Source organism: Poecilia reticulata, linkage group LG14 (assembly GCF_000633615.1).
Source record: "Poecilia reticulata strain Guanapo linkage group LG14, Guppy_female_1.0+MT, whole genome shotgun sequence".
In the NCBI taxonomy this organism is placed as follows: Eukaryota; Metazoa; Chordata; class Actinopteri; order Cyprinodontiformes; family Poeciliidae; genus Poecilia; species Poecilia reticulata.
Window position 1 is genome coordinate 4,668,263 of NC_024344.1, and position 66,969 is coordinate 4,735,231.

A 66,969-nucleotide genomic window follows, 5' to 3' on the forward strand; every position below is an offset into this window, starting at 1 on the left:
ACAAATTAATACAAACCCCGTGAAAATGATCCATATGCTGTTCGAATGATTTCAGCGCTTCCATTCAGTGTTTTGTTGCACACTTGAGGACGGAAGAAAAACACGTCACATTACATAATTATGTGTTTACATACTCATATTTGAGACCCAGATTTACATCGTAATATTTCTTGTTTCCCTTTTAATGTTGTTAATACTTAGGCCTCTTCCAATAATGCTTCTAATAGTACCAAAAACAAGAGTTACCACAGGAAAAAATATGTTTCATTAACAAACAGAACAAAAATGTCTAAATTAATGTCCTACTTTATTCATAGCCGTCTTAATAATCCATAGAAAACCTATTACTGGCTACTACAGACACACAACAGCCCATAAAAATGTTATAGGTCTCCTCTGGTGTCTTTGACAAGTCATTTTTTATGATAAATTTTAAGGGTTTGAGATTGAAGGGTGGGCAGACTCAACACAAATCATGCCAGACTTTTCAGATTGTCTTATGCTTCACATTTATACATTACTTTGTATAGGTCAGTCACCAGTAATCCTTACAATGAGATTTTTGGTTACAATGAGATAGAATGTGATAACGTTTCTGAGATGTACAATCTTTTACAAAGTATATGAACTAATTTAATATCTTAGGCCATCTACAATCAACATACAGTACACTGCATCATAAGTTTTCATCTGAAAACTAAAAACCTTTATTATCGTTGCCCGTCTGCATATCTCCCATTGCCCCAATTTTCTTCTCTGGAATATATTGCTGCCTAAAATACTGTTATTTTGAAAGGATTGTCAATCTATATTTTCTGGTTCCCAAATGATGCTTTCAAAAACATTCACCTTTCATCTCAACCAGAGTAAATAAATACATGCTTTTTCTTGTTCTTTACCAACCTTTTCCTTTTTGTTTATACCAACACCTGGATGCACATAACTTGCATGTGCATCCAGTTATGTGCATCCAGGTGTGCTCATGGTTGTGCTGTAGAAACTCTGACTTGAAATTATTTATCCATACAACCATGTCTGGGTCTTATGACTCAGTATTTGTCCTCTGATGAAGTAATTAAAAAAATTCTGCAAGAGCTAAGGATTTATGCCAATTCTTTTTCTTTGAACTGTTATCTGGTGATTCACTACAACTTTGAAAAAAAGCCCATCGTAATTAGGTTAAGGACCATTTTAATTTTATACGTAGCAACAGTGCAATGAAGGACACCCCTAATTAAATCCTACCTTTATAGAAGAAAAACCTGTATTTTCAGACAGACATTTTTCTAGGAACTCTGACTCTTTTCTTCTCGCTGCCAGGTAATGGCAAAGTGGAAGACGTTATCTCACAGCTATTCCAGCGGGTGCATCTAATCCTGTAGATAAGCACACAAACAACAGGATCTATCGCAGTCATATCACAGTGATCCGATTTGAGGTTATGAAGATAGAGGCTTAAGACGGTTATCGACTAGCAAATCCTAAAGACACTGCAGGTGCACAGAGATGCGGCTAAACGGACCAACACAGCTAAGGGATGACTGTAGCATATACAATCATTAGAAACTCTAAAATAGATGATCCTCCATTCAGATTCATGTCTGAAAACAAACATTACACACACTCAGCATTCTGCTCACACTGCCTCTATTTTCAGGATCATGGAGTTTTTAATATAATTTTGCCGTAATTCCAAGCGGGACCAAAACGCTAAACCCAAACAGACTGCCAGAAACATGCAGGCAGAATACAAAAGTAGACAAGGCAACAGGGACAAAAATCCATATGCAAAATATTAATTTTACACCATATGCTGTAGCTGTGAACTGAGATACTAATGGTGCATTGAGATGCAGCAGGTCACAAAGGACGATGAGGGAAATGGAAAAAGATATTCAGTCAGGGCTTGATGAGACTTGGTGTGAAAATGATTCTCCATTCAGATCCTTGTTATAGCAAATAATTATTATATATATATATGAGAAAAACATAGTGCAGCCCATTAGATGTCGAGTTCTTATTTAAGATATTTTTATCTTATTTTATCTCTAGAAAATAGTTTATTTTGAAATTTTCCCTAATTTAATATAAAGCTTAAAAACATTTTCTTACATTTTTTTTTCAAACACTTTCTGGTAAATGACATGATTCTTTTATGATGGTGAGTTAGATATGTTCTGCTGCAGCGAAGCATCCCTAAACCATGACCAGTCCTCTGCTCTGTTGTTTAGATTTATTTGTCCACACAATTTTCAAGGCTCAGTTCTTTTTTATTTCAATCCAAACTTCAGATTGGCCTTCATGTTTTGTTTTGTTTTGTTTTTCTCATAGAGCAAAGGCTTTCTCCATTCAAGCCTCCCATAATAGTTAAACTTGTGCCCTCGTTCTCTGACTTCTTTTAACATTTTGTTGCTCTTGGGAGGAACCTGAGGGCCAGGCTGTAGAGAATATTCACTGTTTGTTTCAAACATGCTCTGATTAAAATTTATTAAATTGTTAAATGGATAAAAGCAGTTAAAGGGTCAGTAGAATGTGTTTGGCAAACATTTAGTGCCATTTTGTAGCACAATCAAGTAACTATATTGTCATACATTTTTTATTTCACAGGTAGTTGACTTAGGAGGTTCTGCACCACCAATGATCTTGCCGGATCATCTTCCTGTGAGGAAAACGTAGGATAGAAAAACTGAACGAATTCATAATCTGCTTATTAAAAGAAGAAATGCAGAACTTTTGCTTTTTTTACTGCTTTACTTAAATAACTGACATGTTATGTTTCCGGTATGTTTCACACAGGAAGATTATTGGTGGTGCAGAACCTGCAGTTTACTGTGCAAATAATTATCAACTTTTCTATTAATACCTACTCAATGTAAGCGTGTCAATGGTTTAAAGGCTCATAAAATACAATTCACATCTACTGCTGCAACGTTTTCGCAATTGGAGTTAATTTAAGACAGCAGAAAGCCGGTTTGGTCCTGACACCTTTCAGACAAGCTGTTAACCTCAGCCTACACGGCTAATCTGTCTGACTTGGAAGTAAATAAAAATGACAAGCGTCAACCACTGTAGAGAAGACCTGCTTATAACCTTAAGACAGAACTGCACCGCAAAAATGTGGCACCGTCCCTTCAATTGCTTTCTTGTTGTAGCCTGGAAAACTGTTGCTGATTTCCAACAACTATTACAAATATAGGTAAACAACAGTATATTTCTGAGCAATTGTCTGTATTCACACTGCTTCACCAACAGAAGCTGTACACTGTCATGATATGTGTGTTATTTAATAAGACATGAGTGTAAAAACAAAAGTGCGAAACAATAATTACTGCAGCTGTTGCTGCCAGCAGCAGGCATGTTGCATTTTGAGTTTAGTGTTGGTGAGAAACTTTCAGTTTTATTATTGAGAGTATTTCTATTATTTTATGAATGGCTGCCATATTTCCAGATCTTGGACACTGAGAAACTCCTACCACTAAATACAATGAATGTATCTTCTTGTTGATTTCATTTACATGCAGCTAGAAAAGTAAAAATGTTGTAATGCTAAAAGTCAAAGTATAAATTCATGAGAAAATGTAATCTTGTGAATATATTTTTATATCTCTGTAGCTGTTGAACTCTTAGAATCAGGTTTGGGGTAAAAATAAATAAAAAATGCTTCAGTGTGTGGCCCGCTCCAAGTGAAATCAATGACATCTTCCGACTTGCTGAAATCACATAAATGTTGCTGACCCAGTCTGGCTTTCTCTCTGTTTGCTATATTGGAGGGAGCCAAAATGTCACATATTAAACCACCTAGGAAAATGGGTTACAGTTGTTATACTGGTTGTGAAGTTTGCCAGGATTGCAATTTAGCAGTTTCAATGGTGACGCCTTTTTGGGGTTTGTTTTACCGGGAAATCACTCACAGCCACTTAGAGCAAAATAAGCTTCAGTTTCCTTTGTTTAAATTGAATCTCTGAAAATCTGCTTGGCAAGAGACATTAACAGTGCTTCGTGTGGCATGCCATTTACTAAAGTGATAGATTAACACAACTATTTATTGGAACAGTCATGCAAATATTGAATAGTTTGTTGATTTTTATTAAGGCGGCATATTAAATCATTATTAAACTTTGTAAAAAAAAAGGCGTGAGAAATTTTCTTTGAAAGATTAAGGATTGAAACAATTTTAAAAGTTGCGTTCATTTTGTTGAAAACTCTTTTCACTTTTGTCTAGAAAAAGACCAACCACAGATAATTAGACATTATACACACACTCGCAAACCATCTGCATGTTTCATGACTCCATGGAGCAGAAAACAATTTGTAACAGCCAACACAGGAAAATCAAATTTGACAGCCAATGATTGACACAAGTCCCTCTCACCTCCAAATAATATATTTCTCATAATCACAGCCTGCTTCCAACTGCGCTTCATGCCTGTAGCAGCAAAACATCTAAAAGTCAGCTGTCACAGCATGAGAGCATTTCTCTGCACCACCGACTCTTTAGAACACGGCCCAGAGACACCAATTTGTCAATTGACAGCAGTCACAAAAGACCACAATAATAGTGTTTTGAGTAATGTGTGCTTTCACACATTTTTCTCTTTCTGTTGCTCTCGATCCAGCTGCCCTCGTGAAACTGATGTTGCTTCTCGGCACCCAAAGTGCAACAAGCTCTAATTTTGGCTATAAAAAAAAGCTTATATAAAAACAGAAGGTTATATAAAAACAAGCTGTAACATTTTCTGCACGCATATACAGTATTTTCCGCTCACTCTTAAAGTTTGAATTTACTACTATTGTGTGTTACTTTTTTTCGTCTTTAAAAAATGTTTCAGCAGAAAGAAAAAGGATTTCAAACCAGACTGAGAGCATTTTTAAAAACTGAGCAAAAAGCTAAGTTTACCTTTCCACCACATAGAACAATGAGTATGGCAAGATAGGTAAAACTATCTGAAAAAGTCAATAAGAGAGCTACTGGTAAGGAGGACACCGTCTTGTAAGCTGTAGATACTATCTAATTAATTGGATGGCATGTCAGGGAAAATGTTTCTGTTGCTCATAATGCTTATAAAGATCCAGTGTTTGCTAAATGCTAAGCAGCCTTAACTCAATGTTGGTCAGGCAGAAAGCAAAGGAGGAATATTTAGAGAATTGATTCATGCTCACTGTTGACGATCTGTGATGCTGTGGTACTTTTTCTCTTCCAAAGGTTCTGGGAATAGAGTGCTTTTAAAATAAAAATCTTTTGAGCACGACAATTACCCAAATCACACGGGCAAATCAGCCCTGAAAGGTTCATGATGCACAAAATCATTCTTCTTTTGTGACCATGCCAGTCCCCAAATCTACATCCTGTTGTGGTGAAGTGAGGAGAGAGGACCCAGGGACAATGTAGAGAGATTGAGCAATACTGTAAGCTCCAGTATGTAACAAAGCATTAGACTGCTGTGATGCCAGTTAAATCAGCTGAAATCTGATATCATGCAGAAGTCTATTTCTTAATGTAAGCTAATGCTAATTTTCCCCCTACTTTGAGTCATTGAGCTGCAAACCAGGAAGTTGACTTTGAGTGTGAGAGTTTGCTTCTAATGAAGTCTACGGTGACATTTCATGCACCGTCTTTGATGCCACTCGGAGTGTTCTTTGATTTAATCCCCAACCTGCTACGCATGCATGCTGCACCAACATACTACTGTCAGCTTGATGTGCTGTACCTGCTGGGATCGACCACCTACATCCACCTGCTGCTCTGTCACCACTATACCCAATAATTCACTTAAAAATCCATCACACATATGCTGTTTCCAATTACTCACTGCGTCATAAATTTGCTTGCAGTTGCAATTTAGACCTTTTTACCTTTGAAGAGTTATCATGCATAAGTACTAGCACATAGTGAGCAAAGTGCATTTCGTCCTTGGTGTTGGCATGGCCTCTGGCTCTCCAAGAGCTGCAGAAAAAAAAAAAAAAAACCCACACATGGCTTGAGGCTAAATGTGCTCATGATGGAGAGGGATGGAGTGCAATAGGGGAGGTTAATTTAACTAGTGCTGGATAGGAGAGAAACAATGAAAGGAAGTACAGAGTGGGGGAAAAAAATCAATGAGAAAAATGATAATCATTCTACTGAAAGCTAAATCTGCTGTGGGTGCCCACTGGCCAGGAGGACAGAGGACAAGACAGAGGAAAAGAAAAATAAAACAAATACGATGTTAAAAGGGAATTATGTAAGAGTGAAAGTTGGCAAAGGGCTGCACATACAGAATGAAAAACATGAAAGAAAAGAGAACGCTGCAGAGCATCTGTATTTCTGCCACCGGAGTCCTTTATGAAAACTTGGATAACTAAGATCTTAGACACATTCATACAGCCAAACAGAGAGAGAGAGAGAGACAATTCAGAGCCTATAAATACCCCAGTGAGCATGAAGTGTCCTTGATTGAACAGAAACAGGCCTTCAGACTGTCTGTTAAAGTCTACTGAGGTCCACAGAGAGGAGCTGGCAAACCAGCGAGGACGTTCGTCTGGCTGCCTCTGGTTTCGTGTTGTGGATTAAACCAGGATTTACCACAACATGAATATAGTTGATGGGAAGCTTTGTTCTGGCTGAAGACAATCTGCTTTTTTTCCCCTTTTCTAACTAACTTGAACCYATGTTTTGTGTTTGTATTCAGTCCCTCTGAGGATTTTGAATAGTTTTTATAAACAACTTTTGCTACATTTACCTCTGTAAAACCTCACAGGTGAGTCTCTACGTTCTCTAACCCTCTGGAATCATTTTTTGGTCCATTCTTCTATTCAAAACACCCAAAGGTTAGTCAGATTGGACGGAGAGCACCTACAGACATCAATTCAAATCAAATCAAAGTATCGCCACAGATTCTCAGATCCTCATATGTGGCCCAAAGTGAAAATCAGAGACAGTGCAGATCAACATCTTGACACAACATCTTGTTATTAAACTGTGTAAATAGAATAAAATTATTTACAGGGGTTATTAAGATGTTTCGTTTTGATCTTTTGTGTTTCTGAGTTTAGTTTTGATTATTGCAGTTTTCATTTATCCTGCTTCACTTTCATCTCCTTGGTCTTTTTCTGTTTGTGTTTCTTTCTGCGATGCTCATGTTCCCTCTTCCATAACCGTCCCACCTGCTTTGCAGCTATCTCTGCTCCCTCAGTATATTTAGTCCCTGCTTATTCCTTGTCATATTTTTGTCTCTTGATCTTCTTCTTAGTAGATCTGTGGGCTCCTTTGTTTTGTTACGCTGCTCACCCACCTGTTATGCAGTCATGTTTTAAGCTTGCTTTTTGGTTTGTGTCACAACTGTTTCAACACAGAAGTAGGATATTATTTTTGTTCTGCTATATTTGTCACCCAACAAGCAGCTTCAAATTAGACAGACTGACAGTAAGAGTGACAAGTGAAAACTGGGCCCTTGTGAGTTAGTTTAAAACTTCATATCTGAACTTCAAACTAAAACTATTCCACAGATTGTTTGTCAAAGTCATCAGTATTTTACTCTTATTTAAGTGTTTTGAACCTAAACGCTTAGTGTTCCCTGGTTACAGTCTATGGGAGTATCTGGGAGTAGAATATCATTAAAAAGTTAATTAATTTCAGTAATTTACTTCAAAAACTGATTAAACTTCTCTTATTTCTGTTCATTTTGAAGGCTTATAGCTAATGAAAAACCCAAATTCAATTTCCCTGAAAATCGAAATCTTCCACAAGATTCATTAAAAATCATGTTTGCCTTGACAAGCATCGCCGCATATTATACAGTACGTACACTCAAAAGTCAAAGTTTGGTCATTGCTAAGCTGGAAGTTTGCTTTAATACTGAGCCTCGGCTGCATTGTTGGGTCTGGTGTCTCATCTCCCTCCAGACGACATCACATTTATCCTCTGTGGAGTTCAGGTCAGGTCAGGTACATTTTCTAGCCAATCAAGCACAGTCTTATTGCAGTCAGTGATGTCGTTGAATGAGGTCACAGCTGCCGTCGCACTCTGAGAGGTTAACACCAGCCAGCTCTCTATCCAAGAGATAGAGCTGAGATTTCTTCTGTAACTTTGAACTTTTGTGGATCTCCCTGCTTGTGGGAGACAAATGTCAAGTCAGCAGTCTTGCTAATTTTTCTTATGGCCTTATTCTAACATTTTTGTACCCAAAAAACGTATGCATATCTATCGTTTTAGTCTCATTTATTATTAAAATGAAAGTGGATTTTGTTGTTTGTAAACCATGATATTATATATTAAAAGAAATATGATTCAAATGCAATTATAGTGTTTTGTTAAGATGAGAAAAACATTTTGTTTATTGCTAGAGATGACTTCTCTTAGATGACAATTTATCAAGTGTTTTCCTTTTGCAAGGTCCGTCTCTTCACACACAGCAGTCGATTACGCACTGATGGAATATTTTATACAATACAGTCATTCATAAACAAAATTACAAGTGGTTGGTGGGGTAACCTGTCACTGCCCTGTTAGATAGTTATTGATCCATTATATTATTATCATCATAATGACATACAAGCCGGCTGCTTTTCCCGAGAAAAGCAGAATGCCAGAGAGGCTCTTCGTGTGTGTTTCTAGATGCGTGTGTAATAGATGTGTTCGCTTCCTGTCGGCCTTATCAGAGCGGCTCCAGCACATGAGCCTGCACTGACAGTAGCCTTCACCGAGTGTCAAAAATCTTGGCTCACACCGACTCTGTTACTGTCTTGGCCTCCTTGTGTGCAGCTCAATATAAGACGTATTCACACCTAAAACAATTGTCCAGAACTCTCTTCTTTCCTCTCTAGCAGTTTATTGAATCTTTGTACATTTGGAATAAAATTACTGATAGGTTTTAGACAACATTTTAATTTGCAGAGATGCATGTTTATGTGTTCGGTGCTCTTGTTTCTTTAAAATACTCGTTTCCATGAGCTTCTTTTTATCCTCCTCCTTCTGCAGTCTGAAAGACAGACATTGTAGGCAGGCTCAGGGGGGCTTGACTGAATATCAAGATGGAAGAGTGGATGGACTGATCAGGGCTGCCACCTCTGTGATAACAGAAGCCCATTTTCATTTCCTGTCTTTGCAGGTTTACACTCTGCAGACACAGTCACTGCATATTCAAGTCCCCACATTTCAAGAATAAAAAAAAAAATTGTCAGTCTTAAATGCAATCCAGTTCTCACCTCTCAAAACTTACATAGAATAACTATTAAGAAAAAAAAATCATTTTCTCTGATCTCACTTTGTCCTTTAGCTTCCCTCTTTGCTGTAATGCCTGACATGTCTTCATCTTAAAATTCAATCACAGATAAGGCTTTAAGTTGGAAATGACTTTCTGATCTCATGGCTTCCTTTTCAAAAATTCAATCACTGCACCTACAGGACTTATTCCTCGAAGTTTTAAAATAATAAAGAAAACTTTCAGGCCGCCGTCACATTTTCTGTAAATGACAAAACAAAACTTTAATAAGGTCGTCCATGAATATAAGAAATAAGTGGAGTGAAATCATGGCACTTAGTTATAAAAAGAGCAGCACATGAATGTTTCATATCCCAGAGCTTCACACAGTGCCACAAGCAGTGGGTAGGAAGTGGCAGTCATGGTGCGTGAAGTGAAAGAGAAGGTGATTGTGGCCATCATACATCAGGGTCATGACCATTAGCCACACCACAGGTTGGGCATGTCACTGCCCCAGGCGTACGGTCAGAGTAAAGAAAAAGCTGCTCTGCCATGCTGCAGACTCCAATGAGTTTAAAATACCATGCTAGTCGCAAGTGTTGCATACATGAGATGACAAATTTACCAGTGATCACACGGCTTTGTTTTTGAAGTTTTTCACTCCAGAGTTGAAATTTTGTTCCAACTTACTTCCATTCCATAACTGCACTGGAATATAAAGGAGAAAAATTAGTAGAGATGCAGAAATGTCATTTTTACATAAGTTAGTCAGACTGTTGCTCTTTATGTCGTATTTTTGGGCAACTGGATGTCTGAATTCTCCATCAATCCATTTATCTATCCATCATATCAAAAACAAAACCAGAGCTTCAAACAAACAAACAAAAAAAGATTTCCATTGCCATGATGAACAAAATAACTGAAGTAGAAAACAATTTAACAGCTAGGGAAGAACAGCAGGGGGAAGTGAACAACAGGTTAATTCGTCATGGCAAAGGGTGAGTGAGTAAGACATTAAGCAGCAAGAAAACGTTTTGTCTTAAAGTTGATGTGAGAAGCAGAAAAAAACGGCTAGCTTGCGGATTTCAGTGATCTTACCAAGCTCTACTTATGGTTGCTAAATGACAGGTTTAGTACATTTCCAAAGTTACAGTATATGTGGAGCATTCTTCCTCTGCATCAGTAAGCATATGTTTAATGTGATTCAACAAAGGAACAATGGAAAACCTGAGCACCTAACGTTTGTTTGGGTCATACAGATCGATTTTACAGATGAGTTGTAGCTAAAAAAAGGAGTTAATACTGATTCTGAAAGAAATCTGTCAGAATACATGGAGCAGTCAGGGGTCTCATGCTGACCTCTATCTACCTCTTGAAAGAGCCAACAGTCTGATGCATCACATTTTCTTTCACATCACCAGACAGCCAGATGCTGTGGGCAATGTTGAGGTGGGAAACCCAAGTCCTGCCTTCTTTGACACATACCACCTATCAAAGGATTGGAGCAAACCATCCACGCTCTTATGTAAAACACCAATCCTCAACAAGCGAGACCCCTTTCACCCTTTCAGCAGCATAACGCACCGCACCACCAAGGCAGAAATATCTCAGTAAGGGGTGGAGGGACACAAGAAGACTGATATTTGATGTATTGATTTTGACTGCAAATCTGTTACAAAACCATCCAATCAAGAATCTCAGGGATGTGCTAGTAAAATAAATCAAATCCACTCAAGTCATAGAAGTTTGGCTGGTAATACAGTGTTGTTTAACACTTCACCTACAACACGCTGCTGTCTAACACCTCTCTTGTTGAAGTACAGACATCAACAAGTCGGACTGTTTTGTCAGAATGGTATGCCTAATTAGTAAATTATAATGTGTTTTCAAACTTTGGAGGTCAAACCCTGCAAATCAGGTTTCTTGTTAAATTGAGAAAGAGCTTCTTGCGGATTGCAGCGAGCCACTTTCCCCAAAACATTTAGACGTGTATCTGCTGAAAAGATATTTCAAGATCACTTGAGAGAATTCTACGTTCTTCTATAAGCCAACATGCATTTCTTATTTTGCATTGTACCAAAATTGTACAGTCATTCAGTTAATTTCTTCACGCAACACGGCATAGTATGAGCAGTAAATGTCTGGACAAAAGTATGTGCAAAATGCTTTAGAGAGCACAGCTCCCACCAGCCTCGACGGTGTTTGCAGAAGTGACTGTTCTGACAGAAACCCTGTGAAAGGATTCCTTTGATGCTGCGTGCAACTGAAGCAGACAGCAGAATGACAAATGAAAGCAGTTAGAAAATGCAATTAGTTTTCTAGTAACTAATTGATGTCAGTTACAGCAACTTCCTCAAACACTATTAAACGGTGTTTTATATCCCTCAGCAACCCAATTACATTCAGGTATTTAATCCGTCGACGCGGTTTTTGTTATTTGGGTCGACAGTTTTTGTTTGTTGATGGCATTTCATCCTTGGGCAAGACACCATTCCTGCTGGCGGGGTTAAAGGTCACCACCATCAGTGTGTGAGTGAGGATTTGAAGTTATTCAGAGGAGCTTTGGCATCTGCTGGACTAATTAAAGTGCTATACAAGTACAAAGCTCTATACAAGTAAAATACAGATACTCCAACAGTGTAACACTTTATTTGAAGAGGTGTGCATAAGACTGACATGACACTGTCATGAACACTTTGCATGATTTTGTAAATTATGGTAATTTAATGCAAAGTTGGCATTTTTAATGGACTTTTAATGCAACTTTTAGAGCAACTTTGCATTAAAGTGTCATTATTTACCGAATGACACTTCATGACAACAGTCAAACATTCATAAAGACTTCATGTTCATGACAGATGTTATGTCAGTCTTATGCACACCCCTTCAAATAGTGTTACCAATAAGTGATAAAGGCAAAAACTGGATATTTTCAAGTTATTTTAATCACAGTTTAGCATCATTTAGAGACAAAAAAAAAGCCTTTGAAAACAATACAAAAAATATTTTAACACTGAGCATGGATTTAAAAGAAACTCTCACACACTGGTGCTATATTTATTTTACAAAATTAAAGGTAGGATTTTTCTTTTTATCTCTTAGTCAACACTGAATATCAACATGCTTTAAATCAAAACAAGTGTACTACTAAAATGTACAGACACGCAAATCACTTGTTAAGAAATAGGAAAAATTTTAAATTGCACAAATTAAAGTTAAATTTCTTTAAAACAAAAAAACCTTATGAAAGTAAAAAAAAAAAATCCCTTTAATAAACTTTTCTGTGTCAGTGTTTTGAGATATAAACCTGCTAAACTGGTTGCTCCTGGATCAGATATAAATTCTGGAGGTTTTGAAAAAGTCTCACACCATTGTCCTAGTCTGGTCAAAAACCAAGCAGACACCAGGCAGCCAGATGTGAATGTGGCTCAGTGAGCCAGTTTCCGAATGTTACTGAGGAGTCGTCTGCTGTACACTCTGTGGTCGACAGGAAGTACTTCCATTACGGTCACTTTCACCCGACTCTCGTCCTGTGGACAAAAGAAAAGACTCAAATTAGACCTCAACAATTGAACAGCTTTAATATTTGTTCACTTAATAGGTTAAGGTATAAAATCAAACAGCATGTTTAGCAACAGTTAACAAATTTGACTGCTAACCTCAAAGCGGTTGACTATACAGCTGTAGTTCACTGCTCTTTGCAACATAAGCCATTATGCTGTTAGTTCATGTAGACGCATCATTGTTAAGTATTTAAAATGTTAGTTTTGATTTGTATTTCTTGTATTTGATTTTGTATTTCTCTGTGTCCGAGTAATGTTCCGAAAACCTTGCTAATGAGAGGGAAATATGAGAAGCTCACAACAAATAAACGATGAAGCAAAGGCAGCTTGGACCACCCTTTGTTCATCATCAAAGCTCGCACTTTGGCAGCAGCTACATACAAGCCAGCTAATAAGAATAATTAGCTAATATGGCAAACATCCTTTAATAAGCTGAATGTTTTAATTAAAACTCTGGGAGGACACTAGATTTTGCACATTCTATCTGTTCTGACTTTAGAAGGAAACAAGCCTGTAATTAGCAATCACAGCTTGTTTTAGAAAAACAACAACTATTCAACAAACAAGCGCAGGAGTCTGTCTGGCCTTTCAGTCCAAGAAACTTTCTGCAGGTAGAGCTGTAATGTCATCAATACTTAGTGAAACTTATTTTTCAGACGATTTTCTCCTTTTGTTTTGTCACGCAGCGGACATGAATCATTTACCTCAGCATCTGTTAGAAAGGATTCAAGTGCAAACTGCACTTGCTTAAAACAGTGAATGTTGACGCTCCATCAGCCACAGCTGATGGCTTATGGAGCCACTTCAAAAATAAGTCAAATAAAATGGCAATTTTTAACAAACATTACATGTTCGTTTTCACAATTTAAGCTTTTATTTTTATATTTATGTTGACTACAACAAAAACAATTTCTAGTGCATATGCAAATAAAAACAGCCTTTCTCTACAGTCCAGAGAAGTTATTTGGTAGAAATGGATTTTCTTTGATTAGTCAGCTACTGATATTTTTCACAGTTTGGTGACTCAATGCCTCATGTTTTTTTATGTAATGTGTTGACTTATTTTCTTGTTGTAGGTAGACATCAGCTCTTCACCAAAAACACTGTCTGTCCCACTTTAATCTGTCTTTACATTTTATGCTTCCAGCTCTGGAGCTGAAAACACAACCAGGTGCTGCTACGCCTTGTGCCATATTGTCCTGACATTATGGAAATGTTTGACTATAGACCAAATTTGCTGCTTGCAAAAATAATTACTTTTAAAAAGTAAATGAATATTAGTAAGCCTCTTGCACAGCCCACATAGAGGAGAGAGCTGAAAATAATTGGCTTAGCCGTCTGTTTTCTGGACAAAGCCATCAACACAGCTATTGTTTAATGATGTGTATGCTCCTTTGTTTTTCTTTTCCCTTATAGATTATTCCGCATTCAGTGGTTCTGTGTGTGTATAGCTGTGTTTCTTCCTTGGACAAAGCCATTGATAATGTTATTGCTGCTATTAGCAATGTGTAGTCTATTCTTTTCTATCAAATAGAAAGTATGCCTGGCTCAATGTTGCATAATTGGCTGGAGCTCCGTCATGTACAGAGCTTCTGCTGTCGTTAGCTCTGTGTACTCCAGGTCCATTTTCATACAAGTTACTACCGACACACTTAGCTGCCCAATCAAACCCCCTTTTTGTTGTGGAAGATGAATGCTTTATTGAGCCCGATTCTGAAGGAGCTTTCAAAATCCATTGCGAGATCCAAGAAAACCGCTGTTGACAAGTGGTGCAATATAAAAAAAGATAAAAAATAAATGCGTACAAAAATATCTCAACACTTTATTTGCATATTGCAAACATGGATTTAATTAAAGACAAAGCAGATGCAACTCTTCAAATAACTTGGAAGGGGAAAAAGATTGTAATTATTATCTGCTGTAATGCCTCATTGATAATCCTGTAGATCTAAAATGAGTTCCTACAGAGTTTCACAAAGAGACGTTTGATTTTTTTTTCCTCAACTGGAATAAAATGAAGATAATTTGAAAGTGACCCGACTTTGGTCTAAGGTGGCATTCAACTTGTGAACTGTGAACACCTCAGTGATGACTACAATTTGTTGGGGGAACAGAGCGTGAAAGTGACATTTTCCATCTCTAACAGCGCAAAAGCAGGATGTCCGGTCTGCACGTTTCCTCCACTATAAATTAGACTAAATGAGAGAGAAACATGCTCCAATATGACTTTTTTTTTTAGGTATTTTTTAAGATGAAGGGCACAAACAGGGGATGCAGAAATAAAATGAAAAGACCAACATGCCATTCATCCACAAGGATTATTCTTAAATCACAAAATCATAGATTTAATATGATTTTTCCATTTGACTGATCATTTGCATTATTCCATTAATTGGAGACTGAGCTGAAGCAATTATAAGACTTTCCTGTGAAGACATAATGACTGAAGTCTTTTCTGTTATGATCACTGTTACTATCACAGGGATTACACATAAAACAATTTCAAAGCTTTAAAAATATTCCATCAGCAGTTCAGCAACCAAATTGGGTATTAAAGCTGTTTAATATCTGTGATTTCACACTCCTGTCATTATTTTCAACTGTGTCCATGTAAAGAAACAAAAGTAAAATTAAAAATGGGTAATTTTTACTTGGCAAAAAGGGGGAATCTAGCTAAATTGATGTGATCAACACAATAAGCTGTAATTAATATTCCACTCACGTGTAGAAAAACATAAAATATTGAGGCAGCTGAACGTTTTTTCCAACTGTATTTCACAGGTTGGTGTGAAGCCGGCATTCTCCCTGAAGAAATAAGGTCTGGACGCTGTCTGGCACACGGATATAATGCGAAAGAAAACACACACTGTGCCTCACACAAAGGCAACACACCACTAACCAATTTATTCAGACATATGCTACAACCTCATGGAGAATTAATAAGTTTCAGTACTGTGTTAAACAATGTAATTACACAGCAGAAGGTTCCTGCAGAAAAACTGCCACAACCAAGCAGTTAATACTCCCTGCAGATAATACTTTGTCTCAGTATGTTCTGAGCAAAATAATGGCTCCCACTGACCTCACTGAATCTTAAGTTTTATTAGCAGCATCAGTAATTTGCAGCCTCGGTATTTAGAAACACTGGTCTCATCCGGAACATTACTGGAGCTCTGAGTTGTCCTCAAATGACCCCACAGGGCTTACGTTTGTGGGTCTGTGCGACACGACTCTTATTCCTCTTTTGAAAACATCAAAACCTTTGCGTCTATCCAAATTAAGAAACATGTCAACTACGGACAGCCTGCTGTGTCTTTGTTGATTTGTTTGTCCAGTGTGTCACAAGTGCTCACAGTCAGCTACATGGTAAAGAATGAAACACTTAGAAATATTTTTTTGGAATCGCATTGATTATGTAAAATACCTTCGATTTCACTAACCATTTTTATCGTACTGTGAAACAGCAATAAGAATTTAATTTGTTGTTGACAAGCTCGACTAAGAGTCTGGTTTTGCAGATGATGTAAGGCGACAATATTAGGTCTCAATGGTCTGTTTGTTATACACAATATACAAACAGATATACAGCTCACATGTTTGAAACCTTGCAGCAAATGATAAGAGTCTACATCTACATCTTCTTAAATGTCTTCATAATGAAAGACACATGGATTCAAGACCAAATACAGGCATCATTATGTTGCCATATGTATTGACAACCCTGGTAGACACATTTATAAAGTCTTAAAACAACCTTTAATTATACCAACATACTTTTCACATTAAAAAGTTAAGAGAAATTAAGCTTTTAGTTTAGTTAAGTGTGAAAAAAATACCAAAGGGAGGAAATTCCTTTCTACATTATCACTGGTATCCCAATTAGAGGCACACCAAACAAGTCAAATGGAGTAAACAGACCTGACATATTTTCAAATTAGTGGAGGGACTTGATTAAAATTTTAATCGAGTTAATTGCAGAGTCTGCAATTAATTGAAAACCATATATATACCAACAAAAAAAAATTAATTCAAAAACCACTTTTGTTGCTCAACAAAAAGTAAATTGTTTTTAATCTGTTATTTAGGTTATTCAATCATCAGATTGCTGTAAAATGATGTTACCTATTCGAATTTCAAGCGTTTCAAAAACTCCTTTGAAAAAATTATCTTTATGAAAGATTGTTAACACTGACATTAGCGTTTGGACATCTGTGATTGCTACATGTCTTGCATTGAATTTGTATTAAGCTGTCCCGACAGATCTGAGACCACATTGCATATCAGGTAGTAGTGATGAAACAACAGAAATGTTTTTTAAAGCCAAAATTAACCCCCAGGGGGCCTAAGATAAGCTGCTTTGTCCTTTATTGGAGTGTTTGTGGATGCTGTTTGTGCGTCAGATTTAGGCTCAAACCAGAAACACGTGAATACAAACTTTTCTTCTCAGGACTTTTGCATGACACAGTAAGCACTGTAATTGACTGCATTTACATTTTTAACACATAAAAGTCTATACAATTGAAAAAAATAAAATCAATGTGTGAAAGTCATGACATTTCTCTTGTGACGATTATCAGACAGAACATTTAAAGCTCAGGACATTTTCTCTGTATTATAAATATGAAATAACACACTAACTTGTCTCAGCAATGCATTGTGTCAAACAGGAAAACATGATATTCAAAACTAGAAAAGCTCTGAGTAAAATTAGGAAATTAGTTACTGTAATTTGTAGTCAAAGACCTCTCATTATATAACTACGCATAGAGGCCCATCAATCTTAGCCTCTCTTTAGAAAGTCAGACAGGAAAACACCAAATTCAAATGAGGTTTTCACAAGTCTGATATCTGCTACAAGAAAACAGCTACTCAAAAACTCAATCATAACTGCATTTAGTCATGTGTTTAAACATCGATAAGGTGACGGTTAAGACTGGAGGAGGAGCTGAGCTTATCTTAGCGTCACACAGTGAAGAGGAAGGCAAACAGCTACAGCAGCAAATCTTTCAGTGTAAGATTATGCAACTGCTCCGAAGGAATAAGAAATTCATTTGAGGCTTTTTACACATCTTTACCAGCGGTGTAAATGTTTTTTGAGTGGCCTAATCTGGGAAAATCAAGTGTGCTATATTTAGAAACAAGTCAGTCATATGAAGGAGAAAATAACAGACACCAGATTGAACTCCTCCTTTATTAATACAAATATAACATCTATATAATGTATATACCTCAAGGTCCATTCACACCTTCTTTCTATTTCTATATTTTTTGTGTCTTTTTATTATGTTTTCTCTCTGTGCCTCGTTTAATTGGCCCCTGGGGATACATAAAGTTTTCTGAATTGAATTAAATCTAAACATTTTACTGATTAAACATTCTTGGATACTAAACCTCTTCCACACACTCCATAATTATTTAGATGGATAGTCTATTCCTGCATGAACTAATGAGCTAAACATTACAGCCAACAACTGAAGTGAAGCTTTTACTAGCTGTTCTTATAAAAAGAGACAAATGAGAAAAGTAGTGGTATTGCACTGAATTCATGTGTAACAAACTTATGAGACAAAAAGACTGAATATCCCTATAACGCGCACTCACAGGGAGAGGAGAAACAAGTCTGTTGGGGATAATAAAACGTATAATTTCCAGCAATAAAAACATTGACGATGATTCTGTAGCATCAAATTCACAAAAACTCATTTATAGACATCCCAAATAAAGGTAGGCGTTACTTTAACACCTCCAATGTATTTCATCAACACAGGTTTTACTTATCTTTGGAGCAGACACCCAGCACCAGCTGCTTTATCATGTTTGCTAGTTTGAAACTTCAAAATTACTTATTGATGGACATTCCCGAGGGGGGCTGTGATCGCTTTAATTGGTATCTCAGAACATAAATGCTATAAATATTTTAACCTCACCATATTAAATCATTAAAAAACTATTACAGTATTACTCCCTTAGCCTCCAGCTTAGGTCTGTGCTTCAATTAAATCATTCAATTAACATTTTCACTAAGGTTCGCCTGTTTTATGAACAGATTTAAAAAGTAACCCTGTGAAAACACTGATATAATAACATGACTGGGTTTACAGGCTGTGTGAGATAAAATCCTCATGTCAATATTTAAAGTCAACAGATAATACGACCTGTAGAAGATCCTAAACTGGGAGTTGACTAATGGTCTCTTTCTGAGTTACATTTCTATCCACTTTGTTTTGTTTGGTTCCTTCAGTGGAAGAGAAAATACCCTAGAAAATTACCCTGACTCCTACAGCAAAAAACACCTGAAACATTTCTGCTTCTGCATGAACAAACGGAAAAAAAAACACTTTTCATTACATGCACAGTGTGTTGCAACACACTGTAAATAACAGTCCAGCAAAACCCTCAAAGTAACAATTTTAACCCAGCCTACGTTGTGCATTAAAAGTTTTTGTGATGAAAAAGACCTTTGCAAAAAAGAAAAAGGTTAATGCTGACTCACTCCGATATGCACACTGTTCACCTGAGGAGATCTGAGGAAGGTGGCTGACTGACCACTGACACAATGAACAGTGGCAACACACAGCTACTGGCTCTACTAAATACTTTATGACAGAAAATGTTCACACTTTGAATTGTTTTTTGTAGTCATGGATAAAATCTGCCAGCTAAAATGCTGTTTTATTAGTATTTATGCATCTGTTCTGAACACTTATATCCACTTTGTGCAACAATTTTATACGTCTTCATTTAACTTCAGACAATTAGAGAAAGGTTTAAAATTAAACTAATAATCTGAAGGCGTATTGTTTTTTTCTCTTTGTCTTGGGCGTGGGAGGTTGGTGCTTTAGACACAAATCTCTCCCACTGAGAATATTTTATTTTTGTAGCACTTTGGTCTTTAGAGGCTTCACTGGGAATCTTTCAGTCACTTGCAGGCATTCCTTCTTATTTTATGAACTAAAGGATTGCATTAAACTGCACAGGATTGCTTGAAGGGTTTCATAAGGTCAAGACAAAGATCCTTCAGAGATAAATCTGAATCTCAACTGCTCCTCCCTTAGTGGCAATTTGGCCTTTGAATAATTAGGCTAATTAGCCTTAGACAGACAATAGCTAAATGCTAATTTGTGCCTAATTAAGAGAAATGAATCCACAGCTGTATTTGTTTTCTGCAATCCAAAGTGCACTGGCTACAAAACAACCCCCCTGTCGTTCTGTAACTAATTGAAATGATTCGGAGTTTATGCTGTGTGACTGACAGTGCTTTGTGATTACATCGTGTTTGTGCATCTTGTTTGGTGGTTTCACAAGCTTAAAACTGCAGTTCAGTAAAAAACTAAAGATAATGACTTCTGTTTTACAAATGCGTAGTAGACATGCAACTCCTTTTGTAGTTTTATGGCAAACAATAACACCACAGATGCAACAGTTGCAGTTTTTAGGCTACTTAAAAATTAGGCCATTACAGTTTTACTATCATTAAGAGATATATTTAATTCTGTAATTTCTTATTTTTTCGCTCAACACAACGAGTTACACAGTTTTCTTTATTGGCCACAAGAAATCCAACTAAAAACTTCCGCACCGAAGAGCTGTTATTGTTAAAGTTAAGTAGCTGCTACATTTACAGAAAAAAATCAATGTCAGCCATTCATGGTTAAAGCAGTCAAGCAGAAAATTGGCCAATTCTGTTCACCTGTGAAACAGCTAGTCTATCCATTAGTCCTGGGGAAAACTTAACACAATATGATAAAGATTATATGTTTGACTTTGTTTTATAAAACAGCCTCATTTGGGATTGCTACGGTATCGACACTAGGTCAATTTTCGCAAGCCAACCAACTAATCCACAAAAAATAAAAACTTTACTTGAAAGAAATAACAAAAAAGTGATGGAGTCAGGCGAACGGAGCAGCTTGGAAACATTTCTAGATCTGTATTGTATGTGTTGTTTTAATTATTTTAATCTCAACAGCATTTTGATTATTTAAAAACAACAGCTTACTCAGCATAGCACAATAGAATCCCAATGAAAAGTTTGCTTATTAGTTCAATCCACATGTTTCAATACTTTACTTCTAATAATGTCAATGATAATAGCCTTAAATTGTGTTTTACTGAAAATTTTAAAGTTATAAAAGTCTAAAAAAAGGGATAATCAATGCAGGAGTGTGATAGTGACAATACAGAATGTCATATAGCTACACAATCACAGCGAGGAGTGCTGAGTCGACAGCTGACCAGACAACAGTCACGGACAGCCTCCCACAAGGACAGGAGGGAGAAGAAGCTCTTTGTTCATTGAGTTTATATACAAGCAGCTTACATGGAAGGAAATTTGTTATGGAAAAACAACTAGTTCGTTGTAAAATTTGCAGTTAATTAAAATTTGTAAGGAAATTTTAATCAAAATTGAATTACAGGGTTCTTTAGGTCCAACTTTAGGTTTGTACAATCAATAATCGTTCCTATCTGTTGCCGTTAGTGTTTTATCAAGCCCAATACATCAATCTTTATCCAATAAAGCTACGAATTCCAACTTCTGAATTGAATGACTGAAACAAATGTACTTTTCAACAATTTTTAATTTCTCAAAATTATGATGAATGAGACATGAACTGCTAATCATACAATGCAGCATTTTGTAGTCTTATGTCTTGGAAACAAGTGAATTCCTTTGCACCATATACTTATATACTGTTTCTGTTTATTGTTACTTACATTATATGTCTCCAGCTTGACTCGGTTCTTAAAGATGTGGGTAGAGAAGTTGGCTTTCTGGAAGACTTCATCAAACTCTGCCTCGTCCTTGGGAATATACACACACACAGACACACACGCAAACAGACAAATATTCAGGGGTAAACAAAAAGTTTGGTGGAAACTCTAAAAGGAAGCAGTCCATTATAGTTAGATCTCCTGGGCGAAATTGTTAAGAAGAACTGTATGTGGCAGTTTCTCCTTTTGTGTGTTTGTGTGCATGTGTGTGTCAGAGTCTCACTGTTTCTCTGAGCTGTCCCAGCTCTTCTGCCTTGCGACCCAGCAGGACCTCAGCTGTCTCCTGGAAGCATGTCACCCACTGGTTATCCCCGAAGTCTGCCAAGTTAGCCTGAGAGTCAAGACAGCGAGAGATGATGGGTCGGGCAAAACATTACTTCTGTTTGTCTGACTGTGTATTTGTGTCATCACTGAGAATAATCACTGCATGTTTGACAAGCATTAATGTTGTTTGTCCCATATGTGCATCATACTCACTGAAAGTAGGAGTCTATATTTGAAGTTGGGGAACTCTCTGTTACACTTCTCGCAGCGGTAAAAACCATTCTGTTGGTCTATGACCTTCTTGTTGCAGTCTGAAGACGGACAGGCTTGATACAAACAATTTTCTTTACGCATGTAAACTATAGTTGCCACGCAGCTAAAATAGTCTGCCTGAAAGACAAAAACGACAGAAAAAGAGGCTAAATATAAATACTGAAGAGAGTCTGAGCAGTGAAACAGACAGTAGTTTGGTTGCAGATGTATAGAATAATTTTCCAGACCAAACAGGTCTTTGGGTTTAAGTTACTCTGCATCAATAACAACCCAACATACAGAAGCAGCATTCGGTTTTCCTCCAGAAAACTTGGCAAATGTCTATTTACTGTAACACCACAAGCATATTTGATTATACTTTAAAGGTTTTACCCAAATACCATAAAAAGAATGATTGTTTATCATCAGTCAAATATAGCCTGGACACATTGTAAGAAATTTAAATGCCAAATTTATAAATTAAAGAAGAAAAAAAAAGACCCTGAACAGCAGGAATTACATCTACAATTTAACTTACCAGAGAATAAATGCTATCTTTTAAAATAATTGTTAGGTACCAAAAAAGTGCTTAAATCACAAAACGCAAGACTAGAGAAAAGAAACCCTGGTAATTAGTAAGAAAGAGTGTTGGAGCATTTATTTTCCCCATTTATGTCTTGCTGGATGCTGACAGTGCTGGCAGATGTTAAAACATGGAACTATCTGTAGTAGTCCATGTGACTGGCTTATAATTAAGTTGTTTCATTAAAATTTCAGAGCATACCCATCTGATTTCTACTTAAGAGGCTTAGACTTCAAGAAAACTTTGATATTAAGTTTGTATGTTTTTGGTTGCAGCTTCAGTGAGGGGGGAAATATAAGCTGCATAAATTAAATCACACACCATATTTAAGACATGGGGAAGCTTCCTGTCACCGACTGCATCAGTGAAGTCTATAAGAAGCACATAATTACATGGCGCTTACTTCAAAGAAAAACACAGTAAACACTCAAAATGTGGAGAACTAATAATCTTAATATGCTGTACACAATCACATATATGTATTGACTTGTTTTAAGTTTAATTGAATGCATATTGATTGTTGTAACAGAAAAGAATCCCTGTAGGTCTGATGGTTTTTAACATCACAACTAGAGGTTTGACATTTTGAAAAATGACAGACCCATTTACATAAATGCTACTCTTTAGTTACATTTTCCTTAGTTTATTAGCATAATGCTCCTCTTTTGCTGCTGTTCATTTGATCCCAAGAAAGGCCAAGTTTACGTGATTGCAAAAAGGGAAGCAAAAATGTATGACCCATGTCTTAAAAATGTGTTATTAGTACATTTATAAAAACAGCTTTTTTTACATCTACACAGCAACTCACATGAACCACTGACATTAACAACCCAACACATTTAAACCACATTTAAATATCAAAAATATTTCAAGACTGCGATGAGTGGAAATAAATGAAATCCTTCTGTTTAACCTGCTCCTAGGTCATGCCGTATGGATTTTTCAAACTTAAAAGCACATGTTTACGTGTGCTAGAAGAGAAAGTGCATTTGCCAAGACGAAATCAAACTTTTCAAAGTGAAAGGTGTTCAATGAATGGAGCGGAAGAAGATATCTCATCAAAGTGTTTGTTATGTAGGAGGCAACATCTTGTGAGATGAAAGGGATGCCAGGTGGCGAAGGCCTCAAGAACACAGTGAGTAATCACTAGTCCACAGCAGTCAAAAATCACAGAACAGTAGTGGGGTATGACGTCAGCTTCGGAGGTTTGGACTTCTTTGCAGTCATAACGCGCAAAAAGATGAGTGCAAAAGTAACTATCTTATCCAGTTTGTGATCAGAAATAGTCATGACCTTCAATCCATTTGACACGACTGGACGTCAGGAACTACATTTGATCAAAATAGCATCAGAAAGGCCAGGATTGACGTGTCAAATCAACTCCAACAACTAGTTAAATCCAGAAAGATTAAAAGAAAATGAATTCAAATGAATAAACATAATATAATCAACCATAATTCCTAACAAAATAATGATAATAGAACAATTTCTCACCAATTAGACTTAAAAACAACATATCAAATAACAAAGTGAAAATTTATTCTATCTTTGAAATCTGGTGAATATTATTTGTGTATATATATTGTCAGATTTTTTACGAGTAGATCAAACAGCTAAATGTTGTTAAGGGCTTAAACTGTGAAAAAATCTTGTCTGAAGTTATGCGTTGCGTCAACCTCTTCAATGTTGAAATAAAAGCAATAAGACTTGACTATGAACTGTGACATTTTTTTTAAATGTAACAAACTCTAGAGCGTTTAAAAGAGCCCTCTGTAATTACTTTATGGTATAAAGTGTTATAATTGCAAATGTATGAATCAATATTGAATGAAGATACTACATTACAAATTTTACACAATGTGTGTGACTATTTCATAGTAAATGTGTTTTTAGAAGCAGCATTTAAAGGTGCTGGATTTTACACAGCTTTGATTGGTGAGCAAATATTTGATCAAATGTTCTGGTGACCGGTCCAGGGGGCACCCAGCTTCTTGCCCAATGACCCCTGGAGACGGCACCAGCAACCCTGCGACCTGGCAAAGAAAAAGCGTGAAAAGACAATGGTTGAATTATTTTTTTCTGATTTATATTATGGAAAAGTTAACACTCTGAAATAAAAATATATATATTTTCCGGTGTTCAAAAACCCTTCTCATCCAGACTTGAAAAATGGAAAAACCTAATTCCATACATTTTAAGAGAGTAAAAACCTTGAAATAAAGCCAAAAAGCCAAAGGGCTCCTTAAGTTCAAACAGCGACAGAGCAAATCACAAAGGGTGCAAAAGGGCATAATTAAGAAAATCCAAAATGAAATTACATCCGACTTGGCACTGGATATCTAATTGGTGCCAACAATTCAGCCCAACTGGTGCATGCATGTCGTTTACACATCTCTATTTGACTTCCAGAAAATCTTGGAACAGCTCACAAAGAGCAGGAGGAGTTTGAGAAATCTTTGCATAATCGATGCAAGACCAGATGAATTTCTCCCTCTCTAATGCGAAAGCTGTGCTAATACATACAGACACACAAGCAAACTGACAAGTATACATGACTATAATGCAAGGTTATATGCAAACAACCAAATATTTACATGTGCAATGCAGATATAGTGACGCTAAACTTCCTTCTGTTACAAAATCAAATTAAAGTGTGCACAGTCAAACAAAATCAAATTAAAATGCAACGATGCGGCTGTAATTTAAACAGATATTAGCACCTTAAGCGGCAGAACTCACACTGCTAAAATCAACAGCTAAAAAGGAAAGAAATGTTAATTCTGAGGGGAAAAGGCTATTGCGCTCATCCTGTAGAGAAGCATGCCATTGCATTTCCATAAATATAAATACAAAAAAAACCCACACACAGCAGATGAACAATGTCTCACTGCAAGAGGCAGCCCTCGAATGCACCTACATGCAAGCATACAGGAATTTAAAATACTCATGGAAAATGTGATCCACATGCACGTATAGGAAACCAGAAAGAATTGATTTTTTCCAACAATACACCAGAGGGCATTTCTTCTCTAGATCAGACTTTAAACAAGATCCAGGAATTACAGCTAGAATATAAAACGCACACTAAACAACAAGCAGCAGCTAGAGCTGGGCCAGACTCATTACTAATGTTGGCCTAAATGAGTCTATCAAAGACTCTTTCTAGGATGTGGGCCAAAATCACACACATACTGAGGAACGCTTTTCCTCTGCTCTGCAAAGCATAATTCCTGCAAAGTGTTTTGTAAAAGCATCGGATGTGAAAAGGCCATTGTGTTTCCTGCATCCCTCATGAGGGGGCTAATGCTGTGCTGCGTCCCCTCGACCTCTACACTTACTGTCACTCAGACTTTGAGCCCTCTGACACTTTTCCCCCTCTGGCCAATACTGACTCACAGTTTCATAATCTGTCCACCCATCCATCGACTCAGCGTCCATGCCACCAAGCAAGAACCCTTCAGAAACACTTAGTAAGAGGCTTTTTTTTTTCATTAATTAGCAGAATTTCCCCCTTTAGCAACATCCCCACTCCTCATCAACACCACACTCCTACGCTCCCATAAGCATGGCTGCCTCGTCACATTTTAAAAGCAAACTGGAAGGATAAAGAAGTGGGGAGGCGATGTGGAAGGCAGTAGGTGGGTGGATGAGGCAGAAATGAGGGCTTGCCGAGTCTTCCTTATGATGGCAGAGTTAATGTGGACATAAAGGACAGCAGGACCTTGACCAGGGGTTATTTCATCAATAGCAAAACATGACAAATGAATCCCACAATATTTCATAATTAAAGACTCTCTGCTGAGGTCCTTTCTTTTCCTGCTGTATTCATCTACAAAGCCTTATAACAACATTTATACCCCTGGCACATTTTGAATGTTGCATTACAATTACAAACTTTAAATATTATGTAAAATCGACTTTTTTGAGCTTGACATCATGTTATGTTAATCTCCCGTGGCAACCACTCAGGGATGCCTAAATGCTTGCTCCACAAAGCATCTCTCCTCCAGCCTCCCCTGCACAGCTCCTGCAGACTATCGGCAGCAGCAGTTAGTAAAGACCTGGTCAAACTGTGCACCTACTGAGCTCATCATAGGAGCTACTGCGCTCTGAAAAACATCTTTATAACTGGAGGTAACAAAAGTACCTGATTGTGCAATAAAATGCCAGTATGTGTGAGGAAAATACATAAAACTGCCCCCTTAATTTATTTAATTGTGATTTTATGTCAAAGACCAACTTAAGTAAAGCATAACTGAAGTGGGAAGAAAAAAATGACAGGATTTAAAATTTTCAAAAAGGATAAGAAGGAAGGATTCCAGAAAAGGATCGAGAATACATGGGAAAAAATAACAATAACAAATCTGTATATGCGTATTTTATCTTTTCATATTTACCCAGAAAAGAGGAATAATGAAATCAAATCCTATAACTTTCCAATCTGTATAGAGACCCCAACAAACACACAAGCTGACCCAACTCCTTATTTAGCCGATGTCTGAGTTCAAATGATTGGACAAGACACACAGGCATGTTACATGTTTTTGATTTTATTTGTAAAAATATAAAAATAACGATGCATCATTCTCCGACTACTAAATATGTAAAAGTGAAAAGGAGTAATAGTCTTGCAATGCTCCGTATGGAGAGAAAAACTTTGGGGCAAACTCTTTTAATAGCACCACTAGTAGGGTGTAGACAAAACCACTCAGAGATACACAAACACAAACTGGATGTACGCGACTGACACACATTCTGCAATGTGAAAGTAGTTTTCATTCTTATCACACCAAATCCCAGTGTCACCTTCTGGCACCTAAATGTAATTAAAATTTACACGTGGAAGGGCAACCAAGTGAAAATCCACTTCACATAATTGATGTGGTTGCACATGACGAATTTAATGCTCGTCCCAAAATCCCAAACACACACGCATATCTACATTAATTAGAAATGGATTGAACACTTATATCCCACACAACCGTCCTTCTCCAACATGCTCCTATCCACACACACACACACACACACACACACACACACACACACACACACACACACACACACACACAGATAGATTCTAACACACTAGCCAAATTATCCACCCCCAAAGATGGAGGAAACAGGTAGTATGCTAATTTGGATTGCTGTAAATTAGAAAGATTCCATAGCTTTAACCAAAGCTGTAGCCTCAGAGTGTGTGATGGGAAGCCTTGTCCTCGCTTTTCAGTTCAATTACAGAAACAGCTGGGGGTGCACAGAGCTGAGTGAGAGCACAAGAGAAAAGAGGCCAAGACAAAAGAGGTAAAAATGAGAATTTCTCACTTTTAAACTCACCGTCCTCAACCTTTCCAGTCGGCATCAAATTCTCAGGCTTCACTTTTTAAGCCACCCTTATTTTTCCCAGACTAGTCATCTCTACCATCTTGATCTCTTATATTCTTCAAAACAGATTCCTGTGTGTTGTGAAGTTAAAGTGGCAGTGCTTAAGTTTTTTCTTTTTTTGCAATGGAGTCGCTAGTCCACATTTTTATTCTGTGCCTCTTTCCTTTCTGGTAATACTACGCTCCTTAGGCTTTCTCTAGCACATAATTAGAAATGTTCATTAGAAATGACATTGATCTTCAAGCTATCCATAAGCAGCTTCCAATTAAATGCAAGGAAAGAGGAAAACTAATCTGAGATAAACTGAATTAATTAGATGGGAAGTTTAGCGATGGACTCCAATTCTGGTTGAAACCAAGATAATTCTGCTCCGTTTCATTTCCTAAAACGGCAGATGGTTCAACTTTAAGATCCACTGCACACAATTCCAACAGTACGTTCTTCCACAGTATAGCTATTTGTGATGTGTTAATCCTTATTCAGTTAAAACAAATTGATAAACAAATTGCAGCTGCAAAGATTGGAAGACAAACAGGAGTGTAAACAAAGTTTTTAAATGTAAAGGTTTTAAAATTGTTTTGTGTTTCCAATTCTGAAACTTAGAAAGATTTTGACAGGCATGTAAGAAAATGTAGCTTCAATATGTAAACATTTTGTGAATTACAACTTTGCTCCACGATTCCAAGACAAACAAAACCCACTGATAGTTTTGATGCACTTCAGTGGAGCTGGTGAGTTTGGATCAGTTGGGTTTGAAGGCATCTCTCTAGATTCTGCTTTCATAAGAAATAAAAGCATATGAAAGCAACAAGCAGACTGGTGTAGGGAACCTCAACATAAATGACCCTTTAGTAAATAAGAAGCTGCCATGTTCGCCTGTGTAAACTGTACCTTTTCTCTGTGTCCCATGTTTTCATTCTTAACATCGCTCAGCGTTTTCCAGTTCATCTTCGATCCAACAGCGACTGACACGGTTTCTGTTAGCGACTGGCTGTCAACTGCATGACCTTCCCGGTCATACCTACAGAGGGAGCACAGAAAAACATGAAACAGACAGAAATAATCATGTGTAAATGTGGCACAAAAAGAAAATCTGATCATTTAAATGTGTGGATTCTAATGACTTATTATAATGACTCAACAACATAAAACTGCAATGATTTTCAAAAACAACAACAGGATGCAAAACTTTGAATTTGTTGTACATTTTCTTCACATATAGTTAGAATCCCACGAAGGCTCAAATGTAAACATACATTCACACACTGGCAAAGAAACAATCCTCCAACAACTGGGGGCTCTACAATGTGTTAACTTGACAAGGCTAAGGTCTATCAACATGTACTAAGGGATCATGATTGACTACTGATGGAAGTTTATTCCAATTACTGCATATTAAAAAAATGGTCACACCAAACAATTTTATGTTAACTGCAAGTTTTCAGTTGTTTAACTGCTTTGCAAACATAAAAAAACCCAAACAATCTCCTTCAGATAAAAGAAAGTAAGAAGGTGAAGCTGCTGGAACACTGATATCCTCTGTTAACAGTGAGGCCAGTTTCTTTTCTTCCATATTCATCATGTTCAACTATGACTGAGACTTGCACACAGACACAAGCCAAATCTCTGGAGAAAGGTTTTATTCATAGACAAGACTAAATTAAGTTGTTTGGCCAAAAGCAAGAAGGGTGATTGGATGATTAAGTGAGGCTATTAAATCCAAAAACATTCATCAACTGTCAAGCAAGGTGACTGTAGCGCCAAGCATGAGTTGGACAGAATAATGAAGGAGAACTGACTCCAAATTTTAGAGCTTCACCACAACTCAGAGACTAGAATGAAACTTGGACATAACTGGTTGTCCAACTGAGCTTGTTCATCATTTTACAAAACATGTAGTCCGAGTCCAATCTGCTATTTACTGTATATTAGTGGAGATTTGTGTACTAATTTGAGCTAAAGTATAAATATAACTCTGTCCCAATATGCTGCATCATTGTTCCACCCAGAAAAAAAACAATAGTTGAAATAAATCAATAAATGGTCCAAACTAATGAAATTAGCTCATGTTAAATGAGTCTCATGTGGTTTAACTAGTTATAAACTCATTCTCCTCAAAGTTATGCAGTTGAATTACACAGAGTAAAAACAAATATCAGTTATGAACATTTGATGCGATTTAAAAAAAAAAAAAGAAAGCAGTTGAAAGTTTGAGTAAGTAGTTTGTTAAAAGTTACTCATTTGTCAGCATCAGTAGAACTAGAAAGTCTCTTGTTCCCATATCTTATTGGCCACCAGATGATTACTTTGATTAGGGTTAGGGTTGACACAGATGTCCAACATCCACAGATGTTTCCTTTCATATTACTTTTATACATTATAACTCTTAGTGCAACACTTTGTTTATTATTCTGGGAATGCTTTGTATCTTTTAATTTCTCTTCCCTTTCAAAAACCTTCTTTCAGCAGTGATTTGTTCCTCTGTGTTCAGGCTGAGTAGGCCAATAAAAGCGTACTTGAGATTAAATCAGTTTTCTTCATTTATGAAAACAAGCCCTATCCTAATAATAAAAATAGCTGCTCACTGCAACACAAAAAATTAAGTAAAACACACGCTCTCTTTGAGAAGCTAAATGAAAACGCAGCAAACATTTTCCCTCCTCAAAATAAACTTCCTGCTGCCAGGAAAAATGCAGAAAGGAGAACCAAACGGCAGAGCAGATCGGCGAGAAACGTCAGCGATTAGAGAAGAATGGAGGCAGTGAAGAAAGGAAGAAAGTCCCATTCAGACTTTTGAGCATCAGCATTAGTTACGTATGTCACGTAAAGGTTGTGAAAAATAAAATTGCTGGATGAATAAAACCTAAACTGGAACTACAAAAGGACCAAATGCTTCCGTCAAGTAACAAATAAAAACCTTTGTTAGCCTGTTTTCTAACTTTAAAGCTGCTTGATGCCTCACTGTTGCTTTTAAGAGAAACTCATGCACACAAAAGCATTCTCACACACACACACGCACACACACAGGGAAAAATCCAAAATGCATTTATTTTTTTTCCTGTGGCCAGAATTAGGAACAGTCTTAATGAGTGAATGAGTCATAACTCAAAATCCCTCCACAGGAGCTGCTAATAGGAATCCAGTTTGATCCTGCTCAACGAGCTTTAGAGAACAGGCGGCAGCAGTTCAGAGCTGAAATTCAAGAATAAATATCCGCTGCTGGTATTCCATCAATCCAATCTTGACTAGGAACCCACTGAGACTCAGGCGACACAAATCAACGGTCGCATGACACTAATCAGGGTTTTTCCACCTCTGTTTGCTTATTATCATGTACGTATAAGAAATAGTTCTAGGTTTGACTATAATATCCTATTTTATGATATGCTGACCACACAGCAAAAATGATAAATTTGTATAGTTTTAAGTTTTTCACAGTTTGTAAAGTTACAAACATGGGATTTTAGATTACAGGCCAACACAAAATAGCAAAGTGGAAGGAAAATTATACTCAGTTTTGTACATATAAAAAGTTTGGAGTGCTTTTATATTCAGCCCCCAAAAACCCAGTGCGACGAGTTATCAAGACACCTAAACAGAGCCACCAAGTGTCTGTAGTACAAACACAGAATAAATATTAGGGCTGCAGTTGATCATATTAGTAATTGCGTATGCCATTGAATCAATTAATTTGATTTAAAAAAATTATATATTCTTGTGATTTTTCATTTAACAACTTAAGGTTATTTTGTACAATATTTGCGTTGCATAAAAAATGCAAATAATTGAATTTATTTTTAAATAAAATAAATGACAAAAATATTTATTTTGTCATTTAAACAATTTTAAATGATTTTAAAATGTCTTGAGCAAATGTTAAATGCTTTTTAGCATTCCTTTAGTTTATGCTTGATCATTTGTACCAAAAGATGCATCTGCAACTAAAATACTTCTTCAAACATCAACATGTGGATGTTTTTTCAGCAAATACCATCTTCTTTGAGGGCGTAAGGGAATTTGTTAAAAAATACTAGAGAAGTCAAATTATCATGACGACCAAGGAGCAAACCAGAAAGGTCAGGCAGAAAGTTGCAGAAAAGCTTAAAGCAGGGTTCGGTAATAAATGATGATCCCAGGAGGACTGTTCAATAAATTATCTGCTAATGGCAAAAGTGTGACACCAGTGCAAACTGACGAGGACCTGGCTGTCAAAACTGACAGAAAAACTGTCAAGAGGTTCGTTCTTGGTCATTCTGAAGGAACCGCAGACATCCACAGCTCAGGTGGGAAAATCTGCAGACAGGAAATGTATGCAAAATGCTCTGCAGCAGAAAAATACAAGTGTGCATGACCCTGACCACACCATCTCCATCAGTGAAATGTGGCAGTGACTATATTAACTCAGACCCATCATTTGAGTTGATGGGAAGATGGATGGAGCCAAACGCAAAACAAACTAATGAGATAAGACTAATGAGATAATGAGACAAGACTTGAAACAAAGTAAAAGGTTCCCATTCTAGGATCACAATGACCCTAAACGTGAACGTAAAGTTCAAGTTCAGACCTACACCAAAATGAGAATTTGTGGCAAGGCTTGCCATTCAATATGGGGAGGGCTATAATATCTAGATGAGCAAGTCTGTTGGGTGAAATACTTTCTAAGATTTTCAACCAGGACTGCTTTGAAAAGTGGCTCTACAAATTATTGATTCAAAGGGGCTAAATCCAAAACATAAACAAAAAAATAATTTTTAAAACTTGCGTTACTTATGTGTTGGTCAACGGCGCAAATCCCACTGAAGGTTGAGGTTTTAACGTGGCAAAATGTTTTGTAGAAGGATATTTCTTTCTGGCTACGCACGTCTTGTCTTGAGCAGAATCAGTGACAGAGTCTTAGAAAATCTGTAATTTGTGAACAGTTCTGTATGTGATTATCAGCGTGTGTGATTGTCAGTGTACATCAGCGCCACTCACCAGGCCCTGAGTCTGAAGGCTTCGGGTAAATCTGGGTTGACCATGATTGTAGAACTGAACAAAGCTGAGAGAGATATGCCCCGAAAATCAGACAAGCGAGCTCCTTTGATGGCAACAACAGGCTGTCCGGAGTCGTCAAACTTCTCCGCCTGGAGAAGAAACAGAAAAAGACGTTAGACTGATATAGTGGAGAGAATGGGAGACAGAAAAAGAGAGAGGTCTTACATGTTAATCTCTGGCTCCAACTTTTAGCCACTGGAATATCAGCTAAAGTTYACTTTAATAATTAGGCAAACTACAAGTTAATTTTAAAGTCATTTCCAGAGTTTGGTAAAGAGGACGGATTAGCTGGGCTGATCAAATGAGCTTGGAGAAGGATGGCGCCATTTTAGCCCCATGTGTCAAATCAGAGTGTCTGGTCCAACACAGCACTGAAGGTCACAAGAGTGATTTAAACGATCCAACAGCCCAGAAAAGCAAATCAGAGTGCTCTGTATGCAAGACCACCCACACATCACAGATGCATAAATGCATGGGCTCCTTCAAAAACCCAGTTAATTACAGTTGGCTCAATGTGTTTTTATGATGCATTATAAATCCAGTCATGGATGCATACAGGGAGGGAGATTATAGCTCTTACCTCTTCTCCCCACAGTGTGACTGTCACCATTTTGCCAGTGGTGTCTATTAGGTTGATGGCCCTCTTGGAGACTTCCCGGCTGGTCTTAGTGGTGATACGGGATACATCCTCTGCACTGTTGCACACTCCAATTATATCTAAAGGCACACAATCAAATAACTCCTGACATATAGCTTACGAAGACAGGAAAACAAACACTGTTCTGGTGAGACGTTTACATATCAGCAGGAAGCTGAAGTATGTAACTTTTATAAAAAATAAAAAATATATATTTTTTACATATTTGTTGAAAACATCACTATATTGTAACATTATGAGAGACAGATAATCTGTAAAACAAAACAAAAAAAAATAATCAGCTCCCCTGTGTTTTCCCAGAGCCAACTAGAAACAACCAATCAGAGCAAGGGGGAGGGTCTTAACGGTTTCAATCATGCGACGCTACGGGGTCCAGAACAAAGCCACTTTTACATCACCATGGACTGAGAAAGGTTTCAAAAACTTGAACTGATTATAAGACGACAAATTAAGTTTGCAGATGTCATGCTGAGCAAACAAAGGATCTAAAAATCAGTGCCAACTTCAAGCAAGGAGATGGCAGCATCATGCTGAGGGTCTGTTTTGGTGCAAATGATCTTAAGTTATTGCACAAGGTTGATGGAACAATGAACGAAAAGAGCTGACCTCAAAACTCTCAAATTTCAGCACAAATTAACAGATAAAATCAGGGTGTTTATGCAGGACAACTATAAACAAGTCGAACATATGCAGCTTATTTTTGTTTAAAAATCAAACAAGTTGAAACAAACAGTTCGAAAGAATAACTAATAGACAAAAATGTATGTAATCTTCACGCGGATGATCTGCATTTTATGTAAACTTCTCAACAAAAATAGTGGAAACATGTAAGGAAGGTTTCTGATCTTTCTATTTAGTGTTGGTGGAAATTGTTTGGGTTTTACTCTAGACTTGCTCTATGCAGAAAAGATCAAGCATCGGTGAAACCACCAAATCTCAAGAGAGTTGATATCAACATCGCAACAGGCTAGCTAACTCTTGCTCCTTACTCAGAAATCACAACAAATGAACTCATTTCTTATTCATGTTTCCCGTCACGTTCAAGGCTTTAACACTTCATTCAGGATTACACAACTGAAGAGCAGAGACTGCAGAAGACATGGCTCTACAATGCACAACAGCATCATTCAAATGAATTTGTGAAGAGCTCATCATAAATCAACGAGGAATCTTACAAGGTGGCTTAAAACAAAAGGAGACAGATATTAATGTGCAGTTCCTGCACAAGTAGGCTTTTCTCAGATTTTTTATTTATTTATCTAAAGCTTAATCAATCATAAACACAGTCCTCTAAAGTCTTACTTTAAACATATTTATGTACAAAATTCCTTCCTTATTTTTTGAGGAAAAACCTGTTTCTTAATAACTGTCATGATTAGCATAAATTAAATTAAACGATATTGCATTTCCCTCTTTCTTGAACTTTCTCTGACACACTGACACACATAGTAATAAAATATCTCTGCCTCCATTTGTATGCAATATGATACAAACAAAAATCTAAACGAAATAAAGCCCTTCGGTACAACGAGTGCTCAAACTCTCAACCAGCCTTACAGATTTGTGATGGCTAACTGTCTGCCACGGCTGGTCCTCATACATTAAATAAGCGGCCAATATCCTAAAACCGGCTTTGCAAATCACCCTTTTCTTCATTCTGCACTTTCTGTTAACCTTTATCTAAATTCTTGCCCACTCTTCCGTCCCTCGCGTTTGCTCTCTGTCAGTGTTCTCTCAGACTCGCTTAATTCCATTATGATTGAAACGATGTCATCCACCTGTGAACTCCATTATCAAAACAGGAACAGGCTGACAGTTCTCATTACTATGTTATAATCCCATATTTAACAAAGGGATAGAGTGGGAAGGATCGGTGAGGGGAAACAGGAGAGACGACAGATTAGGATGTGCAACACTGGCCCTACATAACCAGTGCAAACATGTTTCTTTACCTTAACTACTCAGTGAATCTCTAAGATGTGAACTGATATGATGTGATGGCCTTCATGACTTTGCCTTTGCAATTATGTGGTAGTCTTGTTATTCTAGTAAGTGGCAAATTCTGCATGCAATTCTGTCAAACATGAATCTAAGGCAGATGTACAGCTAATGGTGTTCTTGATTACCATGATAACACATTTAATGGTTGGTACTAATGTCAATATCAACTTAAAAGAACTTCATCTGTCAAAGACATGAGAAGAAAAAAATCAAAGTAATATTTTCCCACTGAGACAGTATCACATGTGTTAAATGTTGCTACTTTAGTCATTTCCATATGCATAAAGAAACAGTGCAAGTAGTCCTTACATGTCTGCAGAGAAATAATGCAGTTTATATTTATTTTTTAACTTCATTCAGTTAAACATTCAATCTTTCAAATGATCCGATGGGCGGGACCAAGAGAGGTGATCTGTGTTACCGTGGGAAACTTGCATAAAATCTGATTGGTTATTCATTGTTCCATTAAAAGTTAAACTCATGAAATAAAGTTTTGTCAACGCAAATATTTTGTCAACTATAAGTAGAATGACTGAAAAAAAAAGAAAATAGTCAATCAGACATGAAACTTGGAATGAAGGAACATTAATTAAAAAAAACAGAATTAACTTTGCATTTATCCTTAATTCTCATATTAGAGCATTAAAGATCACTAATAGGGTTATGATAGAAGACAATAACTAATATTGATCATCAAAATACTTTGAAAAAAACCTTTACAAAACAATGTGGGCTTCTAACAATTTCAACATAATTGATTTATTAAAAATCAAGAGGAAATACTTTTTTAGGCTGAATTTGTAAACATTGTTCCTCACCAATGATGGAGTCTTTGTCTCGGTTTTCCAGCTCTCCGATGGGCACAAAGTCACACTGCATGACTGGGACATCCTGACTGTCCGTACACGGTACGATAGATGAATGAGCGTGGAGGGTCATCTCGTAGTCGTTCTTCAGTGTCGTATACTGTTTGTTGGCTACCTTCAGAGTCGCCTTCGAGATGTAGTACACCTGGAGAAAAGAAACGGGTCAGCGAAATGCACCAACATTATAAAATTAGACTTAATTAAACACACTGAGGAAACGATGAAGAGACTGACAGATCAACCCGCAAAGGAAATTTACTCTACAAAAACAGCCTCTGTTCAAGCAAAACTTCCTCATAAGAATGGAAAACCCTTCGGGTCAAACTGAGGCTCAGTGTCCCCATCAGCCCCATCACTTCTCTAATTCACCAGAAAATAAGCAGCAGTTGAGAGTGACTCTGCTTAACAGCATAATTTAAACTCAATCTGCTAGGCACTCTTCTTCATTTACACTCTCAAGGCTCCAATATCCCACCTCTCTCTCTGCCTCTGGGTTTGTTTCTCTGAATCTTTCCTTTCCTTCGCTCCTTCCTGCCTTTCCTTCCGTTTTCATTTAGCTCACACAGAGGAGCAGGAAACTTCTGTAAGCAGTATTATGCTTCAAGCCTCTCGCACACTCCAGCTTGGTCCGTCAAGACTTGGAACATGAAGAACATAAAGACCACTCATTTATTTGGAGGGCAGAGGGCACAAATTGGATCTAGGTCTAAGTTAAGGAATCACTGTTGGAGGCTGATGCCAGAGTCAATTCGACAATCAAAACATTGACCAGGGTTAATTGATGAATTTGGTGGTTAAGTGCCATTAATCATGCTGGCCGCCTTTCAGATGCTGGTGATCCCACACGTCTACAGCAATGCAAACAGCATCAGTGTTTGCATTAAGGGGACAGAACTTTTCCAAGCGTCGTGCTCAATGTTTACTGTTGCAAGGTCATGAACCAACATCCTCTATCTTAGGYTTCTGCAAACATTTTTTATAGACCTCAGGGTCTATAAAAGCAAATGCTTTGTCAGAAAAAAAATAGTTATTTGATTCCCCAACTATGCACTTAAGAAGCGAGGCTTGTAGTGCAACGAGACTGTTTGTAGTTACAGGCACTTCTGTGACTGAGTTACTTTTGGGATGGCAGTTTTAGCAATTTAAAAAAAATGATGCCATGTAGTGCTTTCTCCCTGTCCATCAAAATGACGAATAAGGTCATAAAAATTCAGAGATTTTTGGGAGGAGATCTCCTAGTACCCAGTCCCTCAGCAGCAAGGGTGTCTGAATGATCACAGACACAGTTTGATAGTGTATGTTGTTGAGGTCAGCACTGATGCCGACATTCTCCGAGGGGAGCTGTATTTGATGGATATCATGGTTCGTGTATGTACAAGGGGAAAAAAGCTGCCAAAAGCCGTGTCAAAAAAAGGAAAACCTTATAACATCCAAGAAAGGACAAAATCAGTTGTTAATAATGCAGATCCAAATAGATACAGGGTCAACTGGAGATCTTAGCTTGGCATTATATGGTTAAATAAAACATTCCTGTAGACCTTCTGCTTGTTCTGTACAAATTTATCTTTCTTTCAGAAATAATTTTGGCTAAAAAAAAAAGTGTTTAATGTATTCAGGTGTTGTTTTGACCAGCGTAGTACTTCAACTTCCTATTGCTATTCAAAATGTAAAGCACAAAACTCTGCAGGATGAGTGGTATATTAGAGCAGATTGAAGTCAGCACGGCAACAGTCAGACAAGCCAACAACAGAACTGGCACAAAAATGTAATTGCTGTGAACTGGAGGGCCAATCTCAAATGGAAAATAAAATTAGCATAAATCAGTCAAAAGCAGAGTAGTTTGCCTTTTTGCACATTGACGTGCAAGGTGAAATGCACACAGTATCTCCAAATATAAATGACTTTCAATTTAAATTCCAGCTGCTAATGGCAGAAAGTAGAGCTAAACAATTTATCTATTTGTAATTGTCACAGTATCTTTATGTCCATTCTGAAAATCACAAAGGATGATTTGAACATAATATTGTGTAGGTCATTGTATTTTCAAGGACATGCAGTGATGCTCTGAATACAAATAGTATAATATTATAAGAACAGATAATCTAAAGGGAAAAAAGGAGTGAGGGGCACATAAAGGTTTCCATTACAATTCACAAACAAAATGCTTAGATTTATAAAAAGTGGAGGAAAATTTGTGATGATGGGTTTAACAATAATAGATATTGTCATTATTAACCAGAATTTCTGCTTTTCCCTTAATTAATATAAAAAATTGACTCATTAGTCCAGGTGACTGATGCAGATACAGTTTAAAAAGCATTTTTGGTAACATTTTTACTCATGCTTTGCCTTTCAAAATACACAGACAAATTAAAACAAAAATCATAAGCTATCCATCTTTTAACAAGCAAGATGTTTTAAATGAGAATAAAAAACAAACAATATCAGGACAAAGATAATAGAAAATTATCAACCCCAAACTTTATCAGTCTTTTATTCAATTTTAAACCTTCAAAATAAAAATCCAGTAGAAATTATCCACTGAATCATTGTCAGATGATATAGCTGCTCAGGTAAAAAGGGAGCTGTACCATTACATAGAAATCACTAATTTGCAATTCAGAAATCCTAGACAGAAACAATCTTAATCCTAGTTATTTGACAAAATAAATTACAGAAGAGAAAATATATTAAAATATATAAAATATATTACCATATATTACCATATTAGCTAGATGACTTTTTATATTCAAAAGGGCTTCTTGAAAATGTATTAAAGCTGTAAAAATACCTGGATTTTTACAGCGAATCCAGGATTTTTATTGTCTGTTCCTGAAACAGGTGTTACAAGTCATTTAAATCACAGCAGTGCATCGCAGCACATCTATGCCAATCCTCTCATCTGCATGATTTGCCACCACAGTACCCACTGTGCTTCCTTACAAACTGAAACAGCAAGACTAGCAGTCATTTCTAAAAAAAAAAAAAAAATTTTTTTAAGCCATTTCTATTGAAGGTTTTTTTATATTGCAGTCAGCAAGTCACCTTATATTACCTAAAAACTTCTCCTGTGAATAGATTTAAAATGATTCATTGATGACAAAGATTTTAATCAATCTAAAAGCAAATAACTATCTGGAAGTATGGGTTTGAATAGTTCTGAAAACTCATGAGCCAGTAAAGAGCAAAACACTCAAAATATTATATTTTAATATAACAAAAAGCTCTTATTATGTAAAGGATTCATATGAATGTCCTCACCTTGCCTTGCTCCAACAGAGCGAAAAACTTGTCCACTTCATTGTTGAAGGCTGTGATCCTGATTTCACCCTGTTGACCAGCAAGGCACATTGCATGGATAAAGCAAAAACACCACCATGTGTGACATGCACAATGCAAACAAACGTTAGCACATCTCTACTCACACTCTCATCCACGACCTCAAAGGAGAAGAGCTTGCCCTCCCCTCTGGAGTTACTCCAGTTACGGATATTGGATTTGTTTGTGACTCTGGCTCTGATAGTCCACCTAGAGACAAACGGTACAAAAGCTGATCAGTTTGTAGGCAGCACATGCTAATAGAGGGTCAGGCGTAGGCGGTTTGTGTTGAAGAACTTCCTCATATGGGATCAAAAATGGATCCATAAAGCCACTTTCAAAACATATCCATATGATTATTTACTAGCACCTAACCACTTTAACATTTTGTACCATCACCTTCCTTAAACAACAAACAAAAGAATCGTAATATAGAGACATTTGACCATTTCTGTTTGCATAATTTCTCAGACCGTCTTGTATATCTTAGAAGTTTGCCTGGTTCAGCACAGTTGACTAAAATGAATGATTCATTATAAAGCCCTACTGAACTTGATGTTATATTCAACAGTTAATTCAGTAATTTATTCAGCTGTATAAGGCCAAAAGCCTGTCTAAACATGAGAGACACTGGTTCTTAAAGTTTGAGTCTACAATCGCTGCCCATGATGATCCAGAGTCTTAGGCTCTCTTTCTTCAAATGTTTCATATAATATTCAGATCTGGTGAGATGACCACGGAGGGATGTTAATTTTGTGTCTGGTGAACAGATCACTGTCCGGCTCAATGACACCATGAGAGAGAAAGGGAGACTGCTATAAGTGTTCTTCATTTTAGTTTATGGCTCCAATGGTGGTTATTACATATCACTGTAACAGTATGTGGAAATTTCCCATATTATGAAAACTAGATTTGCAGGAATTGATTATATAATATGCAATACCCATAATCCACAAGTGAATTTCAGGCCCTTCATATCATTAAACAATTCAAAGAAATTGGAAATGAAAGCTTTTAAAGTCTCAAGAAAGGAAAATTAACTTTCTCCTCAAAGTTCAAACTTGGTACGTCTACCAACAACTTAATGCATTCATAAATATATGCATTTACAAAATATAGTTCTTATTCTTGTTTAAGCAAGTCTGCAAAACTCTCCACTTTTCCAGCTTTCTGATCTCTGTGCTAAAACAGTGGAGGATATACACAATGTAACTTATGCGAATAAACCCCCAATTATGAGGATGATCCAGAGAGAGCATGATACAGAGAGGACCGCCACACCCGGGTTTACGACAGCCAGAAGTCAAAGTAGATTGCCAAAAGAAGTATAACTGTAATATGTCCAACACAGGCAAAAATGTTTAACTATTTTTCCACTCAAGCCTTCCTGCATGAAGCACAACTGCTGACACTATCTGTTTCACTCACCATGGGTCCTTCTCAACATCAAAGCAAGAACAGTCATCAGTTTATTGCAACACCTACAGGCACATTATCTTGTAGCCTGCAATTTCACACACATTTATGTTATCAGAGCACAAACATGGAGAGTTAAAAAAGTACCTTTGCTCTAATCTGGACAACTGTTCTGGAACAGAAACAACAGCACTAAATGCCAAAGACAAATGTTTAATAAAAAGATTTTAAAAAAGAAGTGAAATTGAACACTCTGAGGAGAAAATATAAGAGTGAAGGAGAAGGGACACAGACAAGGTTGGCCAAATCCCCAAAGGTCCAAATAATAGAATCAAAACCTCAGCAGCAGCCCATAAAGACCCAGCAGTACCTGCCTTTAAAAAAAGAATCCATTTCTGAGGCAAGATCAGTCATTTTATTTCATTTCCATGCAAATGGATTGAAATACATGCACGCGCTCAAGTCCACACAGCCACTCACATTTGTATAAAAATAATAATAAAAAAGAAATGCTTACACATGCATGCACTGACACACGTTTTCAAAAATGCCCTACAGTGTTTCAGAGAAATGGCAGCAAAAACAAACCAGCCACAAAATCAGAGAACATACTTTGGCTGATGGCTGAGCAATAACGAAAATGATTTAAGAGTGAAACGACAAATGAATACAGTTTGATATGAAAATAGGAGGAAGCACAGTACTTTTCAACTGTGTGATACAGAGTTTAAACAACAAACAAATATGTGGAAAACAAGGTCAAAGCAGCAGGTAGACTTACTTGCTGTTGTACGGGTTGAGGGTAGCGATAGGCATCACTTTTGGGACAGAACCTGGTGAACTGGTGGACGCCTTCATGGGTGAACCCTTCATGGGAGAGGTCATCATTGGTGAACCCTTCATGGGTGACCCTTTCATGGGCGAACCCTTCATGGGAGAGGTCATCATTGGTGAAGCCTTCATGGGTGACCCTTTCATAGGAGAGGTCATCATTGGTGAGGCTTTCATGGGTGACGTCTTTAAGGGCGCCCCTTTCATAGGAGAGGTCTTCATTGGTGAAGTCTTCACAGGAGCTTTTCCAGTGGAACCTTTTCCCCATCCTTAGGAGGAAAAAAAAGAAAAACAAACGGTCAGTGGAAAACGAAGCCAGACAAGCATTTGATTTGACATGTGAATTTAATTAAAAGAAGCACAATTTATATTAGCTGTCTGAATTACATAGGCCTAAACATATTCATCTGCTAAATGATTAAAACCTGGACTACATCATAATAAACTAAACACCGACATTCTTTACACTTGCAGTCAAGGTTGAAGATAAAATAATTCATATGCTTCTAGTTTAGAAAAGGTAAATAAATAGCTACATTTCAGCTGAACCTAAAATTGTAGAAACAGAAAATAAAAACATACAAAAGTATGTCCCAATCTCTGTTCAACTATAATGTAAATAAATCATAAAAGGGTGAAAGTTGAAATTAGTTTGAAGAACTGCAGAGCTCTTTTCTTCTGTTCCTTTGAACAGATGAAATGCCAGAAGACAGTTTGGTTCATCCCACAATCTCATATGGCGCCATCTCACCTCCTACAATGAAGCAGCATCGGCCCAATCAGAATGATTCAAACCAAACAGTTAGCTGTTGTCAGCATACTTTTGATGCAAGGCTTTGGTTTTGTTGGCATTTGAGATCTACCATAACAGCATTTTGGTGAATGGACTGTTAGGCACAAATCAAAAGCAGACCCCACTCCCCTGGTGTATAAAACATAAATGGAAAAGGTTTTTAATAGTGATATATTATGACCAATCATGTGGAGGAGTTCAGACTCGACACACTCAGACAATCACTGTCACCCTGTAATCAACAGGTTAGATGTCAAAAAGTTGGCTGTTCATGATGTAAATCTAAATATATAAGTGGAAAGTTGAGTGGAAGGAAAAACTAGAAAACAAATTTACTCCAGGAACTTGCAAGCAACTTGAGATCGTGTGGGAGGCTGCAGCAGTTTCCACAGGTGAGCCATATTATCTCCTCTCCTGGTTTTGGTCCACTTTGTCAAGTCCAAAGTCACCACTAGTGTTTATGCTTCTCTTTCATAAACTTTATGGATAAGTTGATTTCATATTCCCAGCAATGCCCACATCACCAACAGAACCCTCACCATACCTAAACACCACAGAGAGAAATGAAACCCAACAAAAGTAACTTAGGCTTCCTTAGCCTCTCTATTGAGTTAAAGGTTCATCACTGTGGCATGGCAAGCCAAGTACGGAGTGCCTTTACTGAACAGTACCATTTACATATGTCAGGTAGACTTGAATTAAACATCTTATTTATTGGTCTAATAATTCATAATTTATTAATCACATTCATCACATTTTCTGAAAAACTGAATACAGTAATCATGAAAATTATGAGCTACAGATGCTTGAAATTAATTGCTACTTGTAATTAATGCTTCTCATGGTTTTTCAGTTCAACCACATGATCCTTTACAAGCATCAGAAGCTGTCAGACATGTGAGAAAAAGACATTTGAAGACAAAGCGAATAGTTAGTGATGAATATTCAATAACTTTTCTTTTCCTGACCTGGTCCAGACCTCTTTTTAAAATTTAAATAAAATGTGCTGAGCCATTTGAAAGTCGGCCTATTTCAAGCGAAAGCCACGGATGAATATTTAAATGGAGGCACAGATGTGTTTGTAACCACCGTTTCATGACCTTTGACTTTACAGTCGCTGCCAGTAAAAGTCATTGTTGAATATTGATATCATGGCTCAGGATTTGACAAAACACAAAGGCATTTCAAATAAATTAGCATTCATGAACTTTAAAGTACACAAAATGAGAAATTTATTTAGCAGGGAAGCTGTGGAGACTTTAAAACCAGGTGGTATGATATGTTCACAATGATTGAAAGGGTTAAAACAGACTAATTTCATCTGTTAAATTTATTTGTTACAATAAAGATTCAAAATATTCCGATTTTTATTATATGTACATATAGTATATACCCAATACCCCTCTTTAAACATGGCATGTATAAACACAACATAAATGCTGCTGATGCTGATGAATAGATAGAAGTGTGGAGTTAAGGTGACATATTCCCCCTTCCCTTTAAAGAAAAAAATAATTTTTTTGTTAGAATAATTTCTATTATGCTATTCATCAATAGCTGGTCACAGCAGCTTTCAGTTAATTTCTTAATTCATAATTTCCTCACTGAGGGGAAGCCGAGATGTGCATTTCATCTGACTGCACTCTTTGCCTTAGACTGCAAGCTTAATTATTTACTTACACATGACAAACACCTAATTACTGCAATGTTTTAAAGAGGAAAGTTCTGACATTTCTCTTAGACATTCTGGCTTGGAGGAACTTGGGTACCAGAGAAAGAAGTAAGTGAAAGAGGCAAGAAGTCAAGTTCACTACACGTGACTCAGACCGTTCCTTCATTCAGAGCTTCCGGTCAAATTGTAATAGCTGATGTCTTTAGATTTCCCAAAGCTCATTGAAATATTCGAATTGTGATATTAAATAATGCTCATCGACTCTGAAAATGTAGTTTAGAAAATATGGGAAAAATAATAAAGCTTAGGTCACATTAACAAAGAGAAAATACTGTCTTCACATAAAGCTTGTTATTCTGGTTACAAAGAACAGTGCAGACAATGTCAGCACAACAGGTAAACACAGCAGCAGGTTCTCTCGAACCGTTGGGATCTCTGAGGTAACACTGATCAAAGGATGCACCATAACAAGGAAAGGCTAACCCTCATCTTTGCTGAGTCAAATTAGACGTGTCTGTCCCTCTTCCCCTCCGTCTGTGCTTTGCTACAGGGGAATCCAGTCCTTAACACAACATACAGGAAGCCATGAACTGAAGAAGCCATCAGCCCACACACCCTCCCTCAGTCACAACACACACATGTGGACAAGCGCCTACACAAACACACAATGTATCAGGAACTCATTATACCCACCCACCCTCCTACATCTTCTATTGAGGAGGACGACTGGGTATGTTCCTGCCTCACAACTAAAGCAATGTTAATGCTGAGAGCAGCAGGAGCTGAAAAACTACTGGCTGAAGCACATGCTAAGCTAATAAGAGAGGATCTGATCCTAAATGGGACACATTAGGTATAATTCAGAGCACCATCCACAGTAGAAAGAAATTAGCCATCATTCAGGCGTGTTGCATTGTTAAAACCAATTGATCAGGTTATATAAATATAAATGAATAGCAATATCTATTTAGAAAAGAAAAAATGGATATCAGCACTGGGGTTTATGATCCTGCTTCTACAAAAATTTGAAAAATATCTATGATAAAAGAAGTGATATTGGCTCTGTAAGAAATTAAATAACATGCTTTTGTGTTTTGCTCAGTAGTGCTACTTTCTGGATAAGAATCTTTCTGTCAAGGTTTTGGGGTTTTATAATCAGAACACAGCCAATATGGAGAAAATCCAGTAAGTTAAAAACATACACCAGCTCCAAAAAACGTAAAGGGTGAATGGCTCCCTCTGTTGGCAAAATTAGGGTACGTAAATATTAAAGGTTTTGTGAATATAAAGGGTTGCAATTATTTCATTTAATTATTTTTTATGTAAGGGAATAATTAAGTCTTGACATAGCCCTAATTTTATTTCCCTACCCGAGTTTCCTTTTATGTGTATAAATCATGTTTCCTGTTAAAGTAACATTGGTTTCCTCAAGAGCTCAGCAGAGCTACAAGCTGGTCACTTCCATTCCAAGATGCATTAAAGCACCAATTCCTGCTGTAGGAATGCTGACCAAGTATTAAGTACCGTATTTTCCGCACTGTCAGGCGCATAGAATAGACGCTTCAGTTTGGGTTGCCGATTTGTTCCTTACTCTATTATTACACATCCACATTTGTAAAGAATTGGTCCCCGAGTGCTTTATATAGTAGGCTGCCCCAGTCATTGTTTCACTCACGGTGTTGCTGTTGCGAAATTGTGCCCAACTGCTTTCTGGGTAACACAGACCAACCGACACACTGCGGCAGCAGTCTCTGTCTCTCTTCCCCCGTCCTCGCCCCCTTATGTTTTGTTGACATAAAGAATGTCAACAAAACAGTCCGACTCCGGTTGGCGAGGAGAGCCTTCCGCGACTGGCCCGGGGCATGGCTGGACGATGGTCACCCTTCTCCGTTCGCGCACAGCATGTTGGTGGAGAACGTGGTGCTAAATGACCTGCAGACGACCTGATTATCAGGTCSGTAGGTAGATAGGTCAGTCAAACTTTATTAACAAACCAGCGTTCTGACAACTATCCCAGCATGCACCGCGCGCTTCTTCTACGGGCGAAAATGAAGTCGGCGGCTGCTTACCGTAGTTGCTAGACCTGTTGTGGCTCAATATTGGTCCATATATAAGGCGCACCGGATTATAAAGCGCACTGTCGGCTTTTGAGGAAATTGAAGGTTTTTAGGTGAGCCTTATCGTGCGAAAAATATGGTACACAGACATGTTTTAATATTGATTAGGTTGTATTTCATACTCTAAATTTCTGTCAAAGTTAATTTTGGGTTTTTATTAGCTGTAAGCTATAATCAAGCTCCAAGCCGATCTAAGACACCAAGTCGAAACATGCAGGCCTTTCACGCTTCCTCACCTTTGCTGTTGGATGGTCCAGGTACCTCAGCGTCTGAAGTGGACGATGGTTCAGAGGTGGTTGATGACACCTTATTTGGAGATGACAACTTGTCTGCAGGTGAATCAAATATCATCTGTTATCTATCAGCCCTCACAGCAGTAATGCCCTGCATTGCTGCTGTTATATTTAACCACAAACCATTAAAAGAACTATACCATCTGTTGAATATGAGGTGGGATTTCCAATCTTTCCTCCAGCATCTTCTGCTGACTTCAAGACGTCCATGTCCACAACGACGACCACGTGCCTAAACAAGGAAATAACATATTTAAACATATTTAGATTCAAATTAATCATTTTAATACTATGTTGGCTTGTTAATATCAATGTTAAAAGTATTCTAATCAGAAAACAAATAACTTAATTCTATAGAAAACAAATATATTTTTCAATTTTAGAATATTGTAGTATAAAAAAAGAAATCGATTTAAAACTACAAATAGAGGAAACGCATACCGGCCATCTGACAAAGTGTTATTGGTCATCCTTTTTAACAAACACACACAATGTGGTACAAGGAGCTTCTCTTCTGCCAGATGGTTCAACTGGGTGGCCATCAGGAAGGCTGGACACAGAAACGGATGCAAACAAATTAAGGCTGATCAATTGCAGAAAATTAATTATTTAGTCTGGATAATGAGCAGGACTATAAATACCAGTTTGAAAAGACTACATAACCCGAACATGAACTTCCACATAGCTTGAGTGGCCAATATAAGACCACTGAGGATGCAAACATTTTTCACATATAGACGATTATATACTTGTACACAGAAATAGTGAAGCACAGTTATTCATTTTGGTACGCTGGACATGCATTTTTTTTTTTTTTTTTTACAATAAGAAAGAAAAAATAGGGAATTTTAAATTTATTAAAGATAACATTAAAACTAGAACATTTTGAAAATGTTTAAGATACTTACAAGACAAGTAGTGCTGACCATCACTCATCATGAGGCGGTACCTGGGCACACCTGTGGTGTTAATCTGACGAATGTTCTAAAAAAAAAACACGCAGAAAGAAAGTTAGCAAGATGAAATAAAGAATTTAAAATGTACATTTTCTAAAGCATTGTACAAGACATTAAACAAATTGTTTGAACTTTGCCACAGTGAGTATAAAGAGACTAATATTGTAAGAGAATATGATTTAGCTCTGAAAGTCTTTCTTATTTAACTGATTCTGCCTTTTAGTTGTTTTCCAGTGAGAACATAAAAACAGAGGCCAGGTGTGAAGCCAGATAGATACCCTGCAAATTTAGAAAGTTGGCAAAAAAGCAAAGTCTACAAATCAAAGTTTAAAGAAAACTTGAAAATTGTATTGGCCAAGAAGAACCTAATATGTGCATATTCAACAGACACCAATTTATGAAAATTCTGTTGGTTGTTTTTTATTTTGTGTCACACTAAAACTTATGCAATTCATCAAACCACAAATATAAGATTTTTCTCCAGTCGTACATAAACATAAACCGAAAATGTTTATGTTTTTATTCAAAAATACACAATAAACAGTGAAGAAAAAAACGCGTTGGATTGTGCCCACTCTTTCACTCACCAGTAATTGCAGCACCAGTTTCTCTACATGGGATCCATTGACCAGGGCCTGGAAAAACACACCTGTTAGTAAGCCTGATTTATTCAGCACTTTATGATGCTAATGCTACAAATTTAGCATATGGACATAAATTAGTTCTTATCGCTCCAGAAATATAAACACCACATGACGGGATAGAGCAGACGCGGTACCTCTGGGATCAAATTTTTACTCATACGAAGATTTAAACATAATCTGTCCCAGGTATTTATAAAATTGAGCACACATTTATTGTCTCAATTTTCTTAATTCGGAGCATTACATGTAAAGTCCCAATGTATCTATAAATATCCTAAGCAAACGCTAGCAGATTCTTGGAGGGAGCGCTCCGTTATTAAAAGTAACCATAACACATTTATTCTAATGGTAAACATAAACATTCTGTTGTAATACATTTGAAGCTTACTTCAACTGCCCCCTGTGTTAGTTTCGCAGTCATGTCTTCTTCGCAAAGTTGTTCCAAAAGCTTGCAGACATTAGCCTCTATGGTGCGCAGTCTCAGACAAGTGATTGCACTTCTCGCGAGATCAGCGAAGGAAACGAGAAAGGTAACATCAAAATAGACATAATCGCAGATGGCACATGTAAGCCTTCAAAATAAAAGAGAGCGTCGTTCACAATTGGTTCTGAGGACCGTTTTGTTTTTGGTTTATTTGTTAATTTACAAATTTTATAATAATAATAATAATAATAATAATAATAAGCTTGGTAATTTGTTTAAACATTTAATATATACATTTTTAGGCTGTATTATGGTGGCACCGTCAAAAGGTATATTTTTTTAATAAACCAAATTATACCAATTATACTAAAATTACCCAAATTAGATTTTTGTGGTTTAAACCAAGACAGTAGGTGGAATTTTATTTTGAAAGTTCTTACCAGGAACTGCCAGTGATGATATTAGCTTAATAAGGATGTTTTAATGGCAGCATGCTGGATGTGAAACCGTCCCCAAACAAACCTAAATACAGGTTTTGCTTCCACGTATGATGATAAAACTTTGATATAGTGCCTTGAAGTCTCACTGTAGTTCATGATGGATCTTCCGTGCGTGCAGTGGCAAGATCACGTTGCACACAAATGGAGTGGACTGGATCCTGAGATAAAGGAAACATTTCTCTCTCTGCATGAAATAGATGATGTGTTTAAATGCGCTTTAAGTTTGGCAAAGTACGTTTCTCTCTTAACAGAAACTATTTGCAGTTTATAAACAAGTTTGACTCGTTGTTAAATGTTTCAGTTATGCTATCTGAGACCGTTTGGGCTAAAGACGTCCAGGTTGAATTGTTTACGATAATTCATTAACCCATAATTTCTTGCCAGTAGGTGGTTTTGACAAAACCCTGAGCCGCAAGAGTAAAAAAAAAAAAAAGCATCTTTGTGTTTTCCAGTCAACAGGATCTGGATGCAATTCAATCGATCTCTGCAGGACTCTCGGTGAAGAAAGATGCAGAAGAAGCAGCCAGATGCAGAGAAAAGGGTAACTCCTGCTTTAAGACGAGAGACTACAAGGCTGCAGCTCTGCACTATTCACAGGTGAATTAAAATGTTCTACAAAGGACCATATGCTTCACATACTATTGCTGTAAATGAAGTTCAGAGAGTTAAAGTATTCAATAGGTGAACATGTAGCTGTCTGATGGTAAATATCTTGAAATGCTGGTCAACTGTCAAAACATTTGTATGTACATATTGTTCTTAAGGCATTTATAAATAAAAAAAATGGGGGGGAACTGTATATTCTTGTCGCTAACTGAAATCAAAGAAAACTTCTTGCTTTTACAGGGAATATGTTTTGCTCCCCAAAGTTCAGAGCAGCTTTCTCTGTGCTATGCCAATCGCTCTGCTGCTCTCTACCATCTGCAGCAGTATCAGGTAGGGCTGATCATTCTCTGCTTTTCAGGAGGCTTGATGAAAAAAATTGGAATAATGAAATGCCACACCAAATGTTTTTTTATAAATTAGACTCCTGAATAAAGACAAGCCAAGTATGTATAAAATAAAATCAGGCATTAAGCAATTAAAAGTCTTTTAAACTTTGAACTCAAAGAGAAAAACAATCTTAAAAGACTGAAGCAAAATCATGCAACTGAGAGATTTATCTATGCAAATGACAGGGCTAAACCAACTATTTACAGTTTTTAGAAAACTTCTTCCCAATTGTTTTTAACCACTTGATATAGTTATATTTCAAATATTCCTCTGAACAATGAATAAATACTGTTATTTATCTGCTTAGTAGACCAAGTACACCAACAAATCTGCATATTTTAGCATGAGTTAGTGGAAGTTTCCATTTAAGACTGTAGTTAAAATTCAGGTTATCCTCCATTCATGTTATAATGATGCAATGTGATTATCTGATTTCGTGATTATATCTGTTCTGTTGAATGACAGTTACATTTCTAATTCAATTAGAACCATTTATTGATCATCTTATCCATTTTGAAGTCTCGCTCATCCCCACATCTTGATTTATCATATTTAATTAATATCGAAGTGTTATTTTGTATATCAATATTATCATAGTTTTACACTTCACTCTTTGTAAAGCACTTTGTTCAATGTAAAATTGCTTTTTAAATGTTGATTGATGTGTTAATTAGAAACATTTAATTAGGTGTTAATTGAATGGTGATGGCTCATTCACAGGCTGTTCTTTCAGACCTCTTTACTTTATCATTCATTTTGAAGTTTGGGTATCTTGGTTATGATTGTAAAATGTTATTCTTAAATTTTGTAATTTCATTAGTCTTCTGTAAAGTTTATTCATCAACTTCTGTTTTCATTAGGAATGTCTTTATGACATCGACAGAGCCTTGAACACTGGCTATCCAACTCATCTCTCACACAAACTGCAGGACCGTCGCAGTCTCTGCTTGAACCACCTACCTGTGTCTGCAAAAACAAAAAACGATCAACTCCATCATGTCTCAAACGATGATCAATGCAGCAAAAGTCTTACAATATCATCCAGTGAAGCTTTCAGATTTGGCATTTGTCCCCAAGTTTCTGTTGGGTGCAGCAAAGAAAAAGGCTGCCACCTGGTGGCTCTGCAGAGGATCACAGCTGGAGATGTGATTTTGAGTGACAGGCCGTTCAGCTGGGTCCTCATTCCAGGAGTTGAGAAGGTTAAAGGAAAGAGTGGACACGGGCCGGACATACAGAGGGAAATTGTGTTTGGAGCAGAGCACAAGCGATGTCACTGGTGTTTGGCTGAAACTCTGTGTGCCGTGCCATGTAAGGGCTGCAGCTTCAGCCGATATTGCTCAGCTTCTTGTCAGCGGGAAGCCTGGGAAGAGCATCACCACTGGGAGTGTCCACTGGGATCAGAGCTTGCTGCGATGGGTGTAATGGCGCAGCTTGCTCTCAGGGTAACGCTAAAGGCCGGGATTGAAAACATCCACAGAGCAAGGCAGACGATCCGGGATGAGCAGAAAAAGTCTGACCAGTATAATCCATACATGACCGTGTTTCACCTGCTGCAGCATACGGAGCATCAGAGCATTAGTTTGCGTCACCTGTGTGCATTTACTGTGGCAACACTTTACCTGAAGCTCAGCAAGGCAGGTCCTCTTCCTACATCTTGGAAACTGAGTGATGCTTCATCAATAACCAGCCAATCTTCAGACGGACCAAAGAAGAAAGGAGGAGACTCAGAGTGGAGCTCAGAGCTGTGGGTTGTGGGAAGTGCAGTTCTGAGGCACATGCTGCAGCTGAGGTGTAATGCTCAGGCAGTCGTCACACTGCAAGACACAGGTAAGTTTCCTACACGTTAAATGTCACAATAAACAACTGCAGCTTGGGATTTTCCAGGCTAAAGCAAATACAGGTGTTTTTACCCTTTCAGCCTCACACATGTAAACACTTTTTGCTGGTATTTTATGTAATAGACCAGCAAAGTATAGTGAATGATTGTGAACAGTACTATATGTAGGTTTTCTTTTTTTTTTAACCTATGTGATGAGTTAGTGCCTTGTAGAGCCATGTTTAACGCCAATTACAAATACCTGACAACGCTTTTTAATTTATAAATGTCATTTCCTTTTACTTCACAATTTGTGGTTGGAAAAATATAACTAAATAGAAAGTACAAGGGTATTAATAATTTAGCAAGGCACTGAAGTGTATTACCCTGGAATCTGTTTAAAAACACAACCTTTAGTTTGTCGTCTTTTCCCTCTTACAGTATCTGAAAACTCTCGAGTGCGGTCTGTGGAGGAAATTCGAGTTGCCACAGCGATGTTTCCAACTCTCAGCCTTCTCAATCACTCCTGCCGTCCCAACACCAGTCTGGTTTTCAGCACCGGAACCGCTGATGATCCCGGTGGCTCACAGGAGTCCGTAGGTTTCAATCGGCGTCTCCCTGGGGAAGGACGGCAGGACCGGGGAGTCACTGTGACGGTCAGAGCAGCCAGAGATATCACTGCTGGAGAGGAGATCCTGCACTGCTATGGTCAGCTGTGTGACAGCCAAATTCCCCACTTATATGAGACATTCTTAAACAATTTTAGTATTTACTTGTAAAAGCAAACAATCCACTTAGCAAAACATGCTTTTCCCCATAAAAATCACAAAACGTTGCTGGCTTAAAAGACACTTTTAAATGTCTGATGCATGTCCTCAGGGCCCAACAGCAACAGGATGGGGACTGAAGAACGGCGGCGTCTCCTGCAGGAACAGTACTACTTCCTGTGTGAGTGTGAGGCCTGCAGCGGCCAGGAGGAGGAGATGAGGGAGAGCAGCAGGAACGAGTCAGGACTCCTGTGTACAAAGTGCAAAGGAGCTCTTAAAGTATATTAATTTACTCAATGACTATTTATTACTCACTTTGGATTTTTACTGATCTGTTCCTCTTTTGCACTTCTATGAAACATTTGTACTGAATATCTGAAATATTGTCTATGTCTATATTTCTTCCTTTAGAAAAACAAAGGAAGCGGTTTTTCATGCTCTCTTTTACCATGTGGTCATCAAATATCATCATCTGATGTGAACCACAAGCTGCAGGAGTTCAGGGTTGCCTTGGAGAAAGCTGTGGCGCTCATGGAAAAAGAAAATCCAGGTTCCTTTCCAAAATTCCAGACAAAACTCTTTAAGACTTAAACATACAGGTACACGGTTACAAATAGTCCTTCTTCCACTCTTCTGTCACCTAGTGGAAGCCCTGCACCTCCTGAAAAAGATCAGCAGTCAGTCTGGACTTCTACTCAGAGATACTCATCCGCTGCAGGGGGAGCTGGCTGATGCCACCGCCAGAGCTTACGCTTCTTTGGGTGAGAGTTACAAAAGGCCTGGACGGTTTTATATGATACCATCTATTTAAGATAATTTGCCATTACTAAATGAAGGTGTACTTTTATGACTTATTTATCTGTAACTATGTTTTCTGGATATATTTTACTAAAGTCAGTTGTTTTTCATTTTCTGAAAATCATCAACAAATTATACAAAAAGATTAACACATAGCAAAAGGAGGGGTGCAATGAAGAAAAATTAAGCGAATTACAAAAGATAGGCATGCATTTTTTTTGTAGATTTTAGAAAGATCCTTTATAATCGAGCAATATTCAAAACCAGGTGCAGGAACAGGAGTTTAATTGCAGAGCAACAACTTTGAGAAAAGAAAAATGAAAAAGGTTTCCATTTGTTTGCTTTTGTGAGCATCACTACTGATACTAGATTCTGTTTCCCAATCTACTGACTGGAGAATTTTTACAGATAAGGGATGTGAACTGCTGTTTCCACAGGGAAACCCATTGGCTTTAAAATTTTACTCTAACAGTAACAAATCCTGCTTTTCATATCTTATTAACTTCAGTTAAAGTCCAAACTCAATGTCTTTACTGTTTAACTTTATCTGAACAAAACTTTTGATCCTGATCAACATTCATGAATTAAGAAGTTGCATATTCTTATTTGTATTTTTAAAAAATTTTTTTTATTTTTTTACTGTTTCTACAGGTGACTGGAAAAATGCAGCAACCCATCTTGAGCAAAGTGCTGCAGCTATCAGCTCCCAGTATGGAAAAGACAGTCTTGAACTGGGACAGCAGCTCTTCAAGTTAGTTCAGGTCCACTTCAATGGGTCAGTCAAGTAAATACTTTGTCCTCTTATTTTCAGCTGAGTAATTCTGCACCAGTTTCAGGTGTAAGTTTAACCTTTTTATTATTTTTGCTTAATTGAAAAACCAGCTTTGTGTGTGTGTGTGTATTTTTTTTTCTCTCCCAGTGGTGCCAGAGGCCCGGCCCTCTCCGTCATTCCTAAGGTCAGGCGAATGCTCTCCCTCCACTGTGGTCCTCACTGTCCTGAGCTGCAGGAACTGAACGCATTGGAGGAATGTCTTCAACGGTCCACATTCTAACCTTAAACCCGACTGATCACACTTAATATCGAAATATAGTTTTGTATTTTGTGAAACGGAATAAAATATTTTCTGACTGTGGGCATTGTGGTTCAGGAAAGAGTTAATTTTCTGTCTGTAAGCACCTGTAAGTGTTTGTGTGTGTGTGTGCGTGCGTGTGTGTGTGTGTGTGTGTGTGTGTGCGTGTGCGTGCGTGTGTTTGTGTGTGTGTGTCAGAATGGATCCATCAGTAATTCCAATTTCATGCTTCAGTGATGGTCTTGCACTGTATAAGACAACCTTTCCAGGTTACATGTGCTCCGATTCAAACAGAAGTAAACATTTGTTTTTTATAGCTGTGGACTTTTCAACTTGTGTGTGTGTGTGGGGGGGGGCTCTTGTTTAGACACCCATGAGTAATGATTAAAAACCAAGCAAATTTCTCTCTAAATTTAACCTCAAACGCTGCAATATGTCGCCCTCTGACCTTTAGATGGCAGTAGTTGCACACTGACTAATTCAATTTCATGCTTGAATAGCTTGAAAGCAGGAAGGTGCTTTGACTTTTGAACCTGCAGTGCATCTCTCCCAGGACCTTCACCCTAAAAGTCCCTCGTAACTCAGTTCTGTTATGGCTTTATTCATGAATAACAAGAGATACGGTCAGAATAAGCGTTCTCCTAAAGATTTGGTAGTTTCAATAGAGAATAAACAACTTATGTTGATAAATGCAGGAAGACAGAGCACACAGCTGGATGTCCTCAGGCATCCACTGTTATCTGGAAGGTAGCCAACAGGACAGATTTGGATTTATGTGTGGAAGTCTAGGTCAAAGTAAAAAAAAAAATTAAGGCAACTGAGATCAGCTCAGAGGAAGTTTTCACTGAGCACAGCAGGAGTCCAAGGGGACAGATATGTGATGAGGGTGATCGACTGCAAAGAAATAAGAACGAGTGCTTTAACAAAATATGCAGTGCATGCACTTAATACTAAATATCTACCTGCAGATGTGCAAAACATTAAGAGCTGTCCCCAAGCTTTCCAAGAAAGGGTTGTAAAAAAAAACGATTCAAGTGTTACACGCAGGGAAGCTGTTTATAAATTCACACTTCCATTTTGTTGATTTTTACAGTAAAAAAAATCTAAATATTCTTTTCCATGCATTACTGTTTTTACAAATCAACCATGACCAATAACATTTGGCTTATTTGAACTAAAAAATACAAAAAACATCCTTTAATGTCAAAGTAAAAACTAATGTTAACTAGTTACAATGATATAAAAATCCCCAGAACCTGATGCTGCCACCACCGTGCTTCACAGGGGGGATGGTGTGTTTGTTAATGTGGTGTTTGTCAAAAAAATCAACTTTGGTCTCATCATATCAAAGAACTTCCTTCCATATGACCATGAAATTTCCCACATGCTTTTGAGGGAATTTAAGTCAAACTTCTTCAACAGTGGATTCCTCGTGGAGCTTCGACTCTCCCATATCGGCTGCTGTAGCCTGTAGTCCTTCATTGTTGTGATAGGTATTCTGGTGGCGCCTCACACTGCTTTGTGGGGATGGCAATAAAATATGATGACACAATTTGAAAATGTTCAAGGGTAGACTTGCAAGATACTCTATTTGTATTTTTATACCGTTATCACATCACTTTAATAAGCAGTAATCTGTTTACCTACAGTTTCATGTGTCCAACCCTATGGAAGGCCATTTAAAGGTCAAACTATCCCATCCTGATCATTAGATGAGCTCCTCGCTCTTCACTCTAAAAGCCCCTCATATTCTCCAGTCTCTCCATTCGCCTTTTAGTGGATTTGCGTCGGCAGTCGGTCTCCTTGGCGCTCAGTTTTTCAGCTCTCTCTCTCCTCAGCAGAAGGAATCTGATACATGATGCAGAGGATGGTAGTGCAGCTGGGCTCATGTAAAAATAAAATCTCCATTACTGTCCAGGACAGACAGTTGTTACCAGCTATTATAAAAATGGCTGGTAATTAATCCAAGTCTGAATCGGGGTTAGACGGTAAACACAATCTCTCCTGGAGAAAATTTAGAAACAGTCATCATTTATTGTACTTTCAGACTTCAGCTAAACCCTATAGATCCTATAGATCATTATTAAAAATATAGAGAGAGAAAGATGAGGGGGTTAAGGGTTGAAGGAGAATGACAGCTTCTAAATTTGAGGGCTGCAGAGAGATGAGCTAAATTTGGCATGTGTGCTTGAGGAATGTGTATACTGGGCAAGGTGAGGGAACTGGACAGCAAAGGCATTGCCAATTATTCTCCTGAACAGCCGGCTCACCTTGCTGGAACACCATCACACATCTATGAGTAAGCAGTGTGAAACAGGGAGAGACACCTCAAACACCAGGTGGTGTGACCCTGAAGATACAGGTGACGGTCTGTCAGGCATCAGTTATGGCTGAATGAAGCCGTTAGTATGAGAGTCATCTAACTTACAGTTGGTGATAAAGTGTAGAGTAAAAACCTAATTCATTAGGTTGAATTTCCGACCAGCTTATCATATTTGGTAACTTAATACCATGTTAAGGCTGAACCAATTTCTTGAATTTAGTAAAAATAAATAATTTAAGTAACCTCCAGTGATCTAAAAAAAGGTCTGATTTAATGTAAGACAGCAAAGGAAAAATGATTGAGTATTTTTGTGGAACAATAGATTTGATTTCTGCATCAACAATGCAACAGCACAGTGAAATATAAAAAAGAGCAGTATTGAAGTTGTTCTATTCTTAACTATTTTTTTCTGTCCAGACACAAAACCTTGTTCTAGTAGTTTTTTATAAGAACCAAAAAAAAAGCTCTGATGAATGAACAGTTGAGTGTTCACCCTCATTTGTTTTAGTTTCTATTTATTACAAAGCATTATGAGAGCTGACCAAGACCCAATGTATGTCGCATCTCTCTGCTTATATATTTGGTGGAGGGGATAAGTGTCGGTTTTGATTAAAAAGGCTATTCGCAAGTGAAACAGGAAAAAAACCTTTTCTGTATCCCAGATTTGTCCTTGAAAGCTGAAGCTAGCTCTCATAGAAGCAGAATATTGTTTTTGCTGGAATTATTCATGCACCTTGAGGAAGCAATAACCCAGGTGGCATATTTCAAACGTCCAATGGGTAAACAAACAATATTGAGGAGGAAACTGGCTTCAGGGAAATGGGCATAATTTGTTTGCTTTGTGTACATTCTGTGGTGTCAGCATGCCTTCTGCGATCCCTGGGATATTAATTGTTAGCTAAATAAATGAGTCATTTTCTTGCAAAACATCCACAAATGTTTATTCATCTAGCACACCTCCATTTAAATAGGAGTAATGTTTGTACTTTTTTCTGTCTGATTGATGAAAGATTATTCACCGGTGCTAAGCTTGGTGTTCTGAAACTTCTTAATAGGAAACTGCAGGCATATCTCATTATGTGGGCAAAACCTAAGAATAGATTCATTTTTCTCAAAACTCTCCGGATGATAATGACCCTTCCTCTATAATTTATTTTCACGGTAATAAATGTCACATTATGTCCTTTTTTGGTTCAACTGTCTCATGTGAGGAGAAACATGGATGGATAACGAAGCCATTTAGCTCCATGACTGCTTATGCTTCTTTTTCACTATTCTCCTCTTCTTGCAGTGTAATGTGATCTCCTATTGCTTTTCAGCCGTTTTACTCTATTATTTTGCAATAAGAGTGTGGTATGTGCTTCTAGGTTTTGGGGATATTGTTTAGGGAAGCTTGAATCTGCAGTTATAAAGCTTAAAAACTGTTGCCTAAAAAAACAAAACGGTTTGTTCTAACCAAAGGCTGGGTTCAAGAATGTGTTTGAGTTTTGACCCAAAATAATCTATTAATATTTTTAATCTAAAAAGTATTGGTTAAAAGTAAACCAGGTTGACTAAACAAGTAATACTTGGGTTCATTTTGATTTTCAGATATTACTGATTATTTATTTGTAACAATTTTTTATCATTCTCTTTATGTACTCTGTTGTCTATCTTTATGAATGTTTGAGCTTGTTAGAACATTTTGTTGTGTGTGGATAAAACAGATGATTTATCTTCCAGGACTGAAAGAGTTTTCTAATTCTGCAGCAGTAGTACTAAAGTCTTGTGCAACACCTTTAAAGTATCACTGGCACAAGACATCGCAGAATTGTTCCTACCCTCCAACTTCCATGCATGACTGACAAGAACCAAGTCTAGAGATGCACAGGAAGAACATGGAAACTCTAAAGCTTCACCACGGAATGAGAACAAGACTTTACTGCAGTGAGGCAACAATTGTATCACTAGACAGCCCAAAATGTACTAATGTTTGATTTTATCTTTCTAACTCAACTGCATAAAAATGATCAAATTAAAGACAATAAAGACAAAACCCTTTTTATAAGACTTCATTTCATTTTGTGACAATATTAACTCACTGACCAAAGAATGAATGTAAATATAGCTATAAAGATAGAATTTGTGCTAACTGCTGCTCAGCAGACACTCACAGAAATAACCAAACTATAAGATCTCACCATGCCATATTTCAGACCTGTACAAGCTGTCGAGTGCTCAGAGAAATGTAAAAGATAAAGAAAGCTGAGATATGACCACTGCTGATTAAAATTCAACAGCTGTGGACCAAGCAATACATGAAGATACATTTTTCAGGGATTTTATGGGCCAACAAAATGAGAGGGCATCTTGACAAATAGGCACTAGTGGATCACTTATAGACACAAGTTATCAATTACTGTCATGCAGCAGCCAGAGGGAGGATGGGTAATGGCGTAGGCAGCTGTCATTAGCTATAAGCTAGTTTGACCTTTAAGAATGAAGATTAACTGAAAATCTACTCAGGAGTCTCCTACAGTTTCTGGAGGACATTCTGCTCAAAAAGCGATCAGCCTGCAGCATTCCTGAAAGCAGTGCTCTGATATTAAGAACTGGCTTATCAGAATAGTAACTTGTCATTTTAAAATATGGGCTTAAGATACATATGTTTGTAGGTAACTGCTGTCAACATAATTTTTCAGAAACTTGTTAATGTGGTTGATAAACATTCAGTCTTTCTTTTATGATCTAATTACAAACCTAGATGTAAACTACTGGTTAAATCAAACCCTGACCCCTTCCTCTGATCCTTATCCTAAAGATAAATGTATTTAAATTATGTAACATTTCTCATCTAAAGAACCAGAAGACAACTTAGACAGGTTTCCTTTTGTGCATACGCCAACAAGAAGTTGCAAATTGTGTCACGGTGAATAACCTCAGTGCAGACAGGAGGTAGGAAATACAAAATTAAACTCATTGAGAAGCATAAAGAAACATAACAGGAAATGTAAGCAAGGAGGTTATATAAATAGGAGGACCTGACTGTAGTTGACTGAACTATTGAGGAAAGTGAATATTGGAAAGAGCAACAGGTGAAACTGATTAACTGAGTGGAATCAGCTGGAGGGCAGGAAGCTGACGATGGAGCGTACCTGCTGGAAGACGAAGTGAACGTACGCAGAGACAATTACAAAACACAAACTGAGCACAGACATGAGCAGAGACATTAAAACATAAGAACGTAGAATGAAGCACAAGACCCTCAAAAATTCAGGCCACAAAGTGATGAAAGCAACGCTAAGTCCAACAGAAATGTACAAAGCAGAAAGTTAAGACGAATTAAATACATGATTCTGCACAGTCATTCATGTCCCAAAACAACAGCAGAAAAAGAGAAAACAGGTGGAGTTCTCAGAAAGTTTGGTGAAAGAAAAACTTAATTTAGGATTATTTCAGTATTTTCCAGTTTTAAAAAAACGTAGTAGCTATAAGACCTTTTCTTCAACTTGTCTGCTGCTGGATGGCAGAAACCAAAACAATTTAAGAAGAGGGTATGAGGAGTCTTTATAGTGTTTATATGTATAGATTGACCATGGAGTCGTTTTGTATAAACTTAGTGGCCTGATAGATAACCTGAGGTACCTTATTTCAATTTAAACGACAAGCTGAAGGATAAATGTTAAATGAAATCTATTGCTAATCTAAGACCAATTAAGTCCTTTTCAAAATGACAAGATGTTGTCTTGAACAAGTGATGTGCAGTAACACAGTTCAACTTCATTTATTGAATAAACTAATTCCTGAAGTGTATTGTTGTTCATATGTAGTGCATAAACCACTCTTTTAAAAAAATCCTTTATTGTGTTTTGTTTTTAAAATCTTTGAATTCTAAAATCAAGTCCCAGCTATACTCAGGTATGATATTAATAACTGAACAACTTAGAGGACATAGAGCTGGACTCTGGCCTGTCCATCATGTGGGGTCCTGCTGCCTGGTCCGTGCAGAAAGCAGCAGCAGTTCACCCTGGAAAGTTCACCCTGACAGTGGGTGGATGTGATGAGCAGTCTGGCTGCTGATGTATGGAAGAAGCTATGAGTTTGACTGCCCATCCATGCTGTGAATAAATATCAGAGCTTACATTTTCCCTTCAGGACTGCCGGATGACGAGGGAGGATTTATAGGGAGATAGTGGCCAACAAGGACTTCACTCTTCCCTTTATTTACCGTTGTTTACTATATTTAAATAAATAAGCGCTGACTTGTAGGGACTAAGATTTACCATGAGGTCACTTGAGTATCTTATGAACTCTGCGAACTGTGGAAACTTGAAGCTTTAACCAAACCCAAGTTCAAACTCTGACCTCGACTATGACCCCATGTAAGCTCTGTGTCCGTCCCACAACTAAATTATGCATCAAATGCCAAAATCTGCTTTGCAGAAATGTGTTTAAAAAGAGTTATACCAGATGAAAAGACAGAAAATGGTTAAGTTCCAGCATTAAGTCAGAAACGGAAACAATGTGCACTTTGACTGATTAACCCTTCCTAACGAGACTGGCAGCAGTCCAGTGTCTTCTCCTTGAGTCAGACAACTGATTCACTTTCCAAGGTGCCACTGATACATTTCAGCAGCAGAGCCTTTAGCCGCCATGGGGGCTTCAGTGTCATCAGCTGCTGTCAGCCAGAAGGATACACTGCGGTCAGTTGAACATCAGATATCAAGCGTTTTGTAATTCAATCTAAACAAAGACAGGAGACGCCGAGTATCCATATCGTCTGTTTGTCGCACACTCGTTAGAAAAGCAACGATCACCATGGAACACAATGAGGGGTAAACCTATCCTGAGTGCTGCTGGAGGAATCGGTCTTATGTAATAACACCAAATAAAAGTATTTATAATAGGCTTATAAAGAAGTACAGCACATATAAAACGGTTACAAAAGTAAAGAGCAGTTTTGAGAAAAGTTATTTTGTGGCATCTCTGAAAGGTTATTGGATATTTGTGAGGCACTTTGTAACTCAACCTTATATCTTCTTGAGAGGTCAAGTGACTGAATCAAATGACTGTCAAATGAACACTCTCTGAACTATTCATTTTCAGATTGGATTGCATTCATTCATAAAACTTTAAATGTTGTGTGACATGTAAAGGTAACACATAAAAGTGTCTACTCAAATAGACATGACTTTATTAGCATAAGATTTGAAGGCAGGCAACTTGCAGCAGAGCTGGCGGCTTTATAAATAAGTTATTATATAATTGTAACTAAATAAAGTTTATGGCATTTAACACTCTGTTCTGCTCTTACAGGCAAATTGTAGACAAAGTAGACCAGAACAAGTTTTATCTGGTGTTATTTGACCAAAGAACTTTCTGCCAAATGTTTGCTGCGTCACTTTCACGGCTTGTGATAAACTCATAATCTGACTTCTTTCAACAAGGCTTCACTTTAGCTTTCAGCTACTTTGTAACATGAAAAGCAATAAAAAACAGTTCAGGTGATGTGAAAAGAACTGTATTTCTACATGGTTTTTGTAATAATGGACAGATTTATAATCTAGCATCAAACTGCATGTGATGTCTTGCTGCAGAAGAATATTACAAGTAAACATAATTCAACCTGAATGAGCATCTTACCTAAAGATATTTTAGCACAATGTGGTTAAATATCAAAGTTATTTACAGATCTGTAAATAACTTTACAGCTTCTCAGTAATTTGTTGTCACACGGTCAAATATTTTAATTCCCTAATTCACTTTATCTACCCAAATGTGATTCTACTAGCAGGCTAAATATCTGAAAAACTGTTTAATAGCTTAATCCCTCAGTGAGATAACATTTCAGCATTAAACACCACCTCTTTAAGTCTGTGTGGTCTGATTCTTTTCAACATTATAAAGTCAGCAATCATCATAATTTTCCACCCTTGACACACACAGTGATCAGCAGCTACAGCTAAGTCATGTGACAGAGTGATTTTGGCTTTGTTGGGTCAGTTGTCTGGTTCTGGCCCAGTCCATTACCAGCCTAAATGACTAATTAATGGTTCAGGGACAGCTGACACCAGCTTCTCAAGATCTATTTACACCCCCGTCTACTCCAGAGCTCTTCTTCTTCACTTCTGCCTTCATCCCTGTTCTCCCCCTCCCTCATCTCTTATTCATTCGCTGGTGGCGTACAGTTTGAGGCGCAGGTCTGCTGACAGACAGATGGACAGACTGAAGGGCAGGTGAAGCAGACTGTAGAGCTGCGCTCTGCATTTGATATAGGAGGAAGGTGGGTCATGTGTCCCCATCTTCACTGAAGGAGGGATAAATTAACACTGATCTCCACCTGCTTACACACCCAACACTTCTTCCTCAAGAGTTTAATGGAAGGTCTGATGGATCCTATTATGAGTAAAATGCACACTTGACAGTTACTGCAGAGTCCTGAGACTGCATGCCAAGGCTGCTTACCTATAGGTAATTGTGTGCTCAAACATCCATACTGCAGTTCAAAAAGATACACTGGACTTTTTATGAGCTGTCTCACTAGTATGGGTCACATCAGACTTAAAAATTGAGAAATTTCTGTAGAGAAACAGAAAAGATACTGAGTTTGAATGTCTTGTGTAATTCTTTCTTGAGCGAATGTAACAAGGAGTTGAAAACATTCCCCGGAGATTTTGATTCTTATTGGATTTATGCATTTGGTGCAGATCTTTCACCCACACATCCATGATGAAAACTGTCATGTTGTAGGTTGGTTGATAAAAGATCTGAATGCAAAGAGACAGAGGCAGCTTGTTGGTGAAGGATGTTTTAATGAAAAATTTATGAAAAAACTCTCAAACACCACAGGAATGCTGGAAAATGGACCTGAGCGATAGCTACTAATTGCAGGTGTGTTGGGAGAAGAGGGAGAAAGAGAGAGAGAGAGAGAGAGASAGAGAGAGAGAGAGAGAGAAAGTGGCACAGGGGGCGAGGAAGAGAAGACCGAGGACTAGGAATTAAATCCAACGTTAAAGAATAAGAAAGAAACATAAAAAAACAAGATTAACATAAACTACAGACAAGAAATAAACTAGAATCACCAAAGAGAACTAAAGTAAAATAAACAGAAACTGATCTAGTCAATCAAAGAATAAACTAAACCCAAAACCTATTGAAATAACCCAAGATCATGACAGAAACATCCTATTTCCCTACATATTTAAGATAACTTACTGTCACCAAAATGATTCTGAAACAGACATAACGGTTTATAATCAACCAAACAATGAAACATCTGTGAGGTTCATATTTTACTTACTTTATCTCAAAGATGAAACGTTGCTTGTTTCATCTTGACACTTGTTTCCCTCTTTTCGTCTTTATTTGCTTTTTTAAAAGAAAAAAGTGTACAAAACCTAATCTATGAGGAAATATAAATTTGCAATACCAGAAGAGATATCTATGAAGACCAGTTGAAACTTCAGCACAGCATTTGAGCATAAAAACTATTATATTAAAATGTATATTGGCATTACTCTGTTCTGTGTCGATATCCTTACGTTACACATTAGATTCTACATCTCTATTAGTTGGCCCCACATTGAGGAGTTGTGATTTCCATTCATCTATTGTGCATTCATGTAATCAAATTTATTATATTGTGTTACATGTTTGCAGAGCCACTGTGTGTCTCCTCTCATTTAGCATTTAAGCAACCATGAACAAACTGAGGCTTTCAGAGGGGAAGGAAACTAGACTCACAATGCCATTAGTACCCGGCTCATCCTCATAACAGTGAACAGATACACACACATACATCCGGGTTATCACTGTGGTCAGGACATAGGGATGAGTAGCCTGTGATAAATCAATTTTGAGATTCCCTGTCAAATTGAAGGCCCCACAGAGGGCACCGTGACAATATCAGCAGCAGCCGGTGTAAAGCAGCCGTCGCTAAATCAGCTCTCTGTGCAGGAAGATAGAGCCACCGTCCATCAAGTAAGCTCCAGGGTCCTGCGAAGAGAAGAGCATGACTGAGCTGGTGTCCTTGTTTGTCTGGAGGAATAAATATTGACGTTAATATAGCTCTTTCGACTTATCAGGAGCGCCAGCAGTGAGCTCACTTTCCATTATTTGCACACTTGCTGTCTTTCTGTGTCTAAGTCTTATGTTTTATGTTTCTGCCTGAGCCTATATTTACACTCCAACCTCGATCAGTCACGTCCATTTGGTTCTTGACTGAAGACTCAACCAGTTTGAGATTTTTATAAAGTATGTAAATTATCAATATAGAGCTCACTTCTATCATAAAAATCATATAATTTGTCTGTATTTTTGATTGCATTTTTAGCTTTACTTTTTTAGGTGAAAGGGAATGAAACCAATTCCAACTTACTTGCACAATGTTTTTACAAAGGCAGAAATTTCCCTTGCACTCTTTCCATTTTGTTACAATTTAACCATAACATTTTATGTATTTCATGGGTTTTATGAACTAGTAGTGCAGAACTATGAAGAGGAATATTTATTTATTTTCCACAAAAAATATCTGAAAGTGCAGCATTTGTACAGAAAGCCTTTTTCCAAGTATTTTGTACTTTTGTCTTGAAGAAAGAAACACATGAAGAAGAGGAAAATGTTTTATGTAAATGATCCCATTGTGCTGCTATTAGAATCTCAGATGCTTGTTGTCCCGATGGACCTCTGCCTGAATCCATCTTCCCATGATGTTTTGATCGGCTTCAATTTATTTATTGGCCTTCTAATGCTGATGGGATGATCAAAATCATCCCATCAGCATTATGATCTGAATATTGTTTAGTCATCTCAACCCAAGTCACAAAAATGATAAAATGCTGTATTTTTTGCAAAAAAGAAAAAAAATATGGAAATAGATGGGGCTTGTTATGAGATGCAGAGTTATTATAACGCAGGCTATTCAAATGTGAGGCTGGTGGTTTGGGAGTTAAAGGCTGCACACTGTTTCTGTTCAGAACCACAGGAGCTCTCCATGGTCCTGAACGACAGGTTGACTTCAACTGTTTTATCTTTTTCATTTCAGCGCCTGTTTGGTATTTGGTATGTGTGATTTTGCTGTTAAACTAGATTTGTTTTTATAAGTGTATTGTGGAGCTGACCTTGGTCCTGAAGGTCTCTTTATCCTCAATATTTCAAGCTGAACTGACAGCTATGAAATATATCTGAAGAGGTGCACAAGTTCATTTCCAATCAACATTCTTTGGTAATTGTTATATATTTCCCTCCAAAACAATGTTGCTCATTCTCCTTGTTTTAATTCAGGGCTTTGTGATGCATCTCTGCTCCAACACAGATTATTGAAATCACTGAATTACCTCTTCAACATGGCATCCACTTTGGCTAAGGCCTAGTAAGAACCATTCATTTGACTCATGTTAGAATAAGTATGAATCTAAAACCTGCAGAAGACATCCTGCAGACTCCTGTTGTACTGCATTATTTTGATCTGAAAGTAGATTCTTGTTTGCCAGAGATGTAAAGAGTGTGACCAACTCTCCAGATGGCCATGTTGTTTTTTTCTGAAACTGAAGGCAAGTTGATCAAGACATTATTATTTGACAGGCTTCACTGCCTGCATTTAATTACAGCTACTAATCTGGATTCAACAAAACAACCCTTGCATTACTTCTAATGAATGTGACTTAGGCCAGGAGCTCTGCAGTAAAATGACCAGCAAAAAAA

At 37.4% G+C, this 66,969-nt stretch overlaps 2 protein-coding genes across 3 annotated transcripts; one reads left to right on the top strand and one right to left on the bottom strand.

The window, feature by feature from the left end:
* Positions 1-12,287: 12,287 nt before the first annotated feature.
* On the bottom strand, positions 12,288-49,104 carry LOC103475593 (replication protein A 70 kDa DNA-binding subunit-like). Its single transcript, XM_008427369.2, has 17 exons — positions 48,986-49,104; positions 48,541-48,588; positions 47,906-47,981; positions 47,439-47,547; positions 47,138-47,229; positions 46,941-47,033; positions 42,073-42,391; positions 39,983-40,085; positions 39,819-39,887; positions 36,510-36,702; positions 33,613-33,749; positions 32,973-33,121; positions 28,887-29,016; positions 21,992-22,168; positions 21,738-21,845; positions 21,458-21,544; positions 12,288-12,709 (listed from the first exon to the last, which is right to left on the bottom strand). The coding sequence occupies exons 1-17, from the start codon at positions 49,016-49,018 to the stop codon at positions 12,608-12,610; spliced, it is 2,025 nt and encodes a 674-aa protein (XP_008425591.1). The 5' UTR covers positions 49,019-49,104; the 3' UTR covers positions 12,288-12,607.
* On the top strand, positions 48,539-55,032 carry smyd4 (SET and MYND domain containing 4). 2 transcript variants are annotated; one of them, XM_017308590.1, is made up of 10 exons: positions 48,539-48,608; positions 49,974-50,118; positions 50,368-50,457; positions 51,375-52,341; positions 52,772-53,038; positions 53,210-53,376; positions 53,509-53,647; positions 53,742-53,858; positions 54,547-54,670; positions 54,815-55,032. In XM_017308590.1, the coding sequence occupies exons 1-10, from the start codon at positions 48,568-48,570 to the stop codon at positions 54,945-54,947; spliced, it is 2,190 nt and encodes a 729-aa protein (XP_017164079.1). In that variant the 5' UTR covers positions 48,539-48,567; the 3' UTR covers positions 54,948-55,032. The 2 variants fall into 2 exon arrangements, with proteins under 2 accessions (XP_017164079.1, XP_008425592.1); XM_008427370.2 differs by lacking the exon at positions 48,539-48,608 and adding an exon at positions 49,497-49,752.
* Positions 55,033-66,969: the final 11,937 nt, after the last annotated feature.

What these genes read in the sequence shown, in the direction of transcription:
- LOC103475593 (XM_008427369.2), bottom strand. Translation starts at nt 49,018, where the DNA reads ATGACTGCGAAACTAACACAGGGGGCAGTTGAA. An exon ending in TTGAGGTCGTGGATGAGAGT is followed by an intron (nt 39,888 to 39,982) that starts GTGAGTAGAGAT and finishes GCTGGTCAACAG; the next exon opens with GGTGAAATCAGGATCACAGC. An exon ending in AGACAAAGACTCCATCATTG is followed by an intron (nt 33,750 to 36,509) that starts GTGAGGAACAAT and finishes GTGTGCCTTTAG; the next exon opens with ATATAATTGGAGTGTGCAAC.
- smyd4 (XM_008427370.2), top strand. Translation starts at nt 49,616, where the DNA reads ATGATGGATCTTCCGTGCGTGCAGTGGCAAGATCACGTTGCACACAAA. An exon ending in CGTCACACTGCAAGACACAG is followed by an intron (nt 52,342 to 52,771) that starts GTAAGTTTCCTA and finishes TCCCTCTTACAG; the next exon opens with TATCTGAAAACTCTCGAGTG. An exon ending in GGAGATCCTGCACTGCTATG is followed by an intron (nt 53,039 to 53,209) that starts GTCAGCTGTGTG and finishes GCATGTCCTCAG; the next exon opens with GGCCCAACAGCAACAGGATG.